The 51,771-nt window shown below is 46.9% G+C and overlaps 3 protein-coding genes and 1 long non-coding RNA gene across 6 annotated transcripts; 2 read left to right on the plus strand and 2 right to left on the minus strand.

Annotated features, from left to right (window-relative positions):
* Nucleotides 1–512: 512 nt before the first annotated feature.
* On the plus strand, nucleotides 513–1,256 carry LOC136767450 (uncharacterized). Its single transcript, XR_010821832.1, has 4 exons — nucleotides 513–534; nucleotides 620–761; nucleotides 835–910; nucleotides 1,154–1,256. It is a non-coding gene; the product is annotated as an uncharacterized LOC136767450 (long non-coding RNA).
* Nucleotides 1,257–12,285: 11,029 nt separating this feature from the next.
* acadvl (acyl-CoA dehydrogenase very long chain) lies at nucleotides 12,286–26,885 on the plus strand. Its single transcript, XM_066722523.1, has 20 exons — nucleotides 12,286–12,569; nucleotides 13,484–13,553; nucleotides 14,452–14,526; nucleotides 14,857–14,929; nucleotides 16,133–16,197; nucleotides 16,364–16,498; nucleotides 16,685–16,829; nucleotides 17,214–17,343; nucleotides 18,089–18,214; nucleotides 20,574–20,772; nucleotides 21,305–21,409; nucleotides 21,511–21,597; nucleotides 22,926–22,988; nucleotides 23,679–23,780; nucleotides 23,899–23,996; nucleotides 24,162–24,234; nucleotides 24,394–24,466; nucleotides 24,664–24,736; nucleotides 25,240–25,315; nucleotides 25,535–26,885. The coding sequence occupies exons 1-20, from the start codon at nucleotides 12,496–12,498 to the stop codon at nucleotides 25,670–25,672; spliced, it is 1,980 nt and encodes a 659-aa protein (XP_066578620.1). The 5' UTR covers nucleotides 12,286–12,495; the 3' UTR covers nucleotides 25,673–26,885.
* Nucleotides 26,886–29,796: 2,911 nt separating this feature from the next.
* Nucleotides 29,797–34,839, minus strand: LOC136768355 (odorant receptor 131-2). 2 transcript variants are annotated; one of them, XR_010821967.1, is made up of 3 exons: nucleotides 33,383–34,839; nucleotides 30,133–30,985; nucleotides 29,797–30,009 (listed from the first exon to the last, which is right to left on the minus strand). XR_010821967.1 is itself a non-coding variant. In XM_066722524.1 (2 exons), exons 1-2 carry the CDS (start codon nucleotides 34,333–34,335, stop codon nucleotides 30,919–30,921), a joined length of 1,020 nt encoding a protein of 339 aa, XP_066578621.1. In that variant the 5' UTR covers nucleotides 34,336–34,839; the 3' UTR covers nucleotides 29,797–30,918. The 2 variants fall into 2 exon arrangements, 1 of the variants encoding a protein (XP_066578621.1); XM_066722524.1 differs by having other exon boundaries at nucleotides 29,797–30,985.
* A 3,709-nt stretch (nucleotides 34,840–38,548) lies between these two features.
* LOC136768356 (integrin alpha-X) lies at nucleotides 38,549–50,654 on the minus strand (the record flags this gene model as incomplete). Of its 2 annotated transcripts, none has more annotated exon segments than XM_066722527.1 (24): nucleotides 38,549–39,177; nucleotides 39,636–39,746; nucleotides 40,140–40,238; nucleotides 40,554–40,658; nucleotides 40,807–40,866; nucleotides 42,638–42,736; nucleotides 43,000–43,072; nucleotides 44,323–44,406; nucleotides 44,514–44,593; nucleotides 45,072–45,185; nucleotides 45,281–45,419; nucleotides 45,827–45,900; nucleotides 46,056–46,184; nucleotides 46,358–46,506; nucleotides 46,832–46,992; nucleotides 47,123–47,253; nucleotides 47,548–47,751; nucleotides 48,057–48,125; nucleotides 48,432–48,574; nucleotides 48,715–48,853; nucleotides 48,963–49,039; nucleotides 49,169–49,301; nucleotides 49,443–49,596; nucleotides 50,509–50,654. In XM_066722527.1, coding segments are annotated over 24 exon segments (2,790 nt in total), but the record flags the coding sequence as incomplete, so codon positions are not given.
* Between the last annotated feature and the right edge of the window lie 1,117 nt (nucleotides 50,655–51,771).

Below are 51,771 nucleotides of genomic sequence, written 5' to 3' on the forward strand. Positions count from 1 at the left end.
CTAGTTCTCAGCTGTACAATACAAGGGAACCGTGCAGATGGGTGAACAGTAGATGGGGACCCGTTTTCCGGCTTGGTCTAACTTCTGTCCTGTGTGCAGATTGCTGGTTGAGTGTTGCTGTACAGAGGATAACCTGATCAGCACTGGTTACCTGGTAAAGAGCCCCAACCTGCCCAGCACTATCATGTCCCCTGGGATGTTTGGTGTGCAGCTCAGAATAGCTACTGGTAAGTGCCCAGTTAGTCACGCCTCCTTGGCAGAGGAAACGTCAATGCGCACGCCTACTGAACGCATCCTTAAAGGAAAGGGGCAAAACCACAAACTGAGGCCTGCCCTTGATCTCCTTCTCAGACGACGCCTACAGCCGCTTCTACCCTCAGTACCACAGACCGCTGCGGCTGCTCCTGGGTCGCCCCATGTATCTGGAGGTGCGGTTGCTGAGCTCATCAGACCCCAACCTGCTGCTGCTGGTGCACTACTGTGTTGCCTACCCCATTTCTCTGGCCAGGCCATCTGGGTGCTGCTGTATGAAGGGTGAGTGCTCCCTGGGGGGCAGTTCATCCCAGTCTCATACCTGACCCTCTGGGAGCGTTGACCTAACCCTCCCCCCTTTCTGCAGCTGCCCCAACCCTCTGGACTACGGCCATACGTCCACCCTGCACATCAACAACCAGCTGCCCCTGCCTAGGCAGCACCGCCGCTTCCACATCACCACCTTCCAGTTCATGGATCACACAATGCAGGCATACCTGGATGAGGAGGTGGGTGAGGGGAAGGAGCTGGATGGGAGAAGAGGGTGGGAGTTGACTGCTTAAACCTCTGCTCTTCCTTCAGATCTACTTCATGTGCTCCACTGAGGTGTGCTCTCCGGCCATGAAGACCTGTGTGGAGGGCTGCTTTGATGGGTGCAGTGAGTTGGCCTGACCTTTCACTCCTTGACCTGCAGCTGGGGGAGGGTTGCTTCTTGTTGATGCCATGTCTTAAGGGGGCCAGCAGGTGGCAAGTGTAGTGTGGTCTGGCTGGAGATATGGCAGTGGGGAAGGGTTTAATCTCTGCTGTGTGGTAATGGGTCTACAGTGTACACCTCTTCATGGGAAATGCTTCAGGTCAATGAGCATGCAGAAGGCAGACCTGTGTCTCTCTCTCTCTGCAGAGATCCCAGTGGTACCAGACCCCAACACAGATGCCCGCTGTCTCTGGACGCGCTGTCCAGGAAGCAAGGCCAAGAGATCTGTGGGGTTGACCGTACAGTGACCAGTGCCTTGGGTGAGTGCTGATCACTGGTTGCCAGCCCTGGTCCTGTGGGGCTGCACTGTCCTCTCCATTGCCTGTGCCCTCTTCTGTTCTGCTGGAGATGGCCATCTGCTTCAAATGGAAGCAGTCTGGGCCTGATGAAGGTCCTGGAGCGTGGTGCAACTAACCTGTGGCCCCTTGGCTAGGGCTGAGAACCACAGACCTTGACTGCCCCCTGCAGGCCTTCACATGCAATGCCTTGGTACCAGCACCCAGCTGATTAAATCTATCCCACTCGTTGACTTGATATGGCTAGTAATGTCTCCCCTTCTCTCTCAGGGCTGTGCAGGACCCTGTGGGTGTCCCTGCTCTCCACCCTCCTGCAGGCTTTGTGCTGTGGTCTCTGTAATGGCTGACCCCTGCTGTTGACTGAATAAAGTGCTAGTTGAAATGACCCGGTCTGTCCAGCTGTCTTGACTCTCTTCTCTGAAGCCTGGCTGCCATCTGCAGTGTGAGGGTTTTAAAGCACTTCTGCAGGGCAGAGGCTGCTGTAGTGGGGGCAGTGCTTTACTTGACCTCTGACCTGGAAGGGCTTCTCTGCATGTGGCTGTAGAGCACTGACTGCATCTATGGGTGTGAGGTTAATGAGCTCCAGCTGAATTGGACTGGTTAACCGGGTGCCCTTGCCAGTGTAGTTGTCCTGTGCTCCTCCAGCTGGCAGTTATGATGGGGAGCAGGGTCACAATGCAATGGCACAAGTCTTGGCTGGATGTGCTTCTTAAAACTTGGCTTGTAAGCTACAACTGAAGCAAATTTACAAGGAATTACTCAATTTATCATAACAATCCAGCAAAAATGTACCAACATATGTGCTAGTGTTTTTATATTCACACTACCACAATAGACCACTCGCCTTGCTCCCAACAGTGCTTCAATAGGGACATATCGGTGCAAGAGGTAATGGTATTAGTGAACAAAATAGGGTCCCCTTAATATGCACAAATAAAGAAAATGCCTGATTCTGACCTGTCAAATAGGACAAGGTGGGGGGCTGGAGGTGTGAACAAGTGTTTGTGAACTCTGATCTTCCATGCAAGAAACTAATATCTGAACAAGTTATGAGTGTAAAATTCAATCCTTGGATCCTCATGTAACATTGTATGCACTGCAATTAATGTTCAAATAGGGTTAGAGCTTAAGGGGGGGGTTCCCTAATCCTGGGGAGGAGGGGTGTTGCCAAAAAAAAAAAAAAAAGTGACATCCTTCCAGAAAAGATTATGGGTATAAATATGTTAATACATTTCTCTTTTCAAATGACAACCATTGCACTGTTTCTGTGAAGACATTGGGATTTTCAATTCAATGTTTTATCTAGTTACCAGTTGTCTAACCTCTGCTAGAGCTAGCTGAACAAGCATGCAGAGATATCACGGCTGCATTTCTTATTCAATGTAGTGTAATTTCCTGAATCTGACCATTATTTTTTATTTGTTTTTAATGTTACTAGGTCTCACAGTGATAAAATAAGGAAGATATGGTTTAGGCAACAATAACTAAAAAGTTGGTAAAAAAAATTTGTGCGGAGTGCAAACCGATGACCTGCAAATAGGCTTAGTGTTTAATTGTGTTAGCATTCTTTTCTCTTCAATCATAATGCAGAGCAATTAATAACTTGCATAATTTAATTCAGAGCAATGAAGTTTGCTCCATGTAACTGTTTTTCAGAGTAATTTTAGCATAGCTACCTACAATTGTACTTAAGCGTATTGCTGCTACCCAAAAAATAAATGTACAAAAAAAGAAAAATGTTGGGGGCATGTTGCTGCCAGAAGATTTTTTTTTTTTTGGGGGGGGGTGTTGGTGTTACCATGAAAAAAAAAAAAAAAAATTGTCCAAGACCGTTTGTAGTTCTTATGGGTAACCTCACAATACACAGCAATGTATAGGAACTGAAACTATATTCCTCCTGCAAATCATTCTAAAAATGTGTCTCTAGTTAAAAGCCTGATATATTTCATTGTGTTGTTGTGATGTGATAAAACAAAATGCTGCCACAACATATACTAATTAGAAACATGTACCAGACAAAATGCTAATAGCAAGTGTAGCCAGAGTTCCCTGTTCAGGATTCAAACCATACACTACCTTTCCGCCTCTCTGCCTACGCTGATGACGTGGTGGCCAGGGGGATGTGGACAGACTCAGCACCTCGCTCTCGGACTTTAACAGACTCTCTTCGGACAAAGTGAACTGGTCCAAGGGCACAGCGTTGCTGCTGGGGGAGTGGGGGGTGCAGGGAGGCCCGTGACTCCTAGGGGGATTACAATGGTGCAGAGGTGGTTTCAAGTACTTGGGGGTGCACCTGGGGGATCAGGACATGGAGCAGAGGAACTGGGAGGGGGTGCTGGAGGGGCTGCGGTGGAGGCTGGGGCGATGACGCTGGCTGCTGCCTCAGCTGTCTTACAGGGGTCGGGCTCTCATCAACAACCTGGCAGCATCGACACTGTGGCACCGGCTGGCCTGCCTGGAGCCGCTGGCGGGGCTGCTATCCATCCTGCAGAGGGAGCTGTTGGGCTTTTTCTGGACTGGGCTGCACTGGCTGCAATGGGGGTACTATACCTGCCCCGTGAGGAGGGGGGGGCAGGGGCTGGTGGATGTGGAGAGCAGTTCCTGCAGAAGCTGCTCTACGGGCCGAGCATGTAATACCTTGCACTTTTCCACATTGAATTTCATCTGAATATTATGTAAGTCCCTCTGAATAGCCTGTGCTGCCAAGATTGTATCTGCTGAGCCGCCTATTTTAGTATCATCTGCAAATTTGACAAGTTTGCTAACTATCCCAGAGTTTAGATCATTAATATAGATTAGAAAAAGCACAGGCCCTAGTACTGATACCTGTGGAACTCCACTAACAACCTCACTCCAGTTAGAAGCGACTCCTCTAATCGACACCCTCTGTTTCCTAGACATCAACCAGTTCATAATCCATCTACTTACATTACCCTGAATGCCTACAGCTTCCAATTTGAGGATCAGTCTTTGGTCTGGAAACTTATCAAAAGCTTTCTGAAAATCTAAGTATATCATATCATATGCATTCTTGTGGATTGGTATGACATTTGCTGTCTTCCAGTCAGTTGGCACATCCCCTGTTCTAAGTGTCATTTGGAATATTTGAGTTAGTGGCCTAAAAATATTTTCCCTAATTTCTTGAAATACTGTTGGAAATATCCCATCTGGCCCAGGTGATTTGTTTGTTTTTAATTCTGCTAGTCCCTTTAGTACCTCCTCCTCATTTATCCTGATCTGTCTTAGAGTTTGACTGGACTGATTGTTAACCTGTGGCATGTTATCATTTATTTATTTTTATTTTTATTTTTTGTAAAAACCTCTGTGAAATACTCATTGAGAACATTTGCCACATATTGTTAGTTTTCCAAGATTTCTATTTTTGCCCTTTATCTGTTTCACTTCCTCCCATATTGTCCTCTTGCTGTTGCAATATTGAAAAAAGCTCTTTGCATTGGTTTTAGCTCCAAGAGCTGTTTCTTTCTATTTCCCTCTTTGCTTTCTTGATCCGTTTCTTAAGATCTCTTTGAAGCTCAACATATTCTATGTATTTTGTTTAATCTCTATCCCTTTTGCATGCGCTATACAACATTTTCTTTCTCTTGATATTTTTTTGCATACTTCTATGAAACCGTGTTTTTTGGTCCTCAATTTGCTAAGTTTTGGTACAAATTGCTCCTGAGCCTCTAGCATATTCTTAAAATATACCCATCCATTTTCAACTGACGCTGTATCCAATGTGCTCCAGTCTACCTCTTCTAAGTGCCACCTCATACCTTCAAGGTTTGCTTTTCTAAAATTGTAGAGCATTGTTTTAGACTTGGTCCTTGTTTCTTGAAAGAATGCCTCAAAGCTAACCATATCGTGATCACAGTTTGCCAATGGTTCTCTAACTTGTGTCCCTCTGACTCTATCTTGGTCATTGGAAGAGATCAAGTCAATGCATGTGCGCTCTCTGGTTGGTTCCCTGACAAATTGAGTTAGAAAGCAGTCATTTACCATCTCAACCATCTCTATTTGTGCCTCTGTAGTCCCAACTGGGCTTTCCCAGTCTATGTTTGGGAAATTGAAACCCCCCATTATAACAGTCACATCCTTGCTGCATGCAGTCCTGATTACACTGTACAAGGCAACATCTTGCTGAATATCTGAGTTGGGTGAGTATTGATTTTACTTGCTTGCAACACGTTAACCATAAGCACCTTACTCACAAGAAACAGTGCACAGTGATGAGTGCATGTTTACTTAAATTTTTATTGTATTCAGAAAAAGTGTTGGAAAGAGCGAATCGGTGTAAACCCCTTGATGAATATCTTGGTGTCCAGTAACATTCAAAAAGACAACTAGACAAAGTAGTAAATACTAAAGACACTGGAACACAGTAACCTTGACATTTGGGTTAACTATAATAAAAAATACTCCCTTCTACGGTTCAGCATTTGTGTCAATCTTATATATTTTTCAGTAGGCTATATGATAGTAATAATAATAATGGTTCAATTGCAACGAACTTGCAGAGTTAGCACAGACCCATGTACTAAATATGAGATCATCTCTAGTCGACTACTTTCAGTGCGGTGGACAGTACAGTATTCAATCATTGTCCGTTTCTATTAACAAGAGAAACGTGGTGAACCTTAAAAAAATTATTAAAATCTATTTCAAAATCAAAGAATTTAACTTTGTTTTCGAATGGTCAAATCAATAAGCTTTAATGTGAAGTTGCTAAGGGAACAGTACTTTAATGTGCTGCTAATGTTGTGTTTTTGAAGTGATTCCTATGTAGACCTTTCTCCTGAACTATACTGAGGAATGTTGTTCAATGCACACATGACTGTGATAGTTTTAATATGGAATTTCCTATTGTGACTTTTTATTTGATCAGGTTAATTGAAGTTATTCTTAAAAAAGTGGATTACGAAATAATGTCTAGAACAGTACAAGGATTGAATGGACGCCTTTAAAATCTCTAAAAAGTATTGTGGTTTAAGTATTTCTACAGTTTGTTTACAACTGATATTGATCTTTTAAATCAGGCTAGTTTTATAATATTTTGTTCACTGTACATTGTAAGCACCACTTCAAAACCTTTTCAGTTGGTATATAAAACACGGATAACAGTGATAAAGAAAAACAAACTTTTGTCTTATCAATACAAAAAATGTCTCGCTGTAATTGATTAATGCCAAAAGTTGCCAAATCTCACATTTCTCAAAATTTCTCCTATATGGCCATATTATGACAATTGTACATCAATGTGTCATCTTTTTTTAATGTGTTACTGCTTAAATTAGGAGAAAATAATTTACTTACTTCTATTTTACCGTAACAGTAAATACTAAATCTAAAATTCACATTCCCTTCTTTTTGTGCAAGTTCAACATCTTTAGTATAATTACTGTACTAACAGTTGGTAGCCATGTCTTTTGCACTGATAAGAGAAATGTTATGGCCAAAAATATTACCCTTTTCTGTTCTCACAGCCTCTATAAAATACCTGTCAATGAAGCAGAGTTTTCTGTCAGATGTTGCTGCATGAAGCCATAGGATTCGTTGTAAGAAAGTTGTGGGAAAAATCTAAAACATTTATTTACAGTTTATCTTTCCCTGAAAAATATGAGGAAAATCTATTATTTGTAAGAATGGGGGATGTGCATACAGAGATGCATTGTAGTGAATGTTATTGCTTTCTGGTTTTTCACCCACCCTTGATTTGATTTCTTAGCAGACACCCTTACCCTTATTACATTATTTTTTTTCATTTATACAGCTGGGCATTTACTGGAACATTCTAGGTACAGTATCTTGCTCAAGGGTACAAGAGCAGCAGGAGAACTGAACACACAACCCTCCACCCCAGAGTCCAGAGCCCTGACCACTACTCCACACTGCTACCATTAATTACCTAAAGCCTTAATCAAACTAATACTTTGCTTGATTTGACTTTTGAAATTTAAATTAAAACAAGTTGGGGACTTTTGATACCTAATATACTTTAAAATGCTTTACAATTCTTAATAAGTGCTGATTATGCCAATTATTAGTTCAATGAAATACCAAAAACTAGGAAACACTGATTCCCCAGGACCAGGATTTTATAAAGTTCAATCCTTTATAAGTATATTGTATTATTAACAACAACAACAACAACAACAACAACAACAAAATAATAATAGATCATCTAATGCTTTTATCAAAGCTGACAAAAGATAAACATTTAAAAGACTCTGGAAAATCAACAATTAAGTTGCAGAAGAAATATCTTGCTTGGCTTGAATAACACTCTTTGTTCTGAAGTACATTACTGTGGAAACTTTCGGATTTCTTTAATTCAAAAATGTATTTACCAGATTTCTATACACTCTACAAAATAATGGTTCTGCAGTGAACTGATTGGTTCTTTAAAAAACCCTGCAGTTCAAAAGCAAAAACAAAAGTTCTTTATGGAACTTTTAGGTTCTAAAACTAGGATCAGTTCTTCTCAGCAATTTATATGCACCACACATATTATATATATTAAACTTAACAAGTGATAGTGTTAATGGGATTGTTAATTATTATTTTAGCATTATAAATCACAATTTGACATCCACCTTTTTATTAGGCTACTTTTCAGGAAAAATTTAGGCTTTTTAATATAACGGTGTAGCAGAAAATTGAAAATGTTAGGAATCTTGCACACCATACACACAATTAACACGCACAGGTTTGTTTATTTTATTGCAAAGCAAAACCAAGGACGCTATAGTGGTTTCACTGGCACACATGTGGAACACCACACATCTTGTTTAGCATTTAACGCATTATTGATGGGTCTTTCCTCCTTTTAAGTGATATCTGTGGGTTTGTAGCAGTTTAAAAGGGAACTCCACCAAAAATCCATATTTACACAGGGTGTTATATAAGTTGAAACATATTCTGTGCAGTGAGTTTTTCATGTCCAGCTCATTCTATTTACCAGAAATCAGAGACTGAAAGATATGCTGTGACGTCACAGGGGTGCTAACTGTGGAGCTGCTTTGCTGGAAGTCAATGGAGAAAATCAGAAAAGTCACGAACATCATTAAAAATGAACATTGTATGCACGTTCAATGGTCCCATCACCCTATTTGTCCAAAAGATCCATCGGTTTGTAGCCATAAAAAGTTCAGTCACATTTTCTGGTTTTGCCATGTTAAAAACCCAGAGGAGTGACCAATGACCAGTTACTACTGAAAAAGGCTGACCCTCCAAATAGTAATGCCATCTTTCTAGAAGCCAGACATTCTAGAGCAAAACATTCTGGTTCCATAGTGGAATAATTCCATTCAGGGCTTGTCAGGCTTGGAGTCTCGGATGCTGGTCCACTTCAGTACAACATATTTATTAAAGTTTCAAATAAAGAAAAGCTCCACTTGAATTTATTGTAGTTGCCGTTCATTCACTATGGTGTCCTCCATGTTTATCACCTTCAGCCATGAACTGACAATTAACATACTAAAACAATAAGAATCAAATTTGACCAAGTATAACCACATTTCTTTGGTTTACTATTTTGTTTCAGTTTAAACTAACAGCAGTTAGAAAAAAAAATAAGATATGTAATTGACAATTCACGTCTTGTTCTAGGATCCATCTCGCTTTTCATTATAGCACGTTAGCTACACGTATCCCCTATAGCTCGATAGTGTTCAGTACGCCATGTTGCCTAACAAATACATACGCTGTGCTTATGTTTATTACCAATATATAAATATAGCACGCCAGAAACAGCGTTAACAACGTCACTTGTAATATTTATATATTCATTGTCCGACTAGATTGTAACAATGCTAAGCAAACTCCTAAAACAGCCGTTTTTATTTCAGTAGTGATGGGGGAAACGAACATTTCCGAAGCATTGACCCATTTGAAGCGATTGTACCGAAAAAAGGTTCCCTGCTTCGAAGCGCAGATAGTCTCTCCATAGTGGCATCTGCTGGTCAATATATGGTATTGCAACTGTGTCGAGTAATTCGAAATGCAGCAGTATACAGTCAATATACAAATGAACCCATCGGCATCTGTGATCTGTAGTTATGTGATTATGTGAAAATAATGTGTCGATGTCTCCACAAATATGCGGTCATAAATAGTGCTTTGTCACCAAGGTATAAGTAACATTATGTAATAGTTTAGCTCTGTGATTAATACACCTAAAGGATTATTAGGAACACCATACTAATACTGTGTTTGACCCCCTTTCGCCTTCAGAACTGCCTTAATTCTACGTGGCATTGATTCAACAAGGTGCTGAAAGCATTCTTTAGAAATGTTGGCCCATATTGATAGGATAGCATATTGCAGTTGATGGAGATTTGTGGGATGCACATCCAGGGCACGAAGCTCCCGTTCCACCACATCCCAAAGATGCTCTATTGGGTTGAGATCTGGTGACTGTGGGGGCCAGTTTAGTACAGTGAACTCATTGTCATGTTCAAGAAACCAATTTGAAATGATTCGACCTTTGTGACATGGTGCATTATCCTGCTGGAAGTAGCCATCAGAGGATGGGTACATGGTGGTCATAAAGGGATGGACATGGTCAGAAACAATGCTCAGGTAGGCTGTGGCATTTAAACGATGCCCAATTGGCACTAAGGGGCCTAAAGTGTGCCAAGAAAACATCCCCCACACCATTACACCACCACCAGCAGCCTGCACAGTGGTAACAAGGCATGATGGATCCATGTTCTCATTCTGTTTACGCCAAATTCTGACTCAACAGAAATCGAGACTCATCAGACCAGGCAACATTTTTCCAGTCTTCAACTGTCCAAATTTGGTGAGCTTGTGCAAATTGTAGCCTCTTTTTCCTATTTGTAGTGGAGATGAGTGGTACCCGGTGGGGTCTTCTGCTGTTGTAGCCCATCCGCCTCAAGGTTGTACGTGTTGTGGCTTCACAAATGCTTTGCTGCATACCTCGGTTGTAACGAGTGGTTATTTCAGTCAAAGTTGCTCTTCTATCAGCTTGAATCAGTCGGCCCATTCTCCTCTGACCTCTAGCATCAACAAGGCATTTTCGCCCACAGGACTGCCGCATACTGGATGTTTTTCCCTTTTCACACCATTCTTTGTAAACCCTAGAAATGGTTGTGCGTGAAAATCCCAGTAACTGAGCAGATTGTGAAATACTCAGACCGGCCCGTCTGGCACCAACAACCATGCCACGCTCAAAATTGCTTAAATCACCTTTCTTTCCCATTCAGACATTCAGTTTGGAGTTCAGGAGATTGTCTTGACCAGGACCACACCCCTAAATGCATTGAAGCAACTGCCATGTGATTGGTTGGTTAGATAATTGCATTAATGAGAAATTGAACAGGTGTTCCTAATAATCCTTTAGGTGAGTGTAGAGACTCAAGACTGGATGTTGAATTTATAGAAGGCAGCCATATTTACGTGATGAATGTCGAATGAACTACATTTCATATAGCCTAGATTTAGTCAACATTTATATGTATTTCCTATTCATATATCTAGGGATGTAGTTGTGTAAGGATCCAGTGATGCTGGTACAGTATACAGTATAGCCTACATTGTGTTCATCAGACAGATACGCTTGTGCACGGAGAGCAAAATAAGACTATATTTTGGGAAGTGGAAAGAGATGTGCTTGTTTAAACAAGAAAGGTGATTGTGTTGAAGAGGCAAATGTGTTGGAGGGACATAATTCTGCAACAATTGGTGTAATTCAAATATATATATTTTTAAAGAATGAATTGTTTCTACACTGCTGGGGCTGACTCTACCACAATATCAATCTATCAGTCGTTAAATCAATGCCTCTATAAATATCTCTACATATATCTCTCTATCTAACTCGCTATCTATCTCAATAAATGTGTTCTGTAACATGCGCAAATCTGTCTCCTCTCTATAACCGTCGGATTTGAGACCTCTTCGAACCATTGTATTATTATTTTTATTATTTTTATTTATTGGCAGATGCCCTTATCCAGGGCGACTTACAACATAAGTGCAAAACAAAGTGCAAAAATACAGTTCGTTAAAGGCAACAATCATTACAAATTAAATTTACATAAAACATAGCAATTCAAAATATAATACATTTTACAACTTCCAATTTACAATTACACAGGCAAGTATAGTAAGTGAGGTCATACATCCTGGACGGTAAAAGCAAGTGCTGTCAAGATGTAGGGTCATTGTATCGATATAGTGCTTCGGAAGGGTCGATATTGCTTCCTGAATCCTTCTTCGAGCATAACCTTACTATATTTCAGCCATTTCTTTCCCATACACTTCCATTACTCATTTAAAACTAGGACTGTATTCGGACATGCATACGTCACTGCGCATACAGTTTATTAAAAGTAAGGTGCTTAGGAAGGTTAACATGTTTCATGCAAGTAAAATCAATACCTCTAGCCTACATAAAACCGTGTGCTTGTAAAAAGAAATAAAAACATTACTGTTTGCATGTTTAATTTTGTTTATATGGATTACCTGTAAAACGAGTAGAATTTTCATTGAAATCGATACACTAGTAGCTAATGTGACGTAATCGAACAATTATGCAAATTAGCGCCAATGAAGCTTCGACCCTTCGTTCGGTAATGTGTTCCAAACCTTCTGTATTCCAAGCAGTGTTTGCATTTATATTTGTCACCCCGTGTCATGTGATCCGACCACTAGACGTGCTGGGATCCTAGATGCCCACTACGGTTTCTGTATCTGCACTATCCATTACTGTGTATTTGATTTACATGTGATTTATTATACTGTTGATCTTGTGTCTCCTTCCTTTTATATATTTATTGTTGTATCTTGAGTGAAAAAGGCTCGCAGAACAGTCGTTTCACAACATGTTTATGTGGCAAAACTTTGAATTTACGTATTGAAATCAAATAGTAGTAGAAACTACAGCTACAACACAACGACATTTCCCATGATGCACAGGACGCCAACGCCATGACGCAATGACGCTTTGCGAGCCGCTGTTGTGCGCCTGCGTCGAGGAGTCTTGGCTCTGATCAGCAAAAGAAAGCCGGAGAAAGTCATTAACCAAGCGGGCGGCGAGCACAGTGACACGAAGTCCCGGTGCCGGAGTGAATAGAGCAAAAAACAAACAACTAGACAGCTTTAACTAACGCTTTTAAAGTCGAAATCCCAACGTGCAACTCTGTAAACACCCCCGGCACCGTATCCAGCATGCTTCTGCGCAAAGTCGCCCGGACGCCCGCCCTGTGCCACTCCGTCCTGCGCCTGACGCCTGCCATCGCCGGGTGAGTGCCGCCTTGATCCCAACCCGCTCTTATTGGATAAATAAAGCAACTTCATTGTGCAAATGTCTTACAGTCAATACTATAAGCGAAGCATTGTGAAGGTTAGCGCCGACACCCGTGCATTGCTTTACTGTAATAAGTGCAGCACCGTCTTCCTGTTTGATCATAGATACACTGGAGTTAACATGTTTACATTGTATCGACGATGCCCCCCCAAAGCAACTTAGTTTAATTAACTAAAGTACAATCATTACTACTGTATTGCTAATATAAATAATCTCATCCTCTTTGTTAGGGTTATGCCCACTGTCTTTATTTTTAAACATCAGCATCTCGCAGGTGTCAAGTATACTGTGCATTTTACTGTATGTAACGTTTTGTTATAGGCGATATTTATTTATCTGTATATGAAGGGCAAGGTGCGTCAACTAGGTAGTCAAACTGCCTCATAATTATTTAATTTATCTCCTAGGGAAAGCCATGTCGATATATACTGTATATACTGTAGTCTATACACTGTGTGCGTCACTTCCTGTCCTGGCCAGAGTCCGCAGCTCGCCTGTGTGAAGACCGGGCGCTATTATTGGGTTGGGGATTAGGAGGACTACAACAGTGATCCCAATGCAAAATGCTCAATGTCACCTTCCTGCAGACACAACCGCTGCGGCTTTCGTCCACTTCGGTTATCCAAAGTTCAAAAGGTCAGGGTTTTGTTTCCCTTTACTGATGCTAGGGTGGCATTAATCAGACAGTAAGTCAATAAGTCAATCAGTCAGTTAGTGTGCTGCTCTCACCTTCAGATGTCTCTACACAGACGCACACATGTACACAGACACGCACACATGTACACAGACACGCACACACTCTGCTCCCCATGTACCCCTGTGGCTTTGACGTGCGTCTGTCTCTCTCAGGTCTCAGCGTCCCCTGGAGTCCAGTCTGCTCATCCACAATGGCCGTTTCTACGCCGGACAGGCCACTCAGGTGAGCGCCTCCCTCCGCAGTGCACAGTGTCTCGCCCCGGTGTGTCGGTGCAGATGACACCCGTGTTGCTGTAGGACTAGGTGCTCTGAAATGTTATTTGAAATGAGAACCACGAGACACTGGACTGCACTGCAGGATTGCGTTGACTGTTTGCTTTGCTGTGCTCTGTGTGTTGACTGTGTTTGTGCTGGGCTGCGGCCGCTGTGTGCTGTGCTGTGTGTTGATTTTGTGCTCTGTGTTGGCTGTGCACTGTGCTCTGTGTTGGCTGTGTTTGTGCTGGGCTGCGGCCGCTGTGTGCTGGGCTGTGTTTATGCTGGGCTGTGTGTTGATTTTGTGCTCTGTTAGCTGTGTGCTGTGCTGTGTGTTGGCTGTGTTTGTGCTGGGCTGCGGCCGCTGTGTGCTGTTCTGTATGTTGGCTGTGTGCTGTGCTTTGCTGGGCTGTGTGTTGATTTTGTGCTCTGTGTTAGCTGTGTGCTATGCTGTGTTTGTGCTGGGCTGTGGCTGCTGTGTGTTGGTTGTGTGTTGACTGCTGCGGTATCTAGGGGAAAGGTCACGGCGATGTCATCTGCTGGCTGTGGAATCTGGGTGAAAGGTGGATCGAGGCAGGAAGTGTGATCAAGGGCACCTGGGCCAGGTTCAGAGAGGGCAGGGGTGGGGGTGGGGTATGACAGCTGCCTGGAGCTATTCCCCCCCCCACCCCCAACACGCACCAACACACACACACACTCTCTCCTGTCATGTGCTGGTCTAATCCTGGGCACTCAGGGTGTAAGAGTTGTTGAGATTAGAGCGGTGGGGCAGGGGGGCACACTGTGTCTCTTTAATTTCATTCATATCTCCTCAACCGCTCTCTCTTTCCCTCTAACCCTCCTCCTTCTCTCTACCTCTCTCCCCCCAGGCTGTTCTGGAGAAGCAGGCGGCCAGTACAGACTCCGCCACGAAGGCCACGGCCGAGTCCAAAGCGGCCGCACAGGTGAGCCGGCCGTCGGGGTCGTGTCGGGTCGGGCCTGGTTGACTGTGTGCTTGTTCCACACCCCTGCTACCAGTGGTGTAAAGTCATTCCCACAACACTCACCTCCACCTCTCCCCCGTTTCTCTCCTCCTCCTTCCACCTCATCCCTCTTTCTGCTTCATATCTGCCCCCGACTCTACCTCTGTCCTTCTTTCCCTCTCCCCTCTCCCTCTCTCTCTCCCCCTCCTCGCCTTTCCTTCCCTCCTGTTATCTCTATTCCCCCCTCCCTCTCCTTCCCTCTCTCTTCCCCTTCCCCTTCCCCTTCCCCCCCCTCCACTCTCTCTCTCTCAGGAGTCCAAGTCATTCGCAGTGAACATGTTCAAAGGCCAGATCAGCACGGCGCAGGTGTTCCCCTTCCCCTCGGGTAAGCCGCCGAGACAGACAATAATAAGTGACGAGCGCACTAACCGCGTCAAGGTCCCCGTTAGATCCGACATGTAGACGTCACTCCGGACAGGTGTGTTCAGTGGCCATCTTTTACCGACCGACCACCCAAGTGTGAGATGTGGCTGTATTTTCACCATTGAAATGAAACAGGAAGGAGTATGGAGTGAGTTCACTGTCAGAATTAGCGAGCACAGAAATGCAACTTGTATGTGCAGAACTACACTTGCGTTTTTTATTTTATGCTTGCAATTAAATTCTGCGCTCATTCAATCTCTTACACATGTGCAGTTCTCTCTACATGCATGCAATTCTTTTTGTTAGTTTTCACACGGACTCAAAAACAACGCGTAGAGCAGGCATCCTAGATGATCATCGCACTATCGATCTCCGATCCCATCAAACATGGCTGACCACACGGCAGCAGAGGGAGAGTCTATAAAAGCGCTTTAAACATAACCATTACTTTGCAAAGTTTGTGCGTTTACAGTTAGGCACGTCCCGCTATGAATAAAGGATGAATATGTTTTTACTAACATAAACAATATGATTACAACCTTAAGCCCCGCATATAATAATTCACTTAAGGTGATTATCACTTAATGTAGAAGATGCTCAACGTGACTTACTGTACTTAAAACACAAACGTTTACATCCAATCTATAAATGACAAGACTGACACTTTCCAAACTGTTACACAAGATATTGGATTACCAGTCCTATACAAAAGAAGAGGCTTCGATCTTAACACAGTCGATATCAACTTCACGTCAGTCTTGTCATTTATTAAATTTGGCTATCAATGGTTAAGTTAAGTACAGTAAACCACGTTAAGCACAGTTCAGCTTGGCTACAAAACAATAGGGCTTGGAAAAGACAAGACAGTTATGCTTTTAATGTCACTTTAAACATCCAATCTTTTGTGTAACAGTTGGAAAGTGTCAGTCTTGTCATTTATAGATTGGCAAGTGAGGTCTGCAAATGTGTAAACGATGTTGAACGAGCGCAGAATTTAATTGAAAGCATGAAAATAAAAAACGCAAGTGTAGTTTTGCACATGCAAGTTGGATTTCTGTGCTCGCTTATTCGGATTGTGAATTCACTCAATGAAGTAGGGGCTGGGGCAGTGTTGCATGCTGGGAGCGGCCCGGCCTGTCTTACTGTGTCCCTCCCTGTGTTGCAGTGATGACGGAGGAGCAGGCGCAGTTTCTACGGGAGCTGGTGGGCCCCGTGTCCCGCTTCTTCGAGGTGGGTGCCGCTTGTGAGACCCCCCCTCCCTCTGGGGCTCCTGACAGGTGCGGCTGCATGGTGCTCATTCTGTCTCTCTTTCTGCCCCCCCCCTCCTCCCCTTACACCCTTTCTACCTCTTTCTGTTTTCCTCCCCTGTTCTTCACCTCCCCCATCCCTCTCTCAGGAGGTGAATGACCCGATGAAGAACGACGCTCTGGAGAAGGTGGAGGACACCACCATGGAGGGGCTGAAGGAGATGGGGGCCTTCGGGTTGCAGGTGCCCACTGACCTGGGGGGCCTGGGACTGACCAACACACAGGTGGGCAGAGCAGTGTAGCAGTCCTTTTATGTGTCCCCATGTCTCTGTGTGTATCCTTTTGTGTGTCCATATGTATTTTGATGTGTGTCTCTCTCTCTGTGGGTGTCCCTGTGATTTCCAGACATTCAACCTTTCTCTCCGTCTTTCCCCCCTCTCCCTCCATCCATCCATCCCCCTCTCCCTTAGTATGCCCGGCTGGTGGAGATTGTGGGGATGCACGACCTCGCCGTGGGCATCACGCTGGGCGCCCACCAGTCCATCGGCTTTAAGGGCATCCTGCTGTTCGGCAACCAGCAACAGAAGGAGAAGTACCTCCCCAAACTGGCCACAGGTGGGCAGCACCGAGTCACCAGAGCAGGGCTCATGGTCTCTCTGTGTATGCGTGTGTGTCGTGTGTCATATGTGTGTATGTGTAACAGTGTTTTGTCAGGTGACTGTGTGTGTGTGCGTTTGTGTAACTGAGTGTTGGGTGTGTGTTTGTGTAACTTTGTGTGTGTGTCATATATGTGTGTGTGTTTATGTGTAATAGTGTTTTGTGAGGTGTCTGTGTGTATGTAACTGAGTGTCGGCTGTGTGTATGTCACATATGTATGTATGCGTGTGTGTGTAACTGTGAGTGAGTGTCAGGTGTGTGTGAGTAACTGTGAGTGTCAGGTGTGTGTGTGGGAGGGAGAGTGTCGGGTCTGTGTGTAACGTCAGTCCCGGTTCCCTGCAGGAGAGACCATCGCTGCGTTCTGCCTGACAGAGCCGGCCAGCGGGTCGGACGCCGCCTCCATCCGGACCACGGCCGAGCGCAGCGCCTGCGGACAGTACTACACCCTGAACGGGGGCAAGATCTGGATCAGGTGAGCCAGGGAAGTTACTGTGCTGGGGCAGGTCTTCCAGCGACCCCCAGCCCTGCTCCCCTTCCTCTGACACATTTCTCCCCTCTTCCTGCCCTTCTGTCCTCTCTCTCCCTTCTTCTTCCCCTTTTGTCCTCTCTCCATCTCTCTCCCTTCTTCCTCCAATTCTGTCCTCTCCCTCCCCCTCTCTCCCTATTCCTCCCTCTGTCCTCTCCCTTTTCTCCCCTTCTGTCCCCTCTCCCCCTCATTTCCTCCCCCTGTCCCTTCTTCCTCCCCTTCTGTCCTCTCTTCCTCAGTCTCCCCTTCTCTCTTCCTCCCTCCCTCGCTCTCACCGTGCCCAGGATGTGATTCCTCTCTGGTGAATTGGAGAGAGAGCAGCTCCGAAGAGTTTGATGGGAGTCGCTCGCTCACATGTCCAGTCATAGTGCACCCGAGCCGTTTTTGTCAACTGATGGTGAATTGATTAACAAGGTTCAGTCAGTGTGGCGTTTAATAATCAGATAAAATAAAAGTAATATTCGGTTCTCAATGAAATCCAGAAATTAAATAATTAAAATGTGTTACCGTGCAGTTTCTGACTCTCCCTCCCTCTTCCTCTTTCTTTCTTCCTCTTCCTCCCTCTCACTCTCTCTCTCCCCCTCTCCACTCTTTGCTTTACTTCTGTTTTCCTTTTTTTGTCATCCTGAAAGTTTTCACTTCCTAATCTTCTCACTTTCTCTTTTCACCTTGATCCCTCCCTCCCCCTCAGCAATGGCGGCCTGGCCGAGATCTTCACGGTGTTCGCCAAGACCCCGGTGACGGACGAGAGCACGGGGGAGACGAAGGACAAGATCACGGCCTTCATCGTGGAGAGGGGCTTCGGGGGCGTCACGCAGTGAGTGTGTCATTATTATTGTCATCATTATTACATTATTACTGTTATTATCATTATTAGTTTGAACTCAAAGCACAGTTTGGGGGGGGATTCCAGGTTCTGTCGGAAGATGGTGTTGGTTTAGGGGTGGGGGTGTGTGGCCTGATGTTTATACTGCAACCCCGTCTCTCTCTCTCGCTTTCTCACTCTCTCTGTTTCAATTTATGGTGCTTAGTCGGCATGACTAACACATTTGCAGTGTTGCCAAATCAATACATACAGACATGAAAACTTAACATTTCAAAAACAGTGTCTAAGTCAAGTAAAGGGTTAAATGGAGGTCTTAAACAAGTTTAAGAACCAGAGAGAGAGAAATACATACATTGATAAATTATTAATAATGGTAGTAAATAAAGAAAAATAACCAGGATAATTAGAATATAAATAATACAAATATGTCCTCCTCTTCTCCTTTCTCTTTCATCTATTTAATTTCTCTTGCTCATCTTTCTTTCTCTCTTTTATGAGAGGTAATGATAAATGTCCAACAGTTTCACATGTAAAGACACACACACACACATTTATGGCTAATTAAACATAAAAGTAGATACAATGAGGGGAAAAAAGTATTTGATCCCCTGCTGATTTTGTATGTTTGCCCACTGACAAAGAAATGATCAGTCTATAATTTTAATGGTAGGTGTATTTTAACAGTGAGAGACAGAATAACAACAAGAAAATCCAGAAAAACACATTTCAAAAAAGTTATAAATTGATTTGCATGTTAATGAGGGAAATAAATATTTGACCCCTTCGACTTAGTACTTGGTGACAAAACCCTTGTTGGCAATCACAGAGGTCAGACGTTTCTTGTAGTTGGCCACCAGGTTTGCACACATCTCAGGAGGGATTTTGTCCCACTCCTCTTTGCAGATCCTCTCCAAGTCATTAAGGTGACGTTTGGCAACTCGAACCTTCAGCTCCCTCCACAGATTTTCTATGGGATTAAGGTCTGGAGACTGGCTAGGCCACTCCAGGACCTTAATGTGCTTCTTCTTGAGCCACTCCTTTGTTGCCTTGGCTGTGTGTTTTGGGTCATTGTCATGCTGGAATACCCATCCACGACCCATTTTCAATGCCCTGGCTGAGGGAAGGAGGTTCTCACCCAAGATTTGACGGTACATGGCCCCGTCCATCGTCCCTTTGATGCGGTGCAGTTGTTCTGTCCCCTTATCAGAAAAACACCCTTTAAGAGAGTGCTCCTAATCTCAGCTCGTTACCTGTATAAAAGACACCTGGGAGCCAGAAATCTTGCTGATTGATAGGGGATCAAATACTTATTTCCCTCATTAACATGCAAATCAATTTATAACTTTTTTGAAATGCGTTTTTCTGGATTTTTATGTTGTTATTCTGTCTCTCACTGTTAAAATACACCTACCATTAAAATTATAGACTGATAATTTCTTTGTCAGTGGGCAAACATACAAAATCAGCAGGGGATCAAAAACTTTTTTCCCTCACTGTAAATGCATACATTTGAACAATTGTTTTGGAAGAAAAAAAGAAAGCAATGAAAGTAAATCAAACACCTACATGATTCAATTAATAAAATATTACATTATTGTCAAGTGTAGAATTGAGAACAAGGGCAGTGATGTTCAGACTGTACAATGCACTAGTTAGAGCTCATCCGGATACTGTGTGCAGTTCTGGGCTCCACACTTCAAGAAAGATATCGCTGCTCTAGAGGCAGTTCAGAGGAGAGCAACCAGACTTATTCCAGCTCTGAAGGGAATGTCCTACTGAGAGACTGAGGAACTGAACCTTTTCACCCTGGAACAGAGGAGACTACGTGGGGACTTGATCCAAGTCTTCAAAATCATGAAAGGCATCGACCACATCAAACCAGAGGAGCTTTTCCAGATCAGCAGGGACACACACACCCGGGACACAAATGGAAATTGGGCTTCAAGTCATTCAAGACAGAAAACAGGAGACACTTCTTCACACAGAGAGGCGTCACAATCTGAACAAACTCCCCAGCGATGTGGCTGAAGAGACAATTTGGAAACATTTATAAACAGACTGGATAGGATCCTTGGATCACTTAGTTATTAATGGACACCAAACGAGCACGATGGGGCGAATGGCCTCCTCTCGTTTGAAAACTTTCTTTTGTTCTTATAACAAAATAATTAGTCATAATGCAATATAACTGGATCAATCAGAAAATGAATAACGGCTCTATGAATGCTCTTTCATTTCTATCTCTCATCTTTCTTTCTCTTTCGTTTCTCTTTCACTTCTCTGTCGTCGATGTGATGTGGTGGGTGTGTCCGTCCCGCTCTCTAATCTCTCTCCTGCCCCCCCCTCCCAGCGGCCCCTCGGAGCAGAAGATGGGCATCAAGGCGTCCAACACGGCGGAGGTGCACTTCGAGGAGGTGCGCGTCCCGGCTGCCAATGTCCTGGGAGAGGTGGGCGGTGGCTTCAAGGTGGCCATGAACATCCTGAACAATGGGCGCTTCGGCATGGCGGCCGCGCTGTCCGGCACCATGAAGGGCGTCATCGCCAAGGCGGTGAGTGTGTGTGTGTGTGTGTGTGAGTGAGTGTGTCTTCTATAAGTGTTTGTGTCAGTCTTTGCACCCATCTCTAGTTTTAATGTCATGACAAGGTGTGAGTTTTGTGTGGGATTTTTTTGTCTTCGGTGCATTTTAGTATCTGTGTCTTTGTCTCCACTGGGCTGTAGTGTAAATGTCACAATAGCATAGTGTGAGTGTGTGTCAGTAAGTGTCAGTGTGCACATTTGTGTGAGTGTCTGTCTTCTTTGACATAAACACAGCCCCCCCCACAGAAGAAAAAATCATAAATAGGAACCATGACACCCCCATGGGGTTTGTATGTGTGCGTGGGCGGCCCTCACTCACTCTGAGGTGCATTGCACTTCCTCCGAGGATATCTACAAATAGGACACACACACAGACACACACACTGACACACACACACACTGAGGTGTGTTCTGCTTCCTCACAGGATATATACACACAGATGGCTAGAAAACACACATGTATTTACATTTTGTTTGTTATTGCTTCTCTCTCTCTCTCCCAGGTGGATCACGCAGCCAACAGGACGCAGTTCGGGAACAAGATCCACAATTTCGGGGCGATCCAGGAGAAGGTGGCCCGCATGGCTATGCTGCAGTATGTGGCCGAGGTGAAGCTCCATCACTAGCTGTCTCTCGCTGTCTTCACTGATGAATGAGTATAATGTCCAGTATTTATTGAACTAAATTAATCTCTCTCTCTCTCTCTCAGTCCATGGCGTTCATGATCAGTGCCAATATGGACATGGGGGCATCGGAGTTCCAGATCGAGGCGGCCATCAGCAAGATCTTCGCCTCTGTGAGTCCCATCCACCAGTGAATTCTCTGAGCCGTACATAGAGAATCATAATGTTCTCCTCTGTATTCATACTGCTACTACAAACATGCTACTACCAACTATTGCTCCTGTTCATCCAACTACTAGTACTACCACTCAAAAATGTTGCCGCCCCCCCCCCCCCCCTTCCGAGCTCGTTTGCTACACTCATCAATAAACACTCATAGTGGCCAGACTCTGATTGACAGTTGGTCTTTGACAGATTGTTGTGTTGCTCCGTGATGCTGGGGGGGGTTTAGTCCCAGGTTGTGTTTGAGTGAAACCACAGAGATGGTGCTTAGATGTCAGAGGAAAAAAACACATCTACAGTGCACTGAGGACTAGGGATGTGACGGAGCCGACAGAAATCCACATCCGTCCAGTGCAGATTTTAAAGCATTAAATCGGTTGAATGCGGATTTTAAAGCATTAAATCCATTGAATGCCGATGTAGTGTATTTAGTTGTAGGATAAAGGGGCATTTTTTATTTGCCAGTATTACTGTAAAATCAGTTTGCTACAGTTTTTATTAAAACATTGAATTATTAAAAAAAAAAAAAAAAGTGAAATAGAGATTAAACAACATCAACTCATAGTCCTAAAATTGAATGTAATGGAGTACTTTTATTACTATTATTTTACTTTTCAAACTATAACAATTGCATGAGTCTTCAGACATTTAAAATTAATTGATGCCATAGTTGCAATTCCCCATGGTTTCTTAAGTTCTAAACATGTATCTAATACTACAATTACTAGTCACTTTACTACTTATACGTAGTTTAGGCTCTGAGCATCACAGGGGGAGCCGCATTAGAGCTAATGTGTGAGGGAGTTAAACACACGTGAACTCCATAGATGCCACCAACACTGGAAATACATTCACTTCGTAGGGTGGTACAGAAAGATACACTTCAGCCGATCTGATACTGTTACTGGTTCATTTTCCACAACAACAGGGTTCACTTTCATGAAATTATAGTTTCACCAAAATACGTCTTCAGCTCCAGTGGTGTACGTAGTGGTAGAAATTCATACAAACAAGCAGGTGCTGCACACACTGTTTTATATGAATTGTTACATTAATAAGTGGGCTTTATTACTTATTCTCATCATATTATTTCAGACATACATCACGCTAGAATTTTTTTTAAATGCGTTTATTAATATTTGTTAATATTTAGAATTGAGAAGCGTGGGATTGGAAGAGTGGCGCCACTCTGCCTTAACGGATTTTAAAGTGGCTGTCAGAGCGGCGCTCTGGTGTGTGTGTGTAGGCGTTTTGAACAGTGTGCATCTCTGTTCAACAGGAAGCCGCCTGGACAGTGGCAGACGAGTGCATTCAGGTCATGGGTGGCATGGGCTTCATGAAGGTAAGACTGATTCATTATTCATTTAAGGGGGGGGGGTCTAGTCCAGTCAGTGACTCTGCAGCAGTCCAGTCCAGTCAGTGTGTGTTGCGCTGTGCGGTGTGTTGTTCAGTGTGTCGTGCAGTGCAGATCTCAGTGCGTCGGCGGGGCGCTGTGGAAACGCACGGCACAGTCATGCTGAGAACGAGATCTCGCCAGTGGGGGTGTGTGTGTGGGGGGGGTTACAGTGGAAACAGCTCTGTTGTGGTGGGGGGGGGTGGCAGTGCACTGCAGCTAAAAATACTGCTGATGGAAAACTGTGACCTGAGAGGGGTAGGGGTTGTGTGGTTGTGGGGTGGGGGGGTTCTCTCTGTGTGTGTGTGTGTGTGTGTGTGTCGCTGAGCACACGAGCAGTCTTATTGTTGTGGTTGTTCTCTCTCTCTCTCTTTGTCCCTGTCTCCTCCCCTCTTCTTTCTTTCTGTCTCTCTCCGTCCCTCTCCCTTTCTGCCATTTCGCTCATTGCCCCTCCTGTGTTTACAGTGGTATTGTTTGAGAAGTGAGAGACCGATACCTGGCTTTTAAAGTATTTGATCATTCCTTTCCACCAGTTGTATGACTTGTGATCTGTATTTGGAGGCACTGCTGTTGGAGATCAAATCAGACAGTGGTCTTGCATTGGTTGTCGTGACCTTTTTGCACCCAATGTCCTGGCAGGACGCGGGGGTGGAGCGGGTGATGAGGGACCTGCGCATCTTCCGCATCTTCGAGGGGACGAATGACATCCTGCGGCTGTTCGTGGCCCTCAACGGCTTCCAGGTACTGGGGGTTGCAGTGCGAGAGTTTGTGTGCATCTCTCTCTCTCTCTCTCTCTCTCGTAATATATATATATAGTGTGTGTGTGTGTATTTACATCTTCTTCCCCCTCCCTGTGCAGAACGCAGGCAGTCAGCTGAAGGGGCTCCAGCGCGCTCTGAAGAACCCCCTGGGCAACGCAGGCTTCCTGGCCAGTGAGATCAGCAAGAGGGCCCGGAGGTGAGCGCCATGTGTTTGTGTGTCTGTCTCTGTGTGTGAGTGTGAGTCTCCAGTCCGTGTGTGTTTATCAGTCCCTCAAACATGAACTCAAGGGCAGGTGGTGTATTTAGGCCGTGGGTATGAGGGCTCAATTCATACACTCCCCCTCTCTCCTCCGCTCTGCAGGAAAGCGGGTATGGGCACGGGGCTCAGTCTGCAGGGCACCGTCCACCCGGACCTGGCCGAGAGCGGTGATCTGGTGAGTGTGCCGGGTCCTGGGGGGGGTTGTGAAGGAGATTTCAAGTCTTTCCGCCCAACTGAGCCTCAGATATCGAAGATGTTTCTGATTGTCCTTGGGGTGGGGGGGGGGCAGCAGGCCACGGTGTTGGCTGTCTGACTCTGTCTCTCCCCTCTCCAGCTGGTCGGCGCGGTGGAGCAGTTTGGCGGCGTCGTGGAGGAGCTGCTGCTGAAGCACGGCAAGAAGATCGTAGGTGAGGGACAGCTCTCGCCGCCTGACGTTTTCAGTCTCCTGCTTTTTGTGTTGTGTGGTTGTTTGAGTGGCGTTGTGTTGGCGGAGTGGGTGGCGTGGTGTGGCATTGTTGTGTGTGAGTGGCGTTGTGTTGGCGGTGTGGGTGGCGTGGTGTGTTGCATCGTGGTGGTGTTTTGACGGTGGTGTCATGTGTTTCAGACGAGCAGTTTGTGCTGAAGAGGGTGGCCGACAGCGCCATTGACCTCTACGGCATGGTGGTCGTGCTCTCCAGGTACAGTATCTCTGTGCGTGTGTGTGTTTGTGCATATTTCAGATCTCTTGTTGTGCACGCACACACTCCTAGTGCCAGCCCATTTATCTGCATCCTGCCTCCGCTATTGTCACATTGGAGATCGTACAGTCAGCGTCTCTCGTTTCTGCATCTGTGTGAGATTAGAGGAGTCGTGTGGAAACGGCACCCCTCCCCGTGATACTAACCTGTTTACTGCAGAGAGTGTGATGTCATCAGTCACATGGTTAACAGGATGTGAATATCTGTCTACTTTGAACACTGACAGTTAAGGTGAGAGAGGAGAGATTTCACAGAGCTTAAAAGAAAACGGTCAATCTAATCGGTACACTGTTTGTGTGTGTGTAGATGCTATCGGGGTTATGGGGAAGGATTTTAGTGTTGTATTCTCACACACATGGGCTTCAGAGCACTGTGCGTCTCTTATTACCCTTCTGTCCCTCTGTGTGTTTGTCTTACTGTGTGTGTGTGCGTTGTGTCCCCAGGGCCTCGCGCTCCCTCAGTCAGGGCCACGCCTCCGCACAGCATGAGAGGATGCTGTGTGAGACCTGGTGCTTCGAGGTGAGTCACAGAGCTGCCACTCTGTCTACAGGGAGGGGAGGGTGATGTCATATTATAGTTCCCCATGAGAGTGATGGCTTACTGTAGTGATGTCATACAGTAGTTCCCCATGAGAATGATGTCTTATTGTAGTTCTCCCCCCTCTCTCCACACACACACACCTTTGTCTTGGATACAGTCTCCCTGACCTCTGACCTTTGACCCCTCCCCCCCCCCCAGGCTCACCAGAGGATCATGCAAGACACGCGCACCCTGAAGGACAGCTCCACCAAGAAGATCTTCAAGAACCTGCGGGCCATCTCCACGGCCGTGGTGGAGAACGGGGGCACCGTGTCCCCCCACCCCCTGGGCTTCTAACCCCCCTCCGAAACCCCCTCCACACCAGTATAGCAGCCGAGTCTCACAAACAAAGGCGGTTTGGTCAGAGAGTTGGTTTATTTTTAGTTCAGTTCAGTTTGTTCCAATCGGAGGCAGTTCGGTCTGGTTCAAACCGGCTCTGGTGGAGTCAGTTCTAGTCTCCCAGCACTGAGACGTACATGTGACGGGGTGGGGTGCAGGGGAGGGCGATCTGTATTCTTTTCCTCCACTATAGCAACGTCTATAGACAATTAATAATATTAATAATCATTATCCTGATGATAGCGACTTGAATTCTCCAGGTGAACTCGTGTTCCTGGACTTGTGAGCGTTAACGTCCATCCGTCCGAAGTGATGCCCGGTCCCAGGCCAGGACTGGCAGATCTCCGAGCCAGTGAGGTCCGACCAGAGCCAAGGAAAGTAACAAGGAAACCCCTCTCAACAAGCCTGAACACGTCTGAACACCTCTGGACAACTCTCAACAGCTTCTGTCCACTTCCTCAATTTTGAGTCCTTATGAATCAGCCTTTAACACAGACGCACACACCCCAACACAATTACTCACACACACCAGTGTTTCCCCTTGAAAACATAAAGGAAACACCCCCCCCACCACCCAGGGAAACATTACACACACACACAACCCTTTCGCCTCAGGTACCCGGGCCCGGCTGCCACGCCTTGTCCCTCCCATCTTTGGGGGAAACCCTCAGGCCATTTCCTGGCAGTGAATGTATCGCAGAATCAGTCAGTGCCTCTCAGTTCCTCCATGGAACTCAAACCAACAGCAGGAATACAGATGTATATTTTTAAAGCATATGTTAAGCACTTCTAAAAAAAAATCCCTATTTTCTTTAAACCCGTTCTGTGGCAGGGAGGGGGTTTGTGCGACTCCTGGCCCTTATTGTTTGTCTTTGTTTTCTCTTGACAAGTACAACAGGCCGGTCACCACACAGCCTCCTGCGCCGTGATTGGCCGTGCCCGTCGTCAGGTGATCGGAGTGGGGCACCCAGAGTTCCGCATTCTCTTTTGGTTTGTTGGTTGAATTGTACGTCATGTAAAACACACTAATTGTAACCTACTTCTTAATTTATACAGTCGGATTTGTGCAGGGGAATCACGGGAGAATTTACTTTCGAAGCTGTTTCTCGCTCGTCTTTGTTGTCTTGTGAGAACAAAATAATGTGTGAATAAAACCCATCTCGACACACTCTCCCCCATGTCTGTTTGTCTTGTCTCTCTCGTGTTCTGTGGGGGATGGGGGATATCCACAGGCACGCCTCGCGATGCCCCCTCGATGGATGAGGAAGTGCTTTGATGTGTTTGGGTCTTTTTTTTAATTATTTCCTGGTGGACTAAACCTCACTACAAAAGTGCAGGAACACAAATCGAATGGAGCATTAAAAACTGCAGTGGTGTCGTCTTCTGTTATTTTGATATTGGCATGAAGCCAGTGTCACATCCTTTCTTTTACACTGTCACCCCCCCCATCCCCTTCCCCCTTATCTGGGTGACTCTCGCTCGGCTCAGGAAGGAAGTGTGGCGGTCAGACATGCCACTTTGTGAAATTTCCCAGTGACACGTTTGGTGACAAAAACAGCAGCTGTTGCATCTTTTCTGTCTATCCTTTTTCTGTTTGATTTGATTTTTTTCTGTATAACGGATGTGGCTGCACCACACAAGCAAACAGCCCGGTGGGTCTGAAGCCTGGGCTGCAGCTCCTCTTTATCTCGGTGAACTGGGTAATGTGCTGGAGTGAAGATCTGGACTGGACTGTGTCTTATCTGTTTCCTGTGGGCGAGGGTTCGCTCTCTGAACTGGCAGTGTGCGATACCAGCATTACCACATATGCGCTCAGACATGCTGCACACTGTCCGCACAGGGACGACAGTCACAGCACAGGTCTAGTGTGTGAGTGTGAGTCAAATTAGCTGACTCACTGGTTGATTGATACACTGGTGTAACTCTTAGGTTTTAAAGCAATTGGAGATCTGACTGCAGATTCAAAAGAGGAAGTAGAGTGGTGGTGGGGGGGTGGATATCAACACAGCTGCTAAAGACAACCAGCCCTCTCCCACTCAGCAGTCTGAAGAGAGCAACTCAGCCAGCAGCCCACCAATCACGCCTCAAACACCAGTCCACCAATCACAGCTCAGACAGCAGCCCACCATTACGGTCATGTTCGTGAAGTTCAATTCTGTGCAGTTCTGCACAGAAATTCCGAGATGTGCGTTCTTGGAGTGTTTCTGCGTGATGCCACTATGCCCCACCCGCAGAAATCTGTGCATCAGCTCCGCAGCTCTGCGCATCCCAGAAAAGTTGCTGCGGGAGGCTACTACTGCTGCCCCCTAGTTAGAAGAGGTGAATGGCAACTTATCACACACAGCATTGTCAGATATAGATATTCTATATATGGAATGCTTGAGCGGTTCTTTAGCATTGTCTATGCTTTATTAAATTATTACATTTTAAGAAATATAATAATAAAGCTGTAACTTAAATGATTAGCAATTCCAATTGTTTTCAAAAAAACTGTAGAATACTATAAAAATAATAAAAAATCAAGTCATCCAATCACATTGATATCTGCAGGGTCTGTGCAGAAAGGCGTTCTTCATTCTGCTGTGTGTGAAGTCAGAGCACAACAAGACGCATCCAGCACAGCAAGCTGTGGGATACATGAACGTGACCTATGGCTCAGACAGTAGCCCGCCAATCACGCCTCAAACAGCAGCCCACCAATCACAGCTCAGACAGCAGTCCACCAATTATGTCTCAGACAGCAGTCTACCAATCACATCTGAGACAGTAGCCCGCCAATCACAACTCAGACAGCAGCCCGCCAATCAGAGCTCAGACAGCAGCCCACCAATCACAGCTCAGACAGCAGCCTGCCAATCACAGGTCAGATAGCAATCCACCAATCACAACTCAGACAGCAGCCCGCCAATCAGAGCTCAGACAGCAGCCCACCAATCACAGCTCAGACAGCAGCCCACCAATCACAGCTCAGACAGCAGCCTGCCAATCACAGCTCAGATAGCAATCCACCAATCACAACTCAGACAGCAGCCCGCCAATCAGAGCTCAGACAGCAGCCCACCAATCACGCCTCAAACAGCAGCCCACCAATCACAGCTCAGACAGCAGTCCACCAATTATGTCTCAGACAGCAGTCTACCAATCACATCTGAGACAGTAGCCCGCCAATCACAACTCAGACAGCAGCCCGCCAATCAGAGCTCAGACAGCAGCCCACCAATCACAGCTCAGACAGCAGCCTGCCAATCACAGCTCAGATAGCAATCCACCAATCACAACTCAGACAGCAGCCCGCCAATCAGAGCTCAGACAGCAGCCCACCAATCACAGCTCAGACAGCAATCTACCAATCACAGCTCAGATAGCAGCCCGCCAATCAAAGCTCAGACAGCAATCCACCAATCACAGCTCAGATAGCAGCCCGCCAATCAAAGCTCAGACAGCAACCCACCAATCACAGCTCAGAGAGCAGCCCACCAATCACAGCTCAGACAGCAATCCACCAATCACAGCTCAGATAGCAGCCCGCCAATCAAAGCTCAGACAGCAGCCCACCAATCATGCATCAAACAGCTGCTCACCAATCACACCTGCGACAGTAGCCTGCCAATCACTGCTCAGACAGCAGTCCACCAATTATGTCTCAGACAGCAGTCTACCAATCACACCTGAGACAGTAGCCCGCCAATCACAACTCAGACAGCAGTCCATCAATCATAGCTCAGACAGCAATCCTCCAATCGCAGCTCAGACAGCAGTTCACCAATCAGAGCTCAGACAGCAGCCCACCAATCAGCTTGGACAGCAGCCCAGCAATCACAGCATGGGCAGGCCATGTGAGCAGGAAGCCTAGAACTGCAAGAAATCATCAGGATATAACAAAACTGGGGAATGTTGGCTAATTGACACCCAATTAAGTCTCAGATGGGCCGAGCCAATCCAGCCGCTCGTTAATGTGAGTAGTTCACTATAGAAAGAAACCACCAGAGTAAAATCCACCATGGCACCCTGTCCTTCTGGGTTTAACCGTGTCTGAGACTTTCGCAGGCGGCTTCAAAACAAGAGACACTGGTGTTAGCAAATATAAATACATGTGTGTTTTATTGCTGTTCAGACACGTACATTCGCAAAGAGAAGTGGAAGACAAAGAATTCACATGATCCCAGGACACTTACAGTCTGCTCTTCTTCAACAATCGGGTGCATTGACCTGCAGGAGGGTGACACACTCAGTTTGGCTTATGAAACAGGGCGATCGGGACTTCCTCATTCTCTCAGAGCTGCAGTATTTCAAGTCTGCTTGGGAAAAAAAACACACAAAAAAGCATTGTGTTGAACGGAAATACCCTGGGTGGGTATTTCAAAGAGCAATGACAGGTGACGAATCTCCTGCTCTCCGGCCTGTGGGCTCAGCTGTACCTGAACTTCCAGCTTTCACCATTGGACCTCCATCACCATCCTGACCGGCAGCGTGTGTCTCTGCCCAACGGTCCAAGACATCTCAAAGAACGTTCCGGAGCGTGCATGTGACCAGGACATGCCACTGTCAGACCAGGGACACATGGGATACCACACTCCCAACCACGGCTCCCGAACAGAGGGTGGGGAACCCGGGCTGGTTGTCCGAGTTTAGTTCCTCAAAGACAAGAGTCCCGTGATGTCTCCCCCGAGTCATGCTGTACCATGGCTTTTTGGTAACAAACAACAAACTTCCCCGTGACACGTTTATTTATAGTATGTTTCATTTCATTTTTTGTCTTTTTTCTCGTCCTGCTGGGGGAACGTAAAACAGGTCCGTGCAGTCTTTGCTACAATCACCCTTTGAGGGACAGTCAAAGATCTCCGTCTTCCCCCCATCACCTAGATCCCTCTCTCTCTCTCTCTCTCTCTCTCTCTCTGTTTTTCCTTTGGTGGTTGAAGAAGAAGATTGGTAAATCCCTAAGAGACACCAAAAATATTTTCTGTCCAACTCCAGGGAAGTAGTGTGTTTGAGGAGGGGGTGGGTATGGTCCTTCAGGTGATCATGATAAAAATGCACCCCTGTCTCCATCCCCTCCAAAAAGCACCCCCCCAAACAAACAGGATATCCCATAGTGATTATATATTCCACTGGGGAGGCTGTTTATTCCATATTTCTCTGGATTGGGGGGTGTTTTTGAATGGCTCTCTGTCGCCCCCTCCAAGAGGCGTGGGATGAAAGCCCCACTACACAGACGTCTGCGAGGGACCGTCCACAGACAGCAGGCGCTGGGCGGACGTCATGGCCCTCTCCCTGGAAGACACAGAAAAGACACGTTAGGGTCCCTGTCTCTGGGTGTGGGAGCTCAATGGCCACCCCTTGGTCTCTCCCCAGAAGCCTCTCACTACAGTTACTGTAGCCCATTGTTTTGGGCTGTGTAAATAAGGGGCCCTTAAAGTGTGAAGAAAAATTACAAAATACGCCTGGACAAAGAACGTAGCGGTTTCGCACCCCTCATTCAGCGGATGAGCAGATCAAAGTAATGATTAATTATTAATGACTGTAGTTTAAAGAAATGAAAATAGTCAAGCACACATATTTGCTCTTTTCGTAGATAAAGAAAAGGATGAACATGATATATATCTAGAAACAGAGCAAATTTGTGTGCTTGACTATTTTCTCTTGTTTTCTAACTCCAATTGAAATGCATCAAAAAAACTTATATAAAGCTGTATTTTTCGCTTTTGCTCAGCACTAAAAAGGGAAAATCACCCACAAGAGCAACAGGTCTGAATGAAAATCAACCGTCACACGATTTGTCTCCAAGTCGTCTCCACACAAAACAATGTGGCCTCAGATACCATCTCCAGGCTCTGAGTTATTTGGTTGTGTGAATAAACCACAGCCGTGTTATCGTTCTTCCAGCGTAAAGTTGTACGGGCCAGATGTAAAGTTTGCAGAACTGGGTAAAAAGTTTCACCTCACATTTGATTTTTTAAACTCAGTTATGATTTCTTACAATGTATGAGAAACGTAAGAGTGAGTGTGTGTGAGTGTGTTGTTTTTAGAGTGAGTGTGTGTTTTTTTTTGTTTGTTTTTTTACCAAGATAGAAAGCGACATTTTGAGAAGCAGAATCTCGCGCACCAAGGAACTGGATTGAGTTCTCAAATGACTCCAGAGTCCAGACTTTATATGGTCGCACCGGTCAAATAATGATATTGAGGTGATCGCACTGACACACTACATAATACACTGTGCTAAGAGGACAAGGAGCAGACACACTACACTGTGATAAGGGCACACGGAGCACTGGCACACTACATGACAAACTGCAATAAGGGTACACAGAGCATTTACACTATGACACTGCAATAAGGGTACACAGAGCACAGACACAATATAACAGACACACAGTGATGAGGGCACACAGAGAGCTCTTATCAACTAAATTTATAAGATGTTATTCAACTTTGCACAGTGCTTATTGACTGCTACAGATGATGCTTTGTTAGTGTTATCTATATGTATATATACTGAAAATATACTGTGATTAATTATGGCGTGGTGGAGTTTTGTTATTGCATTAAATAAAACACACAACAGACACTCACACACATTGTGATACACATTGTGAGAAAGGATGAAAGCTTTATATAGCACTGAGCACGTCTGCCAGAAAGGACCCCCCGGGAAACCAGCTCGTGAGAATTTCCTCTCTGGCAAAGTCTCCCAGAGGGGTGCGGGGGTGTGTGTGTGGGGGTGCACTATGGGAATGAATGCTGGTCAGGATGCCAACTGGGTGGCTGATCTGGAGCTCAACTGAGTCAGAGGAGGGACCAGGAGGTGTGCATTGTTCAAAGGGATCTCTTTGGCTCTCTCTCTCTTCTTTCCCCACCCCTGCTCTCTCTCTCTCTATCCCTCCCTCCCTTGCTGTCCAGCACTTCTTTATGTTATTGAGGCTGGAGACCCTGCTGGACTGGACTGTGTCTCTGCAGGACCAGGGCTGAGACCCCACTGGACTGGACTGTGTCTCTCAGGACCAGGGCTGAGACCCTGCTGGACTGGACTGTGTCTCTCAGGACCAGCCATTCCTCTCAACAGCATAGAGGATAAGCCACCTGGGGAAATCCTATCTGTCCAGACTGGAGTCCCCCCTGCACTGCAAAGATCCAGAAACCTGCAGCTTCCAGTCAAAGCTAAACCCACTGAGTCTGCACTGACTGCTGGAGCCACACCTTCAGACTCCAATTAACCAATTAAGACTGGACTGGATGGGCAGTGCCAGTATTGTAGTGCAGTCCTGGCCCATGCACTCTACAACCCGCCCCCTACACTCCCGAGCCCCCCAACGCCACGTCCATGCAGAAGGAAGTGTTTTCTAGTAGAGGCATATCTTGGGGGGAGAGGGGCAACCACCCCTCATGGGAAAAATCTATGATCCACTGAAGTTTGTAAACGACATAAATAAATACAAATCACTCTTGTGCTCCCCCTTGTACCCCCACTCCCCTGTCCCCGCTCCCCTCATTGAAAAGGTCACACCATAACCCCACCTCCTACAGATCAGATGCCGCAGGACTGACAGCTGTACCTCCGGCACCAGGATGTGCCAACGACTGGTTTAAAGATTATCAACAGGGATTATATCTACAGACCACTTCCAGCCTCCCGTGCCCCACTCCTCAACTCCCTCCCTCTACCCCACTCACCGGGGTGGCGGGTGGTGCCGGCCGGGGGTGGTGGTGCGCAGGGTCCAGGCCAGCGCCCCCTTGAGGTCCCAGGACAGGCAGTGCCAGCGCAGGTGCAGGCGCTCCAGCAGCTCCTCCTTGCGCAGCCCGTAGACCACGGGCGCGATGCACTGCGCCAGGCTGAAGAAGGCGAAGTTGACCACGCCGAACAGCGCCCGCGTCTCCTGGGGCAGCTTCAGCAGGTGCAGCAGGAAGCTGACAAAGTTGGGCAGGATGTAGACGGCCAGCTGGACGCCATGCATGGCGATGGTCTTGCGGCCGGCCCGGTTCCGCCGGCTCAGCACGCCCAGGCGCCGGCCCTCCTGCAGGATGCGGCCGTAGCTGAAGAGGATGAGGCTGGTGCACAGCGACACCAGCAGGATCTTCTGCAGCTCACCGCGCTGGAGCTGGTCCCGGCCGCAGGTGGGCTGCGAGGCGTTGGGGCTGCAGGTAGCAGCCAGGGAACCGGGCTGGGGGGCCGGCCCCAGGAAGAGCGACAGCGGGATGATGAGCGACAGCCCCCAGGTGGCCACGCCCACCAGCCAGGGCCGCTGCCGGCCACACAGGGCGCTGTACTGCAGCGGGAAGCACACGGCGCAGTAGCGGTCCAGTGCCATGGCGGTGAGCGTCAGCAGGATGTTGGAGGCGCTGGCGATCAGGGCCACCAGCAGGGCGGTGCAGGCGGCCTGGGGCAGCCGGGCGTCCAGGTAGATCTGCAGGTAGAAGGCGCTGTTGACCGCGAAGTAGGCCAGGCCCGAGGAGAGCAGGTGGAAGACCAGCACGAAGCGCGCCTGGCCTCGCAGGTGCGGGTCCCGCACGATGGCGGCGTTGATGAGCACGTTGAAGAAGGCCAGCAGCAGGAAGGAGATGAGCGAGGCGCACACCCGCACCGACGCGTAGTCCTGCGCCCTGCTGCTGCTGCACGACGCGTTCATGGTCCGGGTCCCCCCCCACCCGACCGAGCCCTCTCTCTCTCTGTTTGTCTCTCTCTCACAAACACACACTGAGGGGAACTCAAGAGTTCAGCCGGAGGGAGGCTTTCTTCCGACCCATACTGCCTGCTGCAGGAGCCGTGCGATGCGTGCTGCTGCGGGTCTGGATTTATTTCCCTTTGCGATCTTTCTTCCGTTTCTTTTGCTCTTTTATATATTCCAATATATTTTGTTTCGCTGTTTCTTCGTCTTTCTTTCTTTCTTTTTCTTTCTCTTTTGTGAGACAGTTGCACGCCGTGCCTCCTTTGCCGCCTCTTCGTTTGAAGTTGTATCTTCCTCTTACTATAAAGAACTATGAAGGAGGTGCTCTTCAGAAATTAAAAACAGTATTATTATTATAAGGTTTAATGTCCTTGTCAACGTAATATTTTTATAGTACACTTTTATAATAATACGACTTATTTCACGTCCTCTCCTCTTTGGCGAAGTGAAAGACGGTTATTTCAGTGCGTCTCTCTCTCTCTCTCTCTCTCTCTCTCTCTCTCTCTCTCACACACACACACACACACACACACGCTGGTTTCCGCTTTTCTCTAAACCACACAAACTTATGTCGAGGCAGAGAGAAGGAGTATTTGGAGAACTTAAACTCAAAGTAAATACATTTATGTTTTTTCCTCCTGAACTACATTTACATAACCCGCTCTCCCATTCTTTCATTAAATCTGTTTGTATTGAAACCATTTACGCATAATTGTATTAATACATACATACATACTTAAATAAATAAATAAATACAGAAATAGATTCAGCAGCCCCGATAGCGCAATTTGTGAAGAGTGCATCGACTTGCTAAACCAGTGGTTCCCAAACCGGTCCTAGAGCCCCCCTATCCCGCTGCTTTTGGTTGCATCTGAACTCTTAATTGCTTAATTGGACGTCCAATTAAGGTATTAATTAAGCATTTGAGAGCTTCACTCGGCTCTCTCTTGGATATTTAAACAAGTTGGAGTTCCCTTGTCCCACCAGTCTTACGACCACCAGATAAGCAGACCAACATTATTATTATTATTATTATTATTATTATTATTATTATTATTGTAAACGTAGCCTTCAAATAAACTGGTGAAACTTTGTGATTATATATATATATATATATATATATATATATATATATATATATATATATATAGTCAGAATTAGAACTAAAATGTGATATATACATTTAGTTCTAATTGTGACTATAGAGATGCTCGGGTGTGAACACGCATCAGAAATTACTGTGAGGTTTGATCAAAGCGGCACGGCACGCCGGGGCACACAGCGATCTTGCAACAGTCGCTTCTTGCTCGGTGTCTTCCGGTGAATTTCCCGGTTCTTCACCCCCCAGTCAGAGCGAAAACACGGGCGGTGCAACAATTACACCCCCGCGCAGGCGCGGTTCAGTCCCCTCTCTCCCTCTCTGTCAAATTCAGTCTAAATGTGCTTCACTGGCATGACATGGAATGTTTTGCCAAAGTTAGAATGATAAAAATCACAATAATACCAGTGCTAATAATAACTTTAATACAAATGATAATAATATTGAACACAAATAGTAATTCCCCGAATCACGAGTGGGGATATCCAGTGGAGTCCATTTCAGTTTCAATTTAAGGTGCTATATTGGCATGCAAATGCTCTCTCTCTCTCGCTCTGGACTAGAATGAGGTTTCACCAATTTAAATATTTGTGTACTTAAAATAATAACACATACACAATTAATAACAAAGACAAAACAATTGTAAACTGTTTATGTCATGGAATTAAAGTGAATTAATCAACATTAGTACATGTGAATGAATTAATACATTAATGAATTCACAAGGCATACAAATAATGACTAAGAACTGACTGACAGGTTTCACAAGAAACATTTTCAGATGAACCCTCACACACACACTAGAAAAGCCGAATCTATTTCTGACCCTGTAGGGTCGCCTAACCGACGGCTCTCGCACCGAGGCGCCCGTCGCCCGGGGAAGTACAGCATCTGCCGCCTGAGCTGCGCCGACCGCAGCGCCAAACCGCACAGCAGCAGCGCAAAAACAACTCGGAAAACGCAGGCATTAAAGGCTGAATAATGAAACTGGACAGATTGTGCAGCGTGCGACCTTACAGCCACTACATTGCGCGGATGATTATTGTGCACACAGACCGACACTAAAACAGCATCTCAAACTGCGCCTAGCATGTCAGCTAAGAACCACCTCAAATCAGTCTGCTATATGTCCAATGCAGAGAATAAGTCGCTTAATTAAGTAATCGAGACAGCAGTCACTCAGCTAAACCATTTCAACATGAATACGGGAAATGTTGTTCATTTAACTTATGTCGATTTGATTGATTGATTTATTGTATTTCTTGATGTATTTCTTTTTCACCTGACAATACAATGTAGAACAGGTCTCGTATTTACTGTAGGCTACACTGTATTGAAAAAATCTTGTCATCTTCAGGCATGCCTCATATATTTATAAATGTAAATATAAAGTTGTGGCTGGTGGGTTCTCTGTACATTCAGAGGGTCTGCCGTCTTAATTGCTGCATAATAATAATCATCATCATCATTATCATATAGTAGTTTAGGTACCCATAGGGGGCGCTGAGCGAACAACAAGTCCCACCAGGAATCGTGCGTGAGAATCTGGGGCTTCACAGATCGGCTCAGAGATGTTGGGAAGAATGCGATATAAACACAGAACAGTGGGCGCAGGGCGATAACCAACCCGGCCGCATGGGAAGACAGTACAACACCGCTGACACATGTCGGCCCAGTTCCAGTTCCCTCTACACACCCCACTGCACACACTGTACACACTACACACCTCACTACTCACACTGTACAAACTACACACTGCACACCACACTACACTGCACACCCCACTACACACACTGTATGCACTGTACACACTACACACACCTTACTACACACCACAGTGCACACACTGTACACACTACACACCCTACTACACACCCCACTACTCACACTGTACAAACTACACACCACACACCCCACTACACAATCGGCAGCTCCCCCATGTCCCCCCTGTATATACAATGTGACAAACACTCCCCTCCCGCCCCAGGGCGTCTGACCTGCCTCATGTGCAAGACGGTGGGGGAGTTCGGCTGGTGCTACTACCTGCCCATGACGGAGATCTGGTGCCTGGCCTGCCAGATGGCGCGCAAGGTCAAACTGCATCACCAGGGGGACTGCAAAGTGACCGGGGGGTCCGCCTCCGCCATGTTGCAGATGTAGTGGGGGGGGCACACTGTAGCCCACCCCCAACTGCTAATCAGATTGACGTGAATCCAGGCTTCTTCCAGCTCGCTTAATTACTGAAATTGAATCTCAAAAGTAATTAAAGAAAGGGTCTTGTTTGCAGCCGTGACATCATTGCTGATGGCCAATTGGTTGGTAATCGCTGGCACCAGTGAGGAGAGCATCCGATTGGTGTAAAGCCTAGCAGCAGAACTTGGGTTGGTCAGGCAAAGGGTTAGAAATAGGGACTCCAGTCCTGGGTGGCCGGGGGTGTCTGCAGGATGTTGTCCCAGCCCAACTCTGTGGCTCCTTAATTGCTCTAATTAATCGATGAATGGGAGGAATTGAACTCACTCTAGCTCCAGTTGAAGCGAAAGCCCCCCAGGACTCACCCCACAAAAAAACAGAAAGGTGCAGCTCTCTTAGTGGGGGTGCTACAGGGGCTGGTTCTGTTATCGGTCCATGTTGACCAGACTGAGCCCGACGCTGTGTACACCTGGCAATGCCTGCTTCCCATATTAAGCAAAGCAAAAGCGCTTATTATTATTATTAAAAAATAATTCATAAATACAGCTTTGAAACACACCCCTGTATAACATATTTTCTTTGACTCCAGGGGCCTATTATCGTGTTTTCTCATTTTTCTTCCATCCGATTAGTCACCCTCCCCCGGCAGCAAAGTACAGTGGTGGAGCCTATTTTTATTTTATCTTCTCTGTCTCACTCTGTATCTACACATGGATGATCGATGGACTGATTGTTTAGGCTCCAGTGATAGTGGCGGGGGCGGTGAAGGAGAGACAGCGAGAGAGACACACACAGAGACAGAGTGAAAGAGAGACACAGAGACACACAGACAGATATACACAATGAGACACAGACACACAGAAAGACACAGAGACACACACAACATATCGTTATCCCATAGAATGGGAGGTGGTCTCATATTTATTTAGTAGCTAAACTACATTGCAGTCTTGCTTCATCCAAAAAATCCACAAAATACGGAAACCACTGTAGTTAACGCTGCTACAAAAACCAATACAATTCACCAGGAAACAGACACAATGCCATCAGGATGTAGTTTTACATAAATAGATAAAAGAACATGTTTTTATTGGTTTAATTTCAATAACTGCCTTTTTGTGGATAATAGATTAATTAAGTAGTCTTGTAGGGGGGGACAAAAACTAAAGAGAAGACACTATGGCCCCCTCCAGGGACCGGGACAGATTGCCCTGGTTTGAATTCAGCAGAATAAGGGGTCTTGTTCCCTTCCAGACGTGAAGTTGCCCTCGATCACGGGCCAAAGACCTAGGCTTCGAGGATCTCGACAGCTGGGTTGGGTGGCAAGAGGATGGGGCAGCGCTCTTGCTCTCCCTCTGGTGGCGTGAGCTGGGGTCCGCAGCCCCCCGGGGCAAGTTTTATAACGAAGTCTCGGCGTCGGCCCCAGGGGGCGCTGTGGCCTCTTTCTGCTCTTCATTCTTGTTGAGGTCAGCCGTGTCCTCACACGGCGCCTTCAGGCCTTGGAAGAATCCCATCTGTGAAGAGCCGAGATGAGGCAAGAGGGTCACTGCCAAACCGCCACCTCCCACCACTGCGCCAGAACAGGGGCCCCCTGACCTCTGAGCTTCGCCACACGGGGGGAATGGTAACAGCAACAGCCTGAGTTTACAGGGTGCCTTACCATGTAACTGTGGGAACGTTCAGCTTAGCCAAAACTATGACAGGGGTCCTGGCTGATGGGGGTGGGAGTGGCTCTCAGTGTGGGTGTGGCTGATGGGGGGGTGATTCTCAATGTGGGTGTGGCACTCAGAGTGGGTGTGGCTCTCAGAGTGGTAGCATCTGCTGGGGGTGGCTCTTGGGGTGGGTGTGGCTGCTTAGGGTGACTCAGTGTGGGTGTGGCTCCTGGAGGGTGCGTGTGGATCTCACTATGGGTGTGGATCTCGGGGTGGGTGTGAGTCTCAGTGTGGGTGTGAGTCTCAGGGTGGGTACACACCTTGGCCAGGCCCAGGCAAATGACCCCCAGAATTACCAGTCCTCCGATACAGCTGCCCACTATGAGGCCCACCAGGTTGGGCACAGCGGGCACCTCCAGTGCTGTGCTGACCTACAGCAAGAGAGGGGAAAGGGAGAGAGAGACAGGGAGAGAGAGGGAAAGAGAGGGGGAGGGAGAGAGTCTTCACAACCTCACTTGTCTTGAATGACTGCTCTTCGGCACTTCAATCCTTTTTGATAGACAGGCCAGGTGGGTTGTGTGTTGTGTGTTGAGTTGGGTGCTGTACTATGTGTTGTGTTGGGTGCTGTACTGTGTGTTGCATTGAGTGCTGCACTGGGTGTTGAGTTGGGTGCTGCACTGGGTGTTGTGTGTTCTTTGACAGGTTACATCACAGCATTTCTATCGATTGCTTTTTCTTTTAGTTGACCAGTTTTGCCTTATAAAGAAAACACAAGTAATTCAGCTTCAGTTGTGTTGCGTTGTGTAGTGGGGGCGCACACTCACAGACAACTGGTGGAAGCTCCCTGCGGGGTACTGGATGTACTGACGCTGATCGAAGGACAGGAGGCCCTGGCTCACTGCGGCCACCTGGACGCCCACTTCCTGTCACCGCACACACACACACACACAATTTTAAGGACCTATGCCGGCATGTAAAACCCAGCCCTCAGCAACTTGAGGAACTTTACACCTGGCAGAATTATAAGCAATAACACAAACACATAAAAATACACACAAACACGCAATCAAACATGCACAAACAAACACAAACTAACACACACACACTAACACACAAACAAAAAAACCCTGCTACTACTAATTACAATAATATGTAAATGTGTGTTTTTAGCGGATAGAGATGAAGGGAGAGAACGAAGGAGGAAAACGGGAGGGAGCGAGAGAGAGATCCCTCCATACCTCGGTATTCCTGATGACATTCCCCACCAGGGTGAAGCGGATTGGCTCACTGGTCAGCTGGCGGATGGTGCAGCGAATCAGAACGCAGAGGCGGGCCTCACAGGGCTGGGGCCACCAATCAGGGAGACAGACAAGCAGGGAGGGTAGCCAATCAATAATGGGGTACATTAGTGATTAGAATGTTTCTGTTGGAAGTAATTGTAACCTAAAAATCATATCTATCTGTCTATCTATTTATACTTTTAGCTCTTACCGTAAGGGAGGAATTGACGTAGGGGGGTCCTGCCTTGACACACACTGTGCCTTTAGTAACCTGGGGGGGTTGGAGAAAGCAAATTAATTTAAAATACAATACAGAGAAAAAGAGAGAGAGAGACTTTGACTTTTACCCATCTTTAATCTGAATGAAGAAAAGGAAAATTTGTCAGATATGTATTTATGTACAGTGAGGGAAAAAAGTATTTGATCCCCTGCTGATATTGTACATTTGCCCACTGACAAAGAAATGATCAGTCTATAATTTTAATGGTAGGTGTATTTTAACAGTGAGAGACAGAATAACAACAACAAAATCCAGAAAAACGCATTTCAAAAAAGTTATAAATTGATTTGCATGTTAATGAGGGAAATAAGTATTTGATCCCCTATCAATCAGCAAGATTTCTGGCTCCCAGGTGTCTTTTATACAGGTAACGAGCTGAGATTAGGAGCACTCTCTTAAAGGGACTCTCCTAATCTCAGCTCGTTACCTGTATAAAAGACACCTGTCCACAGAAGCAATCAATCAATCAGATTCCAAACTCTCCACCATGGACAAGACCAAAGAGCTGTCCAAGGATGTCAGGGACAAGATTGTAGACCTACACAAGGCTGGAATGGGCTACAAGACCATCGCCAAGCAGCTTGGTGAGAAGGCGACAACAGTTGGTGCGATTATTCGCAAATGGAAGAAACACAAAATAACTGTCAGTCTCCCTCGGTCTGGGGCTCCATGCAAGATCTCACCTCATGGAGTTTCAATGATCATGAGAACGGTGAGGAATCAGCCCAGAACTACACGGGAGGATCTTGTTAATGATATCAAGGCAGCTGGGACCATAGTCACCAAGAAAACGATTGTTACACAGTACACCGTGAAGGACTGAAATCCTACAGCGCCCGCAAGGTCCCCCTGGTCAAGAAAGCACATGTACAGGCCCGTCTGAAGTTTGCCAATGAACATCTGAATGATTCAGAGGAGAACTGGGTGAAAGTGTTGTGGTTAGATGAGACCAAAATCGAGCTCTTTGGCATCAACTCAACTCGCTGTGTTTGGAGGAGGAGGAATGACCCCAAGAACACCATCCCCACCGTCAAACATGGAGGTGGAAACATTATGCTTTGGGTGTGTTTTTCTGCCAAGGGGACAGGACAACTGCACCGCATCAAAGGGACGATGGACGGGGCCATGTACCGTCAAATCTTGGGTGAGAACCTCCTTCCCTCAGCCAGGGCATTGAAAATGGGTCGTGGATGGGTATTCCAGCATGACAATGACCCAAAACACACAGCCAAGGCAACAAAGGAGTGGCTCAAGAAGAAGCACATTAAGGTCCTGGAGTGGCCTAGCCAGTCTCCAGACCTTAATCCCATAGAAAATCTGTGGAGGGAGCTGAAGGTTCGAGTTGCCAAACGTCACCTTAATGACTTGGAGAGGATCTGCAAAGAGGAGTGGGACAAAATCCCTCCTGAGATGTGTGCAAACCTGGTGGCCAACTACAAGAAACGTCTGACCTCTGTGATTGCCAACAAGGGTTTTGCCACCAAGTACTAAGTCGAAGGGGTCAAATACTTATTTCCCTCATTTACATGCAAATCAATGTATAACTTTTTTGAAATCCGTTTTTCTGGATTTTGTTGTTGTTATTCTGTCTCTCACTGTTAAAATACACCTACCATTAAAATTATAGACTGATCATTTCTTTGTTAGTGGGCAAACGTACAAAATCAGCAGGGGATCAAATACTTTTTTCCCTCACTGTATAAATGTTGCTGTTTTGCATGTGAGAGAGAGAGAGAGTGGGAGAGATGGGTTCTGTACTTACCGGGGGCACTGACACATCCCACACAAACCCTGATTCCAGTTCAACTGGAACCACAAGAGACACGTTGACGGGCACTACTTGGGAACCCAGATTTTCAACCTGGCGGACAGAGAGAGACAGAGAGGGAGAGAGAGGGAGAGGACAGAGGTAGAGGACAGAAAGGGAGAGAAAGACAGAGAGATAGAGCTTGAGTGTTACAAAACAGTTTATTGTACTTAAAACATGACAGCTCAGCTCAGACACACACACACACAGATACACACACTTACACACACACACACACATGTACATGCACACACAGATACATTTACACATACACACACATTTACATGCACAGACAGACACACTCACACACACAGTACCTGGTAAGTGTGCTGTATTGACGCACTGTGCTGTGATTTCTCCTTGAAGGTGACATGGCGTGTGGCGTCCAATCTGTAGATACGGGGAGAGAGGACAACAGTGCCCCCTATCAGCAGTGCCCGGAGATCAAAACTGTCATTAAAAGCCCCTCAATTGCCACTGCCATGTCAGCAGGCATTGGGCCAGATTACATTTAAACAATGTATTTTGAAAACATAAAATTACCCTGATAACATTTTATTTTCTTCTGGAAGAGGATTATCCCCCAGCTAGCATGACTGTGGACCTTTCAGCAGTTATTCTGCTTTATTCATTATTCAACAGTGATCTTTACAGCAAAATGTGCAATATAATAGAAACGTAAAACAAATGTTTTGAAAAACATCTGCTGTTTGGATTTTTTTTTTTCTAAATGCACAGAAGACCCCCAAACAGCTTAATGTAAGCTATGCAACTGAAAATGGTATAACACAGAGGAACAAGCAATCTCCGGGATCATTTAACCAAGGTACGTTTAAATTATGATGCATTATTTATTAGTCTTAATGGGTCAATTGCATAGAACTGAAAGCAGCGGACTGGAGAGTTTGTTGCAATTGACCCATTATTATAATTAATAATAATGATAATATACTGAAAAATATATAATGTTGACAAACTCTGAACTGTAGAAGGGAGTCCTTTAATTATAGTTAACCCAAATGTTAAGATTACTGTGTTCCGGTGTCTTTAGCATTTACTACATTCAGTATAGTTCTCTTTTTTAATGACACTGAACACCAGGATTCATAAAATTACTGTTTGAGAAAACTTATTTTAAACTACAAGGGAATGTTTTGTTATATGGATTACTTGTAAAAAATAAAACAAAAAGTAGGATGTTCAAGTAGCTGATGTGATGTCATAGATAAAGTATTCAAATTAGCATAAATGAAGCTTCAAACCTTTGTTCGATAAGGTGTTCCGAACCTTCAAAGGTAAAAATTGACCCTTTGAGACAGCCCTATACTATACTATAGAATACAATAGTATACTGTGCTATACTATACTATACTATACAATGCTATACTATAAAATAAAATACAATACAATACTAGAATCCACACAGTGCTGCTCCAGTCTGGGCCCTATACTATACTATACTATACTATACTATACTATACTATACTATACTATACAATGCTATACTATAAAATACTATGCTATGCTACACTCTACAATACTATACTATACTACACTATACTATACTGTGCTTTACTATACAATACAATACAATATCATACTATACTAATATATGCTAATATAATAATAAGTGCACTCACTCCCTCAGTATGACATTGACTGGCAGCAGAACGGGGACGGAGTGGCTGGCAATGTTGTCTTCCAGAGTGGCATTCTCATTCTTACTGTGAAGAACAGGGGAAGAAAAGAGAGAGAGAGGGATGGAAACATATCCTGGGAGAGATGGACGCTATAGCCACACAGATCAGTTACCACTGTGCCGAGGATTCACCTGGTCACCGAGGCGTTCACTGTGACGCTCTGGCCCAGAGCGGAGGGGTCCCTCACCGAGAACACCACCAGCAGGGTTACCTGACAGGGAGGGAGGGAGAGAGAGAGGGGGAGAGAGAGGTAGAGCAGGAGGTAGAGGGAATGGGGATGGTGAGACGGAGGGAGAGGGAGGGAGGGAGGGAGAGGGGGAGAGGGGGATTGAGGAAGAGAGATGGAGGGAGGTGCAGAGAGAGATGAAGGGAGAGGGAGTGGGAAGGGGAGAAGAAGAGGAAAAGGGAGAGGGAGAGAGGGAGAGCAGGAGGGAGAGGAAGAGGGAGACAGGGAAGGGGTGAGGGAGGGATGGAGAGAAGAAGGGAGGGAGGGAGAGAGGGAGGGAAGGGAAGAGGGGGAGAGGGAGAGAGATGGAGGGAGGTGCAGAGAGAGATGAAGTGAGAGGGGGAGAAGAAGATGGTAGAGAGGGAGGGAGGGAGAGAAGAAGGAGAGAGAGAGTGAGTGATGTTCCGGGTCTGTGTGTCATGGTGTGTGTGACTCTGGCGCCCCCTGCTGGTCAGACACTCACCTTGCATCCCTTCCTCAGCACCAGGGGGCTGACCTGACAGGACACTCCTCCCGTCCCCTGCCTGTCTGGCTGGCCGGGATCCACGGAGCAGGACAGACTGGACGGCCAGGTGGACTGCGATCACAACTGCGTATGGTTATCATTGTTGTCGGCGCTGTCATGGTTAGTATTACAAAGGTAATACCAAAATAACACAACTGTGGGCTGACCTGGGAGACGCTGGCGCGGGTGAAGGACAGCGCGGGGGGGAAGCGCAGGGACAGGTCGCAGCCGGACGAGTCCTCCCCTGCGTTGAGGATGGTCACGCCCAGTGCTGCCAAGAACCCTGGACTGGCCACGACCTCCGGGCTGAGAGAGGGAAAGAGAGGGAAAGAGAGAGGTAGAGCAGGAGGGGGAGGAAAGGAGGATGGTGAGATGGAGGGAGAGGAAGAGGGAGAGATGGAGGGGGGGATTGAGAGAGAGAGGCAGAGGGAGAGGGAGAGAGATGAAGGCAGAGGGAGAGGGAGAGAGAGACAGGTAGAGAAGGAGAGGAGAGGGAAGGTGGATGGTGAGACGGAGGGAAGTAGGGAGGGAGAGAGATGGAGGGAGGTGCAGAGAGAGATGAATGGAGAGGGAGAGGGAGTGAGAGGGGGAGAAGAAGAGAGAGATAGAGAGAGGACGAACAAAGAGAGAGAGAGATGGAGAGGATGAGAGTCCCTCAAGATCTCCACCCTCCGACCCCCACAGTCACATGTCCATAGTGTCGGGCAGCTCACCGCGTGAAGTTGAGGCTCACGGCAAGATCGGACACGCACACCTGGTCCTCCCCGCACACCAGCTCCAGCGGTACCTGCAAAACGCCACATGCAACATGCAACACGTCTGAGACACTGCACGTTCTCAAAACAGGACTGTTTATATGAAGCATATATCTGTCTGTATGTATTTACTGCAGGACGTCCTCGGGAACTGATTATTATTATCATTATATACACACACACTTGCCTGCTGCGTGACAGTGGTGGGACAGAGGGGGTGCAGGATGGACCGTAGCCCATCGGATCCCTGTATCTCCTGCCCCTCCACCGAGACTGACGCCGACACAGGCACTGGAGTGTAGTCTGAGATGCACGCCTGCTCAGACAGACATAGAGAGAGAGAGGGAGGGACAGAGGGGGGGGGCAAAATGAGTTAAACTGTGGAAAACAACTGCATACTGACTAACTCTGCTCTGTACAGACTGCATGCTCAAAACACACAGACACACAGACACACACACAATCAGACACACACAGACAGTGACTGACCGGTACAGCGACACTGAGGTTGTAGCAGCTGGTTGCTGTGATGATGTCGGTCCAGGGGTTGAGGGAGGTCGGGGAGAGGAGCAGCCGGCTGGTCCTGCGCTGGGGCTCCACACTGACCGACACGCTGACCTTGGCCCTCACTGCGGCCCCTGCAGGGACACACACACACACACAGCACAGTCACACACTGACCGACACGCTGACCTTGGCCCTTACTGCGGCCCCTGCAGGGATACACACACAGCATAATCACACACACACACACACACATCATGGTCACACACTGACACACACACAGCACAGTCACACACTGACACACACAGCACAGTCACACACTGACACACACAGCACAGTCACACACTGACCGATACGCTGACTGCGGCCCTCACTACGGCCCCTGCAGAGACACACACACAGCACAATCTCACACACACACACACACGCACACACACACACTGACACACACAGACGCACCCAGTTTCCCGGTGTGCACCCCGTTGAGCGTCACACAGATGGTGGCTGTGGTGACGGTCTGACCGAAGGTGGTGGTCGTCCCGCCGCAGTGGAAGGTGTCCTGGGAGATGACCTCGGGGCTGAAGGTCATCAACACCGTCACGTTGATGACTGGCTGGGACCTGGTTTGGAGGGGGAAATTAACCAAACAGCCAATTCACAAACAAATCAATTAACCATTTAAACAATTAATACATTAACCAAGTAACCAATTACATGGCACAGCCAAGACACAGGGCACCCCCTCCTCACCTGAGCACGACGACACCCCCCTGCGCTCCCACGGCGATGTCTGTCAATCCGTCCTGGCTGAGGTCCCCCGCCGAGTGGACAGACTGACTGAAGAACTGCAGGCCGGCTCTGACTGACGCTCCCTCCACCTTCTATAGCACACAGAGGGAGAAAGATGAGAGGGAGAGAGATGGAGTGAGAGAGAGGGAGAGGGAGTGAGACAGTGAGAGAGATGGAGAGAGGGTGAGGGGTAGAGAGAGAGAGAGAGAGAGAGAGTGAGGGGAATAGGGAAGGAGGGGATAGAGGGAGGGAGATAGAGGGAGAGGGAGAGAGTTTGTGAAGTTTGAGTGTGTCTGTAAAGGTGAGAGAGTGACGGGGAGATGGAGCGGCATTCAGGGTCAGAGGTCGGGAGTCAGGAGGTCAGAGGTCAAGGGCTCGGTGCTGACCTGGGAGGGAGTGGAGTGGATGCCGTCTCTATGCCCCCGGAAGAGGTACAGGCTGCCCCTCCCCTCGCCCTCCAGGGGGGCACCCACGGCGAGCTCGGGGACCCCGTCTCCGTCCAGGTCCGGAATGGCAGACAGCGACGCCCCGAACCGCCCACGCTGATTCCCCGGGGAGCCCCGCAGCATGAGCGTGCAGTTCAGTGACACCTGCAGGGGGCAACAGAGAGACAAAATGAGGGAAGCATAGAAAGAGACAGAGAAGGAGAGAGGGACAGGAGGGAAGAGAGAGAAAGGTGATGAGATGGGGGACAGAAAGGAAACAAAAAACACCTATGAAATAGCCATGACAAACTGAGCGTGTGAGTGTGTGTTTCAGTGTGAGTGTGTGTGTCTGCGTGAGTGTGTAAGTGTATGTTAGTGTGTGTCTCAGTGATCCTCACCCCAGGCTGGACAGTGCACACCATGACCTCCCCCCCAACCCCAGGCTCGTAGTACAGCGGTGCCCCAATCACCAGGGTGTCAGTTTGTCCGTCTCCCGTCAGGTCCAGGACACACATTGCCGCTCCGAAGTATGAGCCAAGCTGCCACACAGACAGACACAAAGAATTTAAATTCTTCCAAATCAATATCGAACACCATCACTTTCCAGTCCAGCCCAGTCAGTGACTCTGCAGCAGTCCAGTCCAGTCCAGTGTAGTCCAGTCAGTGACTCTGCAGCAGTCCAGCCCAGTCCAGTCCAGTCCAGTCAGTGACTTTGCAGCAGTCCAGTCCAGTCTAGTCCAGTCAATGACTCTGCAGCAGTCCAGTCCAGTCCAGTCCAATCCAGTCCAGTCCAGTCAATGACTCTGCAGCAGTCCAGTCCAGTCCAGACAGTTAGCTATTGTCACCTGGTGGCCATGCAGTCTCTGAGTGACCCTCCAGGTGGCATTGTAACCCTGGAAGACCAGAACTGCGCCCACGTGCCCAAGCCGGGGGGCCCCTGCGAAGTACACACTGCCCCCCGCCACCCGAGCCACTGCCACTGCGTACCCTGCCCAGAGAGAGAGACAGAGAGAGAGAGAGAGAAAGTGTTTGCCATTTCTGATTGGTAAGATTGGACCTCTCCCAGAGGTCAGTGCCAGGGGTGAGGAGTGAGGGGTCAAGGATCAGAGGTAAGAAGGGGGTCATTACCTAGGTATGAGTCTCTGATGCCGGGCTCTGAGATCGAGGCGTTGATGAAGGTGCCATTGCCTCCCCCCCCGCTTCGCAGCGACTCCACAAACCCCCCCGACCACTCGAACGCGCCGACCGCTCCCAGCAGAATAGAGTCCTGAGAGAGAGAGAGAGAGAGAGAGAGAGAGAGAGAGAGGGTGTGAGTGTGAGAGCATGACACCTGGAGAGCCGGGAGCCCCATAACTGTCTATCACCGGCAGACTGACCTGGCCCACCGCAGCACTGAAGCCCCCCTGAGACATCTCCAACTGGAAGGAGGTGAAGTTGGACTGTTTGTTGGTTCCTACAGAGAGAGAGGGGAGAGAGATGTCTTGTTATTGTTCCCGTTGCCCTGTTCTTGAGCGGAGAGGGAGAGGGAGACGTGGACAGAGGGAGAAGGACAGGGGGACGGAGGGGGACACTGCGTCCTCACCCTCGATGGCAAAGATTTTCTCCTCCAGCTGGCTGCGAATGGAGCTCAGGGCGTCAAAGCTGTTGACCTGGAACACATCCTGGGGGGTCGAGGCGATGACCCGCAGCTCCTGCTCTGAGGACTGCTCCCCCACCTGAGAGAGAGAGGGAGGGAGAGAGAGAGACACACAGAGAGAGAGAGATTGAGTGGTAGGGAGAGAGGAGGATTTCCTTCTACCTCCTCCTGCCCCTTATCCCCCAGACCCTCTATGTCCCGCAGAGAGCCAATCAGGTACCCCGATGGCATAGCGGACCACGCCCCTCCTCTCGGCCTCAGGGATGACATAATTGAAGGTCATTTTTTTGTCATTGGACCGGCCGTCCGTGATCACGACCAGCAGCTTCCTGGACTGGGGGCGCATCCCCCGCGCCTCCGTCAGCATCTGGTCACTGAGGGGGAGAGAGAGAGAGGGAGAGAGGGAGAGAGGAAGGGAAAGAAATCATTCAGGATTTTGCAGAAGGAAAAATTAGGACTTAGACAAACAGACAGACAGATAGACAAATAGATAGAGAGATTTACAGTTTTTCTGAATTGCTCAAACACTGAACCCCATTCTCTGAACCAAATCACTCTTTAGGCAAAACCTTAAACAAGACTGTCTTTCTGTATCACTTACTGAACTACTTCTTTATCTGTTTTTATATATAGAGCGAGTGTTTGAATTGGATTCCATGGAAAGGCCCCATGAACACATTTTTGTAGGTGAAGCAGGGTTCAATCTGGCGAAGAGGAGAGGGATAGGCAGGAACATAATTGGCAGAATGAGTCTCTCATTGACTTTGATTTTGCAGCGGCACAACATTTTTGAGTGTACTGTAATGTGCTTTTCATTGAGAGTTTTCTTTGTTCTTTGGGCTTTTGCAGTTTTTATGCAAGTGCTAAATATACAGACATTCAATACTGTATTTCTTGCAGTGCTTACAGTATACAGTATACACTGTACTAAGTTGTGATTACTATACTTTGTTTTTAATTACAAAATGTGTTTACTGTATACAATAAACATTTTTTCTGTAACTGCATGCCCTGGACGCTGTGTTCTCCATTTTGTGATGTAGTGTATAATGGATGCTCTGTAGTGTTTATATATTGACTGGCTGTGTGTATGACCTGAAAGCATTGTTTGATTTTGAGCACAGGTGAGATGGTTTTGAGGCAATTGATAGATTTTGCCAGAAGTGTCAGGGGTTTTGTGAATGTAATTTGAAGATTTGGTTTTGTGTTTAAAGTTTTGAGAAAATGGTTTCAAGCAATTGTGAAACACTGTAAATATGGGGGTCAGGGGTCGGAGGTCGACTCACAGGACATATTTGATGGCAGTGGGGGTGTAGGTTTGGCCCTTGGTGTGAGGGACGAAGTGCAACAGCTTTTCAGGGTCCCGCTCGGCCGCGAAATTCTCAAAGTTGAAGATCGTACGAACGTGAGTGGAGTACTGGGCCACCGCCACCTGGAGAGAGGGATAGAGAGAGGGAGTAAGAGAGAGAGCAGAAGTGGGGGAGAGTGGGAGAGGGAGGGGGGAGTGATAGAGGGAGTGGGAGAGGGAGTGGGGGAGAGGGAGTGCGAGAGAGGGGGAGTGAGAAAGGGAGTGGGAGAGAGAGAGGGTGTGAGAGAGAGGGTGTGGGGGAAAGAGGGATGGAGGGAGGAAGAGGGAGTGAGAGGGAGTATTGGAAATTTGGCTTCAAGACATTCAAGATGGAAAACAGGAGACACTTCTTCACACAGAGAGGCGTCACAATCTGAACAAACTCCCCAGCGATGTGGTTGAAGAGACAATTTGGGAACATTCAAAAACAGACTGGATAGGATCCTTGATCACTCAGTTATTAATGGACACCAAACGAGCACGATGGGGCGAATTACCTCCTCTCGAATGTACACTTTCTTATGTTCTTATGTTCCTATGTATGGCAGAGAGGGAGGGAGGGAGAGAGAGAGGGAGTGTGAGGGAGAAAGGGAGAGAGGAATATGGAGAGAAGGAGACAGAGGGTGAGAGGGAGAGGTGATTTTTTCACTGTTATGTTTAGTTTTCCCCCCTTTTCTTTCTTCCCTAATCTATCTATCTATATATATTCTAATGATTTGTTTTGAATTCATTTTCTTTAAATGACATTAAATGACATTCCTTCTAGTTTAGGAATGTGAACATCTGCGTCTTTCTGATAAGTCCGGCTGGTGAGTCAGGTTGTTGTCTGAGGAAGCAGATAACTTGCATTTTTCATTATCTAATAACTATTTCCTTGTCTGTACAAGTGTATTAAGCTCCCTGCTCAGAGGAGTCAGAGAGGAATGTTACACTGCTGGGTACTGTTTCTCTCTCCGTGCTGCCTGAAATAAGTAATCTGCTTAAACAATGGCCGTTTTCTTCCACAGTGCCAATAAAGCACATTTTGAATTTTAAATTTGAGAGGGAGTTAGGGAGAGGGAGGAGACGGGGGGAGGCACGGAGAGAGAGAGAGAGAGAAAGAGGCAGAGGGAGCAGGAGACAGGGGAAGGAAGGGGTGAGAGAAATAGAGAAGGAGAGAGAGGGAGAGGTGAGGGGGAGGCGGGCAGGGGCTTGGTGACTC

The sequence above is a fragment of the Amia ocellicauda genome, chromosome 14, assembly GCF_036373705.1.
Source record: "Amia ocellicauda isolate fAmiCal2 chromosome 14, fAmiCal2.hap1, whole genome shotgun sequence".
NCBI lineage: Eukaryota > Metazoa > Chordata > Actinopteri > Amiiformes > Amiidae > Amia > Amia ocellicauda.

Coding starts and splice junctions, on each gene's coding strand:
- acadvl (XM_066722523.1), top strand. CDS start 12,496: ATGCTTCTGCGCAAAGTCGCCCGGACGCCCGCCCTGTGCCACTCCGTC. Junction 14,527..14,856: donor AGTCCAAAGCGGCCGCACAG/GTGAGCCGGCCG, acceptor TCTCTCTCTCAG/GAGTCCAAGTCATTCGCAGT. Junction 25,316..25,534: donor GTGAGACCTGGTGCTTCGAG/GTGAGTCACAGA, acceptor CCCCCCCCCCAG/GCTCACCAGAGGATCATGCA.
- LOC136768355 (XM_066722524.1), bottom strand. CDS start 34,335: ATGAACGCGTCGTGCAGCAGCAGCAGGGCGCAGGACTACGCGTCGGTG. Junction 30,986..33,382: donor CGGCACCACCCGCCACCCCG/GTGAGTGGGGTA, acceptor TGTGTCTTCCAG/GGAGAGGGCCATGACGTCCG.